A 72089-nucleotide genomic window follows, 5' to 3' on the forward strand; every position below is an offset into this window, starting at 1 on the left:
CTGGGCCTTGGATCGTGTCAGCGGCTACACGGTAGAACAATGCTCCCGTTGTTTTCCTCCTAAATTCCTTCCGTTGTAACTTACACACATATATAGACCGATGTCTGAAACAACGGAGGCATTCCACGTTGTCCACAAGTTGAGCACTGTTTTGAAGCCATGGCAGTTTGTTTTAGTGGGGCACACTTTTTAAGTAGTGAAGACAGACTATTTGGCACTTCATACGCTGACACGACGTGACCTGATGTCACAGGCTCGCGTTGTGAAGCCAAGTGCTACCGCAAACTAGTTTTATTACTATCGACCAGAACGTACACACTCCATGGTGGCCCCTGTCCAGGCGTGTGCTGCAGACCTCTATTGTTGCGGGGACATTCACATATGAGCCGACCTGACCAACAGCATGTTCTTAATATGCATCGCGACCGACTGGGTTTGGTCTAAAAACATCCAACTTGAAGATAGCTTTGACGATAGCTCACGTTGGGCAGCTGTGGCGGCATCAGTGAAGCCTTTTGTTCGAAAGCATGTAAACACAGCAGAGCCTTTGAGGCTACCACGCAAAGCATCTGCCTTATCGCCTCATACCAACCCAAAGTACGCCAGATTTAGAGGACTTCTTGGATGGCTTCTTGCTAAACCAGTCCTGTATTTTTAACACGCTATCGGCCGGCAGGAAAGTACCGCTGACTAGGTCAAGGAATCAATTTCGATAGACAAAAAGCAGTTAAATATGCTTCTGCTCACGGTCGTTGACTGCAGGAAACCAGCGTCCGCACAACGCTACCGGCGACGTTTCACCCCCACACTGTCATATCCTACTCAACCTTTTCAAGCCACTGCTTGGTTTTTATATAGATTATTATTCAACGTGAGACGTCAACGTCGAGTCCGTAGTCTTTTTACAAGGACATCCTTTGCAGCAGTGTTCGCCATCGGCTCTGGAGAGCCAGTGGCGAGCAATAGCTCAGGCTAAGTCAATTGACGCCGATCCCGTACCCAGCCGAGGTCCGTTGACTTGCATAGCATCCAGGACCTGCCGGACTCGATCACTGAAACAAATAATGAAATAGACTGATCGAAAATAATGCATTGCTGTGTGATGGCCATGATGTAAGTCGTAGCGCGGCAGTGTGCTGCTAATGTACTGGTTCGCCTTATTTGATTAAGTTAGTAATTGACTTCATTCAGTTCCTCATTTATTAGACATTTATGAAGTTTTTCAATGAGTTCATAAAGCTTTAGTCATTGATAAATTATTTTGATGCATTTCTCACTGTATTTATGACACGTTGCTTTAATTAATGTTTTTGCCTTACTCGACACGGCTTATTTGCCACGTGAACATGCTTGGGTCGTTTCACAATCTTCAATTAACCGAATCCAGCATGGCACTACGCTAGAGCATGGGCGCACGAAACCACAGACGAAAGAAGCACTGGAATTTTAAACGGTATCGCTGATTTTTATGATTAGTTTGAAGTCGAAGGCTTTCCGCGACTTATGCCGAGTAAGAGTTAAAAGGCAACTTACAGCAAGACATCAACGTTGGAACCAATTACTCAAAAATCATACGTATAACTTTTTACCCTCAAGTTGAACAAGTTGAATTTCAATAACGGACACGCTGTGTTCAGTTTGAAATGTCTTAAGTTTAATTGTAAAGCATTATGCCTGAATTTCAGATAACTGAAGATCAATTTGAGATATTAAAAGTGGAACGTGAAGTATCAAATGACAAATCTGAAATGGTTGAAACAGTATTTGAAGTATTTGAGCTTCATTTACAAAATAGCTTCAATTATAAAGTGAATACAGGGTAATTCTGACACATTTCACCTGCTGTTCCCCTATCGTGTACATATATTGTAAAAACAAACACACAAACGAGCAACACCTCACACGGCACGTTCACATACAAAACATTCACGTGAAATATTCCTTAGAGTACAGTGAACCCAGCACTATTGATTGCGATTAACACGGTAGCTGCAACGTTGTCACGGCATTATAAAAAACATATCACAAGAAATTGAAAATACGGTGGCTCCCTGAAAAGGGATATCCGACCGGAACCCATGCGTGTAAGATACTTGAGTCTCAAAAAAAATATGCAATGCTAGAGCTTTAAAGCACAGGGTTTTATTTAAATGGCGCACAGGCTTTTTATCAATATACGTGATATGGTAGGTACCTACAAAGGATGAATATAACATGGCTGCATTTCGATTTAAAGATTTAACACCTTTAAACTGACACTTGAATATTGTTGTTTTTTTTTGCAAATTCAATACCTAAATTAAAATAAATTTACCAGAAACGCATCGAAAAGCACAAATGAAAGGTAAGAATTTAAATGAGGGTTAGGTGCCTTAAATTTAACTTACATACTCTTGAACTGTGGTTCGGTTATTTAAATTGAGAATCAAGTTCTGTCATTAAACTTCAAACATATTTTAGAAGTTGAACTTGATTTTTCGAACACCATTTGGCTTTCAACTAATCTAATGCGTTGAATGTAAGCTTCAAACAATATTGGTTGGTGATTCATTTGAATTAAAGCCTATGCGGCCAGTAATAGCCCTTGCAGGGATACAGGACAGAGGAGAATGGATAGCGGTGGGGCAGAGCTACATGTAACTGGGGCCGAAGCGCCGAGACTAAGCCCGCGCAGTGACCCCTCTGTGGGGCGTGCACTTGGTGCTCGCACTGGGGCCCCCATCAGGGTTTTTTCGGCACACTCATGGCTGGCGCATGCAGCCTGCCCCGGACAAGCGGAGTGTCGCGGGGATGCAGACCAAAACAAGAGAGTTCGAACACGAAGATGGCACATGCTGGAATGAAATGGAAAGGGCTGCGCATGGCTTGTGTCAAACTGCACTAGAGGAGCGCCACAGGACACCGGTAAAAGTGACATTCGATGGGTCGAATTAGCCAATAGATGGGCGCCACTGGGCATCGGAAAATAATGGAACCCTGGCCCAAGTCCTTCCGGAAAAACTGTTGAAAAATTTTGGGCATGGTGCTGAGGTTTTGGGAGCCCGTGTTTGTGATTACATTACTTGCACGTATGGTGTCAACTTAGAAGCTTTGGACCACGACGTTTGATGATCTGTAGCCTTTTCCTTGAGGTAATTACGATGTAATTTTACTGAAAATATCTGGCTTTCTTTAGTGTTTACTAGTGGCCATCTGATTAAGCTTTCTTAAAAGTTGTTAACACGTCTTTCACATTGCCGTCACGTGTTTAGTTCTTGAAATGCAGGGGTTCCATACAGTGTTTATTAAACTGTGTGGACCTGGTTTGACCTCACAAAAATAATACTCATCATTGTTCAGACAGATTTAGCCGAGGCAGTTTGATGACAGCTTTCCAACGCCGTTTTTTGCGTGACTCTAGATTACTCACTTTTCGAGATCTTTGACGACTCGTAGGATACTCTCCTCATAGGGCAAGAGTTAAACACTCTCGTAGGGAGAGAGTTATTAACGTAGACACTGCACGTTTTAGTGTCACGCACCAAAAACCTTGTCATAACAGCATAAGTCGTTTCCGTTGACGAAGTGAACGGTGAAGGCTTTGTCAGTTACTGATAATGTAGTGATAGTGATAAGTTACTGATAATGTAGTCATGCCGTGCATCTGGGAAACAAGAGGTACGGGGTTCGATCCCCGCGGTGCCTGCCTTTCCCGCTAAGTTGAGAGGCAGACGACGCCATATAGCCTTTAAAGCTGAGTGCGTCGTAAGACTCCAATAACGACGCCTTATTTTGTCGAGCGCTGAAATTACGAGCAACAAAAAAATATCCAGATTTAAGGCGCGCCGACCGAAGTGGTCAGCTTTTCCTCAGAAAGACAGTGATCAGGCAGCGACAGAGACAGAGACAGAAGTAAGGGAGACGGCACCAGTGCCCCATTAGCGTAACCATCATCCAAACAGCGTTTGTAATTGTGGCGGCTTGCTACGAAAATTTATGATTTATCTCTGGTCTTGGCCTATTGTCTCTGTCGTTGCTGTAAAAATTCAATTTCGCATTTTACGTGCGCAGTTTGCCGGAAAATAAGTGTATCACCAGCGACGGGTCGAGCGTCGCGGCATCCAGAATCATGCTGATTACCTGTGTTTCTTAATGTAGTGATGCTGGATTCGAGTCCAGGGACACGCTCGTGTTGAAGGTAAAGGTTGACTGATGTCCGGTCAGAGGGGTAAACCTGGCTTGACATTGGCGTGCTGCGGAATCTTATACACGACATTGCCGCAGCCATGGATGGGCTTCGGTAGATACCCCCGCGGGTTCGGTGAAACCATGATGACCCACACAGCATGGCCAGCTCTGAACTGAGGTCGGCTGGGTTGGGGAGCTCCTCCAACTGAAAAGGAAAGTACGCCCCTGAGTAGACACCAACACAAAATGACCATGTTGAGATAAACAACGACATGATTTTCAGTTCTCGAATTGTCTTGAAAAATTGTCAAGTAGCACAGGAACTTGAGGGTGCCTTATTTTCGGGGCACTGATAGAACGCAACAAACTTCGCGTTGTTGTGGCATATCCAGGTTGATTGTGGTTAGCAGTGCTTCGATTAGGTTTCTAGCCGACCATGCGCCGGGGGCAAGCCAGCTAACCGATTTGGTGACCAGTTGATGGCCTATGGATGACGATTGGTGTCTGGTCTCAGAATTGGTGCTTTCTTTGGGCATGGAATAAAATGTGTCACTCCATTTTTATAACGTTTGTAGACATTTCTTTATTTCCAAATCACGAGAAAGACTATTTCCTTAAAACCGGTCAAGTTTCCAGGGCCCGTCACGCCTAAGAAAATTTCTCAGGGTCTCGCCAGACAGTGCAGTGAACAGGGCGCTGCTTGGGTAACATCTCATTACCCTGTAAATTTAGCATTTATGGGAGACTGGTCATCAGGACTAATAGCTTTCGTGACGCTCATGCAAGTTAGGCATACATGCTATTTATAGGCTCCGTTTTATTTTTTACATTGTTTCCAACATCCTCAGATGATTTCTATCGCCTTCACGTAGTGTAATCATTTCCTGATAGGATTCCAGTTTATATGAAAAATGTCTTGATTGCACGTAATAGTTATATTATTAGAATAAGGTAAAAAACTAAAACATTGCGATCAACTTAGTGCCTGGCCGAATATATAATCATGACCGAGCGGTTCACAGAGAGGATCTGTGCTATTCAAATCCACGTTTTGAATCCGTGCGCATGCATTTTTCCACGTTTCAGAAATCTGCCCGATCGCTAGCCGCGGAGCAGTCAGGCGGTCAGCCGATCGACCGCCTGATCACTAGATTAATCGCCGATTTTCTGCTAGCCGGCTGGCGGAAACCAACCTTACATGCATCAAGGATGCCCCGCACCCAACCCAAACCCGCGAGCGCCCGTCACAAAAACCGATTCCTAGCAACAAACTGCTTGCTACCACAAATGTTTGGCAGAGAGCGCATAATATGCGTCACATTGTAAAAAATCAGTTCAGCTGTGGGACGTTTCACTGGGACTCCTGTCCGCTGAATCAAACTAAAAATGTGCAGGAGGCGTATCATACGTTCCGCAAACTGTCTACATTGTGACTTGCACTGTGAGGATCAGCTCCACTTCGCACCCACGGTATCTATCGCCCATGGTGAAATGTACCCTGCGTGGGTAAAAAAATACCCACGCAGTCAAACACAGCTTACAGCGGCATTGCTCCATTTGTTTTATGTGGCTTCTCTGTTTAATTAACGCTCTCGAGTGGGGTGGGGGTCAAATTGACCACCCATAGGTTTTGGCGGAATAGTTTCCGAATGGCGCGGTGTAGACGCGCTAAATTTTGCATAGCTGTAGACAATTGAATGGCGGATTGTTCAGCATCAAAAATTTAGATATATCTTGTAAGGTTGCTGACCTATGGCAGGTCAAACTCAGGCCATGGTTTCAGGGAAGGCAATTTCTAGGGAATCCTTCAATCTGTTCCAACAACGGAGTGTTAGACGAAGCCATACATCTCTGAGATGCTTACTTAGGCAAAACAACAGTTAAATGAGAAAATTACATTGCTCTAAGGTCAGGTATGAAGGTCACACCAAGGTCAAAACCAGCCTGTTTTGTTACTCTAGAACTTGATGTATTGGATAGTTTCTGGTGCTCATTTCTAATTTATTGACAGCAGGAACCGCATTATGCATATTCCATTGACTTCTTAGAGGTCAGAGCAGGTCATTGACCTAAGATGATCCGGGTCAACATTTTTTTTTAGGAGCATACTGCCTAGCCTAATCTTTGTCGCTTATTCAAATGCAAAACTCAGAGCAGTCTCGTATTATTTTGGTCACCATGACCTTCAAAATGTCAAACAAGGCCACTGATCCCGAATGGCCTTTTGACCTTTCGCTTAGAAACAATTGCCTAGGTTCTGGTTGCCCAGGCTGGTTTCCAAAGACCAACCTGGAGCTTGACCTTGTTTGACCTTTTTGACCCGAAGGCCATAACCTAGGAATCTGAAACTTCGACCTAAGTGAGTTCACGTACAGGTCAATACACCCTGTAAATTTAAATTTAATGTCTCTAGATTTCTTAGTTCCCGAGATCTCAGTGGGGTCAAATTGACCCCCACCCGAGCGAAGGGTATCCAGCCGGCCACCCGGGCGCGTGTTAAAGGGAAATTCCCTTCTAATAAGAAAGTTGAGAGCAGCTGCCCCCTTCCCTGCCTCTCACCTTGTTCCTACGCCTATGCATGAAATGTATGGGTTTGGACACGCGTGGGGTAGCTTGTGAAATGCACAGGTCCTGTTTTTTATAATCAACGCAAAGCACTGTTCGCGATTATTTTGTTTGTCTACACCCACCTAACGTTTTGGGTATGCAAGTAGACTAGTGAGCCCGGTGCTATTACGTCCTTCAATTCTTTCATGGCTCAGAATAACAATTTTTTGGAAGTGGCAGGCGGGTGGGAGGCAAGTGGATGGATGGAACAGAGCGCGTTATATCCGTGTAGACATGTTCTTTGGTGGCATCTGGTCTATGATGTAAACACGTATCTTGACTATGGCAATACGGGCGTTCTGTGCAGACGATCGGCGTGTTAACACTAGCTTAAGAAATCCGTCACAACGATCAGCTGACCGTAACCCTCCGCAGGCAGATCGCCACTCGACCAGCCGGCCTGATAGCCGCGGTCCCGAACGCGGTCCACCGGTGGTCCACTGCGGTCCGCCGGCGGACCGAACCGGTCGGTCTGTCCACCATCGGACCAAGGACCAGTTCGCGGACCAGCCCAGGCGGCTACATGCGCGTGCCGTCCCTCCTGCAACCAAGACATTTGAAGTTCTGTGGTCGCGTCTGGCACCACTAGTTCGGCCTTCTTGTGTGAACATGGCTTGATGTGCATGTAGTCACTGCTGCTGCTGGTCGCTGGTCACTGCGCGCTTGTGTATGCTGTCTTCTTCAGATTTGTTTGGCTCGAAATGAGGTACGATTAAAAACCAAGAGCGTACATACACTGACTTCAAAGCACTCTCATACAGATCGGTGTCTAATCTGTTCATTCGTAGTAACATCACACACATTGCCGCAGCGAATGAAAGACGGTCGCCAGAGCATGAGGTCACGATGCCTGCGATCGTCTGCGATCGCGACTATCGACGTGACCGGTACAGTCGACGCGCCCCCTGATTTCCAAGCCATCGGGTGCTTGCCTGCCGCAGAAATGGTTCACTTTTTTGCGTTATAGGGATAGTGGAGTTGCGGTATTTGTTGATTGGTTATATGGAAAGAAAATATGAATATGAGGAAGTCTGGGCGGCCTGCATACGTTGGCGGGGCAACAAACGCTATTCAAAAGTTGACTCTAGTGTGGAATTGCCTCCAGTGCCGCAAACAGAAGATTTCAGTTGAAGAAATCCACAAATTCTAATGATTTGCGATTTTGATTGTCGCAGACCAACTTTCGCGAACCTGTGCTAGTATTTTCGATGTACATTTGTCATAACAAATTAGACTTTCTGTCCATGTAGTAGTTTTCGCACAACCTAACTTAGGTCTAGTTCCATAAGTCTTCGCAATATGCAAATCGGTGAAGTGACTCAAAATTTCGAGCCGTTGCGCTACAGCTAGTTTTAATGAAATGAATGAAACTAAATGAAATACAACAAGTCAAAGAACGTAGCAATACAAACATTTTCTCAGAAACCAGGTACGCCAAAGCAACGAAGAACATGTTGATTGCTCAATGAAAGCTGGCTTGCAACAAATCATTACCGTGGCAACGAAAAAATACACGACGGGTACGATCACGACCATAAAGCACATCGAAACGAATTTCGAGTGGCGTAAAGCGATGAGCAACATGACGCCGTATGTAGAGAAAAACAAGAAGAACCTTTCGTTCATGAGGTAATGAACTAGTCCAATGAAATGTGTTACGTATTTCAGACATAGGCTTTCCTTAGTACACTCACATAAAGTGAACAATCACTGTGAATCGCTCGCAAAATATGAGGCACTCAAAACTTGCAAAGGTGGTAAAACAATGAAAATCAATGCAGCAAAAAGAGGGCGGACCATCCGTAGCAATTTACACTCGTAATTGCACTTCTCCAACTAAACATCAGCAGCAAATTGACGGGAAATGCATCATATGCTGGCTGAATGGATGCGTGGCTATACTTGCTATGCGACAAGAAATATCAAGGCACATATAGATCTCCCAACAGTGAAACAGAAACAGTACATCGGTACCATTGCTTACTGCGAACAGGAACACTGAAAGAGCATTCCATATTTTCGACAATGTTTTGATGTCTAATGCCGACCGAGGCATGGCATGGCATGCTTATGGCATGCCATGCCATAGGCATGCTTATTTGTTATCCATAAACCTTTGCATAAAAAGGCGCTCATTAATGGTTACACAGCCATTCCAAAGGTGAGATAACCTTGAAATGAAACCCAAATCGCGCAAGAGCTTCGCGTAGGAGCGAGGACAGAATCTTTCTTGGGATCCACTCAGGAGCTCTCCTGGTAGGACGCGAAAAGCTTTTGTATTTGTTGGGTGAAAATCATTTTTTGGAACAACAGAACAATTCTCAAGCAGTTATCGCCGAACACCGGCCACATGCAGCCAGTAATGGCATAAAAAGCACTCTTACCGTGGCAACGAAAAAATACACGACGGGTACGCTCACTTTTCAGCTCCACTTTTTATTTTTCATTTTGTTATCGATAGCATTATTTGTGTACTTGCGCTGGGTTTTCACGTTCGCTTCACTTCTTGCAACTACCGATAATTGGCTTGATCACCCAGATACAAGTTCTCAATATGTAAATGGTAATTAGAGTGTGCAAGTTTGGTTGACATGCGACACAACTTGAACAGCTTGTGTCGTGGTGTGCAGTGAAAATGAAGCTAATGTGTTGGCTAATGGCACACTCCCTAATGCACATGCACCTCTTTACAGAGACAGTCGTTAGGAGTTGTGGGACACAAAGAGCTGTATGAATAATGACCAGGTGGAGCGACATTAAACTTGGCTGATTATGACTGCCATGAGTCACATACCCTTTGTTCTTTAGTCGCTTGCTAAATGTGAGCTCTCGTTTCTGAATGCCCGTATAAATGGCAAGCGGCTTCAGGTACTGCACACAAGTATTCATAGAGCGATGACCAGAAGTTTTCACATATCTTGCGAGCACATTTTTCTATTGCGCCGAAGGGACAAGTCAAATAATAAACTTTCATGTTCACTATGCAATTTACTGCTTTGCCAGGATATGCCAGGATAACAGCCTTTTCACGGCACTACTGAGATGAAGCAGCGTTTATTAAAATATGCAAAACAGGCTGAGATGAGCTCTGGGCTGAAGATGTTGGCAATGGCATACGTGAGAGGAGCTTTAATTCAGTCATCTCAGCATGGCACATGCCAGGCTAAGCAAGACGTGAGCGCTTCCCGCCGCCAGCATCAAAACGTTGGGTGTAGAGTGACACAGGCGAATGTACATAACTAAGCTTTGCCGTGTCGTAACTGTCAGACCACGTTGCTTCTTGCAGCAAACAGTCCACGCTCAAGCGAATGACGCTAATATCGCATAATTCGTGTTCATTGCTCGCTAACTAGCCGGCTCAGGGGAAAAGTCTGCGTGGTAGACGATCCGAAACATGCGTGGATTCGCCATCGTTTCCAGGAATGCACGTTTTGAACTTCGTACGTCCATGTTGTTTTTCTTGACTCAGTTGATACTCTCAGTAGCGCTGGGATTGTCCCGACGAGATTAACCTAACATGATATGCCATCATTATTAGCGTGAGCTTCATCACAAATTACACTGACCCTAGATACTTCAAAACTGATTTTTTCGTAAGAGGAAATCCTCGGTGGCACCTTTTACTGCGCTTACCTTTCGCCATGGGATTTCTGTGATGGAGTCAGCGCTGTCACCGCATGAAATAAACCGTGCCCACGCGTGAGGAGCAGGGTGTTTCCTGCAGCCGGCGCACCCAACTCCTTACGACAACAGCGAGTGTGCCTGGCTCCACTCGGCCAGCAGCGAGCGTGATTGACTTCGTGTGAACAGAAGCCGGTGTACCTGGCTCCACGTCAGCAGGCAGCCGGTGTATCTGGCTCCACGTCAGCAGCAGCCGGTGTACCTGGCTCCACGTCAGCAGCAGCCGGTGTACCTGGCTCCACGTCAGCAGCAGCCGGTGCATCTGGCTCCACGTCAACAGCAGCGGTGTACCTGGCTCCACGTCAGCAGCAGCCGTGTACCTGGCTCCACGTGAGCAGCAGCCGGTGTTACCTGGCTCCCCGTGAGCAGCAGCCGGTGTACCTGCTCCACGTGAGCAGCAGCCGGTGTACCTGGCTCCACGTGAGCGGCAGCCGGTGGTGTACCTGGCTCCACGTGAGCAGCAGTGCAGCCGGTTGTACCCTGGCTCCACGTCAGCAGCAGCCGGTGTACCTGGCTTCACTTGGGCAGTGGTCAAACGGAAGCGCCACGAGAAAATATTCATGGTTAACAACTGACTTTAATTAATTTAGATTTCCTCTAAGCGCACATGCCTAGCCGTTTGCTAAGACGAGCCCGCCGATGCGCTAGCTATCCTTTGTTATTAAGGTGTTTGCATCGACCGGCAGTGACTGCCCCCCCCCCTCCCCCTCCCCTGCCGAGCACCCTGCATGGTCACCTGTGTAGCGAACGACGCAAAGCGGGCTGCCATCGAGAACGCCGTGCTGTTGCCACCCATAATGCGTTGGCCTGCTTTGCAGCATGCCCTGATGTGCATTCTCGGCATGCATATCATTGATGTAAGCCATTCCCACAAATACCGCTGTATCCCTTTTACACCGCAACAGCATAAGCTCATTTATCACCTGTTTTTATTGCTGCAAGCCGTTTCATATGTTCGAAGCATTCATGCGAGACAGATCAACGCGCCGCAGATCACGGCTGCTCTAATCTGTCTCGCATTTTTTCTGCGGTTCACAGAAGCCAACAGAAGCGGAATACAACATACATGCACACGCCCTATGCTGGCACATTCTCAACACTTATCTACACAGGGCAAGAAAGAAGACGTACGGAGAGGACTCTAAAACACATGTGTTTGTGTTGCAAACAGCGAATGGAATAACTTTCCATTTTCAGCTACCTGTATAACGCAACAATATGCCACCCCGGAATCCCATAAGGTTGTAGGCCTGGGCTCAAAGATAATAGGCCCATAGGCTAGTCGGTTTCTAGCTTATAATCGATAAGCCAAACTGTATACTAAATCGCACATCATGTCGAGTTTGCATCCTCACATGAATGACCCCATTCCGGATAACGCCGTCGTCGTACTCACATATACCTGACTGTCATCTTTTGCTTCGCTCATTGTTTACGGACCACTTATGGGGTGCAATTTTCCACTCCAATAATCTTGTTGGATAGGGAAGCACTACGGCAATCGCCCTTCATCAATTTTGAGGTACTGGAGAAGGAACATGGGAAACTGCCGCGCATTTAACTTTCACACCAAGCTGCAACATGTCCAGGTTGTTCAACTCTTAGTATCAAAATATAAAACCATGACCCCCTTCCCACACAGGAGCAACAACATAGTACATTTGTTAGCTGACTATTGGAAAAGCATCTCTCGGTTACGCCTGGCCCCCCCCCCCACTGCCCGCATGTATTCTTTTGAGAAAAACGCAACGCTCACCCGCGCCGGACCAACGCCATCCCGTCAGGAAATATGTCGAAATGTCTTTCCTAGGTCGGCGGAGAATCTTGCCATGTCCGGCTCGGAGAGTCTTGCCATGTCCGGCGGAGAGGGCCTTTACCAGGTCGGCGGAGGAGTCCTTGCCATGTCGGCGGAGAGAGGCCCTTACCATGTCGGCGGAGTGTCTTGCCCATGTCGGGCGGAGAGCCCTACCATGTCGGCGGAGAGTCTGCCATGTCGGCCCCATGTCGGGCGGAGAGCCTTACCATGTCGGCGGAGAGCCTTACCATGTTGGCGGAGAGTCTTACCATGTCGGCGGAGAGCCTTACCATGTTGGCGGAGAGTCTTACTATGTCGGCGGAACGTCCTCCTTCATGTAACCATACAATAAACCGTCCAAGTGGATACATTCATTTGTCGAAAAATCCGCGGTGGCACCCAAGAGCGATGTGCACGAAGCAGGTGCTCTAGCATCTTAAATTATTTAAATGGCAAGAAGGGAGGAAACAGGAGGCACGAGAGCATCACACCCGAGTCGGCGGCGACTCCTTCCAGAAAGACCACCTTAGACATTTTATATTGCTTTCAGGTGTGACTTTCATAAGCTGACCCCATAACCTGACAGGCTTATCGCATGAACCGTGATACCAGAGCACAAAACGCTGACCAACGAGGCAGAAGTCTTTTGAGCAATAGAGTACGGACAGCGCAAGAGAATAACTCGAGCGTGCGATTCATACCAACCGGCATACATTGTTTTCTTCAACGTCGAAAGAAAGGTCTCAAGGTCACGGTTCAGTTTACAGTTCATGTTTGCATAAAAATGGCGAAGCCATGTGGTCTGCGGACGCACCACAAACACAACGCACCATGCGTGGTCACCCAGCGACGGACAAGCTTCCATCCTGACTGAGCCGTGCATCGAAATCCCCATTCGCCAGCAAAGAACAGAGTATCTCCACACAGTTCACAGTATCGGTACCCTGTGCCCTTTTTTACAGAAAACTGACATACTGCTGCAAGAACTCACATTCCAGCGTGTAGCAGCGATGCCACTTACCCAACGTTCCGTTCACTTGACGCGTAACATCCCTCCAAAGCCTTGCAGTCTCGTTGCATTTGTATGAATAATATTGTATACTGTCCACCTGATCGCAAAAACGGTCGCAAACGGTCGCAAAAACATGACGGTCGCAAAAAATCGAATATTTGGTACATGCATCTATTCGTCACTCGATGTCGCAGAGCCTGCAATGTAGTATAACTGATAACCACACACCGCAGACGATATATTCCCAATCTCTCTTCCGACAATGCTAAATGTTTTGGCGGCCATTTTTCTTACAGGTCAAATTTACATCCCCCGGTATCTGCTTTAAACACAGGCGTTTATACGCCATGTGCATTATTTCGATTTCCGACGATTTCATCATTATTGTTACCTTTGGCTCAGTAGTCGACAAGGAAAAAGTAGTCGCCTCTGTCCCAAACATCGGGTTTTTCATTCGAAGGACACAACATGTACGTATATAGCGTTTTTTTTTGTCATGGATATTTTGAACAAAAAAGCCGAGATGGTTTGTGGTTTTCCTGGACCTTTTCGTGGCTCGAGCCAAGTGAGCCATGAAAACTAAATCCCTCAGCCCTTTTACCCAAGCCAAGGGTACAGCAGTCTGACTGTCCTATATACGGCTACTGGATAACATGCCAGAATAGGTCGATGTGCGGTACCCACGAATTCTTGCGCCATGAGTTTGATAAAATGTAACACCCGAATCTAGCACTTTATCAGAGAACAACTGTTGGCCAGGCGGGAAGGAAATTTTGGCAAATCAGTATAACCCTTGCATAGTTTTTCTTTTGGTATGAACTTGATGCCTTCATGGAAAAAACCATCGCTTAGTTCATGCAAGGGCAAAACCCCTTTTGTCGACAAACTGATGCATCTCATTTATTACATGAATCAAATATGTATAACTGGCTTAAAGCTTGCGCAAGCTGTATCGCCATCAGTAGTACCCCCGGAGTGCAATAGGCCAATAAAATGACAACTTTCGTGCAATGCCCATTCAACTCCACGAGTGATGTCCCTCTAGATGACCGCGATAACCGCATCTGACAATTTATGTGAGGTCACTGCTCACCGATATCGCATCTGCCACCGTCCAAAGTGCCCGCTTGGACGAGCAATCCACCCCAGCTTGCCATCGAGGCCCACCGCCGACAGCCGTCTCACCATACCGGCCAAGGAGTGCGCCGCCATTTGCGCCCAGTCTGCACGTGCAGTTGCGGCTCGCGAGTCTCATTAGCGTAATATATTACGATTGCGATGGTTTAAGGCGTCTCGAGGGACGCGGCCGCCATCGGCGCCAGCTGATGAAATGGAATTCACCGGGCTCCGTAAAACGGAACGTGTTGTGCCCCGGCGTACGGAGGGAGCCAGCGCACCGGGCGCGAGCGTAATAGGACACTGGTGTGTCAGTGAACCGGGCGATAAGTACTGACAATGTCAGTTGCCGACTAGCGACGGATGGCTGGACGTAGTTTGAAAACGCTGGCCTACACCGTTACATCTGGCTCCATCCTACCTCGCCTCTGCCCCCTCCCCGCCATTGATGACGGTCTCGTAAGTCATCTTATGCTTAATGATAAATAAACGGTGAGACAGCGTTAATAGCCTTATTCCTCGTAGAATAGACAGGAAATAGGGAGAGAGATGTGATATTTGGCCGTATGTCTTTTTCGAAACGAATATCAGTAGTGATATTCGATACTATTCGACATATATGATTCGGCACTACTGATATTCGTTTCGATAAAGGCATGTATCCAAAATATCACGTCTATCTCTCCATTCTCCTCTGAATTATGCGAGGAATAAGGCTTTTAATACTGTCTCATCTACATCCATCAAGTTTATCGCACATGCACTCAACAACTTACATAAATACACGGTGTAGAACAGAGCAAAGTATGCATCCTTTATTACGTGAAAAAGAGAACGATTTCGTAGAGTGCTTATGAAATTTTATGGACGATCCATGAGGGGCCACAGAAGGACCAAACAGCGCCCTGCAGGGGTTTAGATGATTTGTGTAGGATTTTGAAGGATTCGTGTACGGTTTGGAATGATTCGTGAAGGGTTTTGAAGGACTCGTGTTGGGTTTTACACTAGTGAAACCCACGACTCAATTGATAATCATTCTTGTTCCCTTGTTGGCACGGACTTTGTCGTGAAAACAACCTGTATCAAGCAACAGCTCAACAAAATCGTTTGAGGACTATGCAGGGATTAGGCTTTCCTGGCACTGACAGGATTTGTCCACATTCATGATCTTCGAATTATAATTAGAGACTCCATTCGATCATTGAGATTTCATTCAGCCAACGAGCGTCTGTTTTGTAGAGGAATGCTAAGACGCAGGAGTGTCTGACGCCTGCGGTGTGTAAAATAGAAGCTGCGACTGAATCCCAAAAGGAAAATGTAATCTGTTTGGTGTGTTTACGACGTGGTAGATATAAAGTCATAAGCTCAGTTTAAGGCCTGAGGAACATTGAAGGAACACTGCATTTAAAACACTGCAATACGTGAATGAAACCACTCACTCCGCTTGATCCATGATATGCATGCTTGAACTTTATATATATATATATATATATATATGTATATATATAAACTATATATATATAATATATATATATATATATATATATATATATATAGAAACATATAGACAACTTGGCGGGGTTTGTCTGCAAGATTGGTGAATGGAAACAAGAGCTCTGATAACTTCGAGGCGCTATTACAAAATGTTTTATTTTTATAGATTGACCGTGCGCCATGCGCTTTGTTGTGTAGGTGCTGCTTTCTTCCACGCCTGCCCTGCAATGCAGATAAAAGTACAGGCCAGTATCTGTCGCTGAGAGAGGAATTTGGTGAACGTGCTGCACTTCTAATAACCCGGTCTTGTGCGCTGATGGGCAGGGATATGTGAAATATGAGATTGTGAGCTTTGTATGTGAGGTTGCCGGATATGTATACAAGATTGTGAGACGTGTATGTGAGATTGTGACATATGCATGTGGGGTTGTGAGATGTGTATGTGAGATTGTGAAATGTGCCTGTGAGGTTATGTAGGTGAAACTTGTCTAAAGCGCTTAAACCATTACACCATTATGGGATACAGCCTCGGTTTGTTACATCCCCAGTCCTCAAATGCGAGCCTCAGCGAAAATGCACAGTCCAATGGAGCGGAAAGCCAGCTAATGCGTCCGAATGTTCTCAAATGATGCGCAGCCATCACTGTCGACGAAAAATCCATACCCCGCTGCTCGCGTGGCTGCCAGCCATCGAGAAAAGCCGAACTACAAAGTTTTGCACTTAGTGGCATCACGTCGTTGCATGTAAGCTACGGAAGAGTGAGATAATGAGTCAAGTGCGCAACGACATTTACTGACATCTTGATCGCATACCGAACCATTTCGATCATCTTGCTGTGCCACCAAAGTGTTTTTTCTTTGGCTTGAACTGTGAGGTGTTGTCCGACTCAGGTCATAGGGGAAGATACTGGCAGATGTGGAGAGCTAGGCTGTTGTCGTTTGCAGACAAAGTTTGCTTGTGGTTTTATGGCGCATGTCCACCAGCCGAACAAACAAAATGAGAACAGCTAACTGGTTGCGGCAAATCACGCTCTCCGGCGATGTGGCGTGGACGCCGCGCTGTCTGAGCACTCTAAGTGACATCCTCGGCATTGCACACTGTACCATCGCGGTAGTCTATGCAAGGCTACTTAAAGAATATACACCCCTCCTGAAGCCGTGAGAGGGCGGCAAGGAAAGCGGAATGCTGAACAGCGGCCCGAGCTCTCGACTGAGCCCCTGCACCGCGACACTGGCGTGAAAACGCGCACATACCCACAACGCACCCCAACGTGTACAAACTACGAGCACAGCGAACCTCGCGTGCGCGCCTGCGCGGACCCAGCGGCAGCGTGTACACAGCGAGCTCTGTGTGCGGATCCGACCCTAATTGAGAGTTATACCTGGCGCGTCGGGAGCGAGGATCCCCGGCCGATTATGGCCACCCGCGGGAGGCGTCTTTATCCGGGCCGTAATGGTCCGGCCGTGCTGAGGCGGGCTGCTGCCGGCCACCGGAAACAAGCTCAGCGTCCGGGCGGCCCGTCCCACCGGTGGCGGCCCTCCCACCGGCTGATCAGGACACCGGCGCACCGGCGGACGAACGTGGCCATCACATTAGCCGCCGCACGAGCGACTGACCGGAACATCGGTGGCTTATTCCAGCTATGGCCCGTCCCACCGGCGGCCCATCCCACCGGGGCCTATCCCACCGGCGACCTATTCCATCGGCAGCCCATCCCATTGGCGGCCAATCCCACTAGCGACCCATTCCACCGACGGCCAATCCCACCGACGGCCCATCCCATCAGCGGCCCATCCCACCGACGGCCCGTCCCACTGGTAGCTCATACCGTCAGCCTACCACCCCACCAGTGGTGGTCCCACCTGTGCCTTCGCTGCCCGTTCCACAGCCATGCAATGGGCAATCGCGCGCCACCGCACCACCGTGGGCTGGCTGTCCCCCTCCTCGCTGCTCCACCTCACGCGGCGGATACCCCTCCCCGCGCCCCTGCTCGGCGAATATCTGAGGCACTGACGCTGACAGCACGTCGAGGCGAATAATTTAGAAGACGACGCAACAAGAGCCATTGTTATGCATTCTTAAGAGGAAAAATCCGAGGGGAAAAACAGAATGATGGCGAAATTGGTGGTCTTAAATGGAGCTCTGACGTGGGACGGCTGCTTCAGATTGGAGACGACCTAGCTGCAATCAGTGCGTCAGACCCGAGGGATTTCGGGCTCAGAGATTCGGCATCCTCAGACGTACGCTGTCTTGAGAAGCAAAAAAGTCTCCTGTGTCTCGTATGGCTGGAAATGTCGTCAACTATTGCTGCGTCTGCCGCAGCCCCCATCGCGCCGTCAATATTAAATCAGCGGTCTTAATGTGATGTAACACAATAACCGTTGCATGAATAATGGAGGGCGGCTTATTAGAACGCCTTAGCGCCATTATGCGTCTGCAAGAAGTGCGAGACAAGACTGCAGCTTCGCACTATTGGCGGCACACGATTTCCATGCCCAGGCCAGACCGGCGCTCGTCCAAAGCGTCCGACACTTCAGGAGGCTCGTCCAAAGAGTCCGACACTTCCCGAAGCACACCGCTGCGCCTCGTCAAGAGCCCGTTGTATCGACGTCAAGTGATGGATCTTGCTTACGTGATGTGTTTTTCGGGGCCATTTATCTCTATGATCATCAAACATGAGGCCCGGGAGACGAGCCGGCCGTAGCAGTCTGGAAAACATGCATCGCGATATCGAGCGCCGGTGTGGGCAAAGCTATCCGCCCGGGCTGGGGCAATGACTGCAGCTCTGGAGGCGTAAGGTGTGTGTGTCTGTTGTTGTGGTGTGTTGTGGGTGTGGTGTGTGTGTGATGTGTGTGCTGTGTGTGTGTGTGGTGTGTGTGTATGTGTGTTGTGTGTGTGTGTGGGGTGTTGTGTTCTGTGGTGTGTGTGATGTGTGTGTGTGTGTGTGTGTGTGTGTGTGTGTGTGTGTGTGTGTGTGTGTGTGTGGGTGTGTGTGTGTGTGTGGTGTGATTGTGTGTGTGTGGGTGTGCTGTGATGTCTGTGGTTGTGTGTGTGTGTGTGTGTGTGGTGTGTGTGTTGTGTGTGTGTGTGTGTGTGTTTGTGTGTGTGGTGTGGTGTGTGTGTGTGTGTGTGCCTGTGTGTGTGTGTGTGTCTTGTGTGGTGTGTGTGTGTGTGTTGTGTGTGTGTGCTGTGTTGTGTGTGTGTGTGTGTGTGTGGGTGTGTGTGTGTGTGTGTGTGTGTGTGTGTGTGGTGTGTGTGTGGTGTGTGTGTGTGTGTGTGTGTGTGTGTGTGTGTGTGTGTGTGTGTGTGTGTGTGTGTGTGTGTGTGTGTGTGTGTGTGTGTGTGTGTAAAGTGTTGTGGATCAAAAGGTTGAAAATTAGTGGCAATTCCTATAACTTATTATTTCATGCATTTTGTGTTGTGTATTTCTGCTTTCTAAACATATTATTCCTGGGTGGATTGCTTCATGATACCACTCTGTATTTAAAACACATTCGTCAGTTTTCTAACCTGAGCAGGTGGTATTAGCAGATTACTCATCAAGAACTATATCGCGCGGTCCAACCTTACTCGCCAATTGCTTTCACAAGAGAGCATCCATCTTTATTTCATAGCGCAAAAGCAGGCGCCGGTTCAGTTTGTTGATTGCGAAATTTGTCATCTCACCACGTCGTTTCACATGCTTATCGCGGTGAATATGATAATATTCGCACCCTTGCACCAGCATGCAGATGGATACGCTTATCGGGTAAACTTGCGCTTTCGTTGTCTTACTTTCATATGCCTTTCTCTTGACATATAATTGGTATTTTCGGAGAATACAAACTTCATCTCTGGTTGGAAATGCCAGAGACGACAGCTTCTAGGAATGTCGACGTCCCCGTTGTCTTTCAAACCCTTCAGTTGATGTCAGGGTCTGGTGCTAGTCGGGTGGACCTTGGTTTCGCGGCTTTCGGCTTTTACGAAGAGATATCTCACCAAATGTGCATACCATCGGCACGGATCGGCACGACTGCACCACTCAAGACGCCTAAAATCTCAGAGCCGTCTGACTGACTAAACGGTGTCCCTGACCGCCGTGGTGCGCGGCCTCTAGCGCCCGCCAGCACCCAGCGACGCGCGACCGTCTCCGCGGGCCGCTACCGACAGCTTCTCTGACACACTCTCCGGGGTGGAGGATGATTCTATGCGCGTCACACGCGTCACAAGCAGGTGCAGCCAATCAAATCACAACACACGTCGTAACCAAATCACGCCACACGTCACAATTGGGGCCCTAATTTGAATCTGGTGTGGTGTAATACGCGTGCCGAGAATGAACGAAAATATGAGGGTGATAGATAAAGTATTTCACGGACTGGGTAAGCTTTCGGGCAGTTACATATAATGGGTAATGAGTTGAATTGGGCCCATATTTTGGGAAATTAGTGATATATGTACTCGTATCGGTAAGACTCCCGCGAAATATCGAGTATATACCTCAACAAATGCTACGATATGTTACTGCTTGCACTCTTTTAGTCATAAGCAGCTTCGTTCATACTATTGTTCTAATTATCAGTGCCGAAAAGGAAGCTTGAGTCAAGACTTTCCCCAAACGTATCAAAAGTGTAGAATATGCTTGCTAGAAAAAATGCCAACGAGTGGTGACAACTGATTTGGAATGGATAGTGGCTGGGTATGGACACAGTCCCATAGATGGCGGATGGACTGGATGCAGGGAATCGTACCCGTGAAGGTCACTGACTCATCAGTGGGAGACAACTTCAGAGGGACAGCATAAGCATCCGCTCCATGGAAGAAACCCCTCATCTTGCTCTCGCACCAGACGACGATGCACAACCGGGGTTGACCAGGCAGGGATCCTACCGACCAGACGGGGCTCCGGCCGACCAGGCAGGACTGCGACCGACCAGGCAGCGGTCCGACCGACCAGACAGGGCTCCGACCGACCAGACAGGGCTCCGACCGACCAAGCGTGGTTAGGACCGACTAGGCTCACAAAGGACTCAGACAGGGCTCCGACCAACCAGGCAGGGCTGGGACCGACCAGGCAGGGCTGGGATTGACCAGGCGGGGCTGGGATCGACTAGGCGGGGCTCCGACTTACCAGGCAGGACTGCGGCCGACCAGGCAGCGGTCCGACCGACCAGACAGGGCTCCGACCGACCAGACAGGGCTGGGACCGACCAGGCAGCGGTCCGACCGACCAGACAGGGCTCCGAACGACCAGGCGGGGCTGGGATTGACCAGGCGGTGCTTGGACTGAGCAGGTAGGGCTGCGACTGAGCGCCGGCCGACCTCACCGAACAGCTGACCGAGTAGCCATACAGCCCAGAGCTGTCAGCCGAGGCCGGTGTCATCGTCATCCCTCGGCTGGCAGTCTTCGAGCTAAAGCAGGTAACAACTAAAATATATATACCTTTCTAGGGTTAAAAGTATAAAATTAGAGGTAACGTCGTTCTGAATTGGAAAACTAGTCTACAATATACCCAATACGCTAGGTTCGTATATTGTAGTCAGTTATGGCCCATGTCGCTAGTCGCCATAGCTTGTAGACCCAGAGTGCTTTCTTTCAAATATATTACCGTCATCTAAGCAACGTCTGTCGGCTAACCACCGCCGCCCCGCCATAGGCCACGTATTGCCCCCATCTACGAAACGACCCCCACTTTGCGTATTCATTCTCCTAATGGAACGGAGAAACCTTGAAAATCCACGGTTGACATCGGCCAAGCGGTGCCGCTGACGTCTTGCCATGCAAAATGCTCTGGGGAAACTTACGACCACTTGGTGCCCTATTTTAAAGACACAGAAATAACTCTGCCGGCTCCTGTGCCATCACGTTTGGTTGTATTCGTGCCCGGGTTTTGTCATTCCCTCCCTGAATTGCCAGTTGAACGATGCATAATTATGCGATTTCCTCAATATCGAGCTAATTCCACCGCGCAACAGCTTTCACCCATCCATACTTCGTTCCCACGAAATATTCACCCAATAGATTCCCGACACGAGCCAGGTAATCACGCCATAAATAAAACCCGGTGTGTGACCGCGGTTCGACCGTACCCTCTCGCACCGCACCTCTCCACGCCACCTGCGGCCGCAGCAACACCCAAACAACAGGGACACGGTCAGACTGCGACCCTCCGCGGCCGAGCCTGACACACGCAATTGCAAGCCGCAGCACGCGCGCGCCGCAGACCCCATCGGGCCATCTGTCAGTGTATCGGACTGCGCTGGCGACGCCCCCCGCCGACGCCGACGCGCGTCGGCGCCGCCCGGCCGGCCGTCGAAAACGACGCCAGCTCAGGTGCGGCTGCGGCCTGGGGTGGTCGGACGCCGCCGACGCTCCGCCAGGCGCCCGCGCCCCATCAGTGGCTTCGAGGGTGTGGTGTCCAGCTGTTTGCCCCGAGGTGGTGGTGTCTCTCCGTCTGTGCTGGGGCCGTCGTATGCCACGGTTGGCGCGGCGTTCTGACGTTCCGCTGTTTGTTCTACAGGCCAGCGCCGATCCTTATTCTTGTCTGAGGCGCCCGCGTCCCGTATTCGTCCAGGCATCTCCAGTCCTGCGGCGTTCGCATCTCCCCGTCCGTTCCTGGCGCAGGCATCCCTCAGCGCTGGCATCTCTCCGCCCAGTCATCCCCATCCCCTGAGTCCACCGTGTCCTCCGCCCCAGAGCCGGAATCGTCCCCCACTCTCGCCCGTCGCCGCGCCTCCCCCGGCGGGCCAGCGCGCGAGGCTTGCCAGGCCGACCCGCCGGCCGACGCTGAGGCCGGCGCGGACGTGTCGAGACTGCCAGGAGCCGGCGACACCCCCCAGGGACCATGTGCCACGGCGGCAGCCTTAGAGACCGCCTCTGGACGTCACTGCTGATGCTGCTGCTGACGTTGACGCTCCTGGCCGCCGCAGGTGAGTCGAGACGCCGCCATGCTGATCGGACTTTGATAATTCCGGTATTCTTGTTATGTGTATCCTTACTGACATATACGCTAGAGAAAGGCTTGCTTTTTGCCAGGTCCTAGTTTGAACACGTATCATGCACAGCTCATATCGCAACAGTAGCGTCACGTGAGCGAAATATTTTCACAATTAATCACGCGATTATATTATGATGCCTTGTATGTCTTTACTCTCGAGGAAACTTTCAACGCTGTCCCAGATAGACGTTTCCGACAACGGTGTTTTTTCTTCCTAGAAATGTGAGTTATGTTCACATATGTCTTAACTATCTGAAAAATGGCTCGACTCAGGTCGCAAAAACACCGCCGACACCACTGAGGTGATGCCTACGGCGGTGATGCCGACGACCTTGGCAGGAAAAATGGAGAGAGCGAGAGAGAGGGAGGACGCTTCTCAGTGCAGGTAATTTGATGTTTTGACCTTAAACGCGAAGTTCGGCGCAAACGAAATTTCGTACTTCGTATGGTGACTGATGGAAGTGGTTAGTTGAAGCATCCACTGCTTCATTATTTGGTTTTAAATATCCTCAACGCTGAGCGCAGCAATGGTTTGACGTCACCGGTGAGAAGACACAGTGCTTAAACGCACATGACTATAAGGGCTGTCAGAACAGCATGACATAGATGCAGTGCTGGAACTAAAATTGGGTGAAGAACTGGATTATACACGCAAGAATACATCGCAACTAAAAGGCAGTCAACAGATGGCCGTAGCGCGTACATACAAAGCGATAAGTCAATTCCAGTAGTCTACGGCATGAACAGGCAAACCATTTGATAAAGATGAATTTTTATTTCAGCAAATCAGCTTTCCAGAGAAAGCCTTTACCAACCCCGTCCTTGGTCTGATCTTGAAATATACCCTGAACGAAACTCAGATACTAAGGCTCAACACTTCTGCTTGGAGGAAGAGTGGAACAATGATAAATAATGTTAAAACATCGTCATTGAATAACCCCGAATGTTAGTGCCAAGCGGTCGTTAGGCTTAACCCGCTTCAAAACAGCTACGTTTTACCTTTGCGTGTGCTGTGAAAGCAATAGATGTTCTATTTTCTTCGGAAATAGTTTGCACTTGTTTGTGTGTGGAGTAAAACTCGCAACCATTTTTTGGATGATTCAGTTTCGTAGCAATAAATTACGGCGAACTTTGATCAAATTGGGTCCGGGCTTCATCATTGCAAAGCAGCTGATGCATGGGTACGATTTATTATCGAGCTCACATCCAGAGCCATCCTAAAATGCAGCGGGAAGATGGTCGTTGTTACTTATTCATGCGTAACCCATCGATACCCGTTAGCACACTGAAGCGGGAGGTAGGCATGTCCAAGGACTAGAAGAGACGGACGAAAGGATTAATGAACTGGCGGTGGTCGGGCCGGGAATATTCACCGGGGCTTCGTCGTTCAGATCTACTCGGGCTTTGGCGTGTCGCAGGAACTCGAGGATCTACTCACACATGATTATGCTTGAAGACTCTGATCACAAGCTGTGCATTGGTTCTGAATGCATGTAGGTATATGATGCTCAAAGGTCAAAGAAAACCTGACCTCTTTAGAAACTCCCTCCCTAAAACAGAAACGACCTTTAAAGCCGACCTGGACATCAGTGAGACCTTCCGCTAAGTACGGTTGGTAACCCTAGCTACACTCCCTAGGTGAGCCGAACATTCTTAATATAAGACAGGGCGGCCTTCAGCTTATGGTTTGTCGGCATTGTGAGTTGAAAGCTCTTATGTTGAGTTCGCGATCTCCAATATACCAGGCGGCACTGGTTTAACGACGATGTAATCCCAATCAAAGATTGCATGCACAGCTTTCAATATTTCAAGCCCTGCTCATGATTAAGACTCTTGAAGATGCAAGGATTTCTAGCTGTCCTGATGTATTGGCGGTCGCTAACTCAACACGAAGAATTTGAACTCATAATGTCGAACATTCACTAATCAAAAGATAACTGAACACGTAAATAAATAAATAAAACAAATATGTAGAAGCGCCTGTCACCGTGCTGTCCGAACAGCCAGTGCTTCATGGGCCACGTAAATCCACGAGTACAACGCCAACAGGAGGGACAAGCCACGCAAGCTGTAAAATAAGTGAGGGTATATTATAGGCACACTTACAAATTTTACCAAATATGCTCAGGAGCACGGGTGCCATCACGGAACAATAAGAACACTGTTAATAATGAAGGCAAGTTAATGTGAAACGCGCGATGTTCTCGTGCACTAACGATGACCTCACCACACGTGACATATAGTGGTGAATGAAAACGTGATTCATAAATGAGGCCAAACTGAGTGCGGGCACAGCAACCAGGTAATATTTTTACTGCTGTTGATCGATCGGCCCGGCAAACTGTCATGCGAGTGAACAGCAAATTATGAGAAAAGCTAGGTCGTTGTAATCGCGTTCGTGAGTGTAACGGGGTAATATGTCTGGTTGTTAGTTTGCGCGAGGTGGATGACCTCACGCAAACATATGTGCTTGCGTAATGACAGCATACCCTTGGTAAAATAAAGTGGCAAAGCATGACACTTTTCAGTGTCCCATAGCCATGTTTTAAGGTTGTCCGCTCAACGCACTCTTTTTGTCACTTCGTGCTTTGAAGTTGAGTTTTTCAATATTTCTACTGAATTCAATACAGTGGGGACTAGCGGTTCAGCTATTCAATGGAGTTTTTGTGGAAACACATCATCTAAAAATATAAACTTGCGTACTTCTGTAGGCTCATAACGTCACCAACAGCTGACCATCGTCTAGTCCAAGGCCTTTAGCACCGGTGAGGCTGAAAGATCGAAGATCTCAATCTGGCTCATGATTAACTTCAAACGTTCCGATCTTTCCTAGATAAGGACCGCTGCACATATTTCCTGGTTGCAGGATCTGGGTTTGAATTGCTCATGGTGGCTAAGCTCGACTTGCCTTTGTTATGCTATCACGCAATCTGAAGGCTAGATGCATTGATGTGATATGTTAGTGCTTAACGGCAAGCAGCATTAACAAGCCCGCACGGGTATGCAATTGCCTGGCACCGGAGTGCAAGCATCCCACCACATCTTACATGGGAATGTTTGAATGTATTTCACCTGTGTTTCCTCGATTGGGTGGGTGAGTATGATAAGAAAAGGTGTGAGCATACGCTTAAATGTCCTTCATAATAACTTTCGTAGACATTGCGGCATGAGAAATCTGGCATTCGCTACAGGAAATGGTATCATTTCACTGGGTGCTCTAGCTTTGTGCCAAGGAAAGAAAAAATGGTGCCGCATTTTCTCCAGAGTAGTGCCCAATCTTAAAAGCTTGAGCGTTGCCCTGCATGAAACGTGGAAGAACGTGATGCTGCAATGAATAATTTCATCTTGAAAGGAGCCAATTTCATGCGTCGCAAGGGAGCATGTATATTACGATGCATTGGCATGCGCCGAAATCTGAATTAATCTAGCCCGGTCGCACAGTCGCTCATCAGCCACAAGTGGTGTCACATCCCCGAGGTACGGGTTGCATCAGACTTTAATCAAAACCATTCGGTGGGAAGCTGATCGTACCTCATTGGACTCGGCGCATCGGTCCCTCGATGATACCGGGCTGACGATTTCGCGACAGCAGCGTGATGTTTGCCGCGACCCGAACCCCGGGCGTCGTCTCCACACAAGGCCGACCCTCTGCTGTCACGTGCTCGGCGACAACGCACAACACTACGGGAAGCGTGGTTGTCGGATGGAAGTGCGTCGGTCAGCTGCTAGTAAATCGGAGCGACGCTCCAGGCGCGTCTCAACACCGCAGCTGGTCGGTGCTACTTGCTCCTTGTCTCCGACAACCGCGGCAAACTTCGGCCCCCGGGTCAACCTCCTCTCAGCGGACGGCTGCGCGGACAGCCTCGGGCAGTGGTGTGTCCGATGTTCGTCACAGACACACACACACACACACACACACACACACACACACACACACACACACACACACACACACACACACACGCACACACGCACGCACGCGCACGCGCACAGCGCACACGCACACGCACACGCTCACGCATGTGCACACGCCCTCGCCCTCGCCCTCGCCCATGCCCACCCACACGCACACTCACACGCACGCAGGGGACCGTTCGCTCAGGCGCGGTCTGGGAGCGTCACTGGCGTGAGCCGTCCGCCCGGCCGCCGCGCCGCTGTCAGTGCCGGTGTCCGGTGTCGGTGCCGGTGCCGGTGGCCGGCGGCCGAGGACCGGCGGCCGGTGGCCGAGTGCTGGTGCTAGCGCCGGCGCCGGGTCGCAGGTCGCGTGACCGGTCAGCTAACACGGCTGGCGTGTTAGCTCACCTGTAATCGCAGACCGATGGCCATACTGGCGGGCCGCCGCGCTCGTGCCGGCCGCAGCCTGGTCACGTGGTTAGCTAGCTCGTTAGACTCGGAGCGGTACGCCATGATTACGTCAGGTGATCATGATGGATTGGGGCTGCTGATGTTCTTTTTTTACGTGGCGTGGTAGTGTGATGTGAGAGCTTATTTATTTTCCGCCACTAACTGAACTACCAAACGACACTTCGTGTGTCTCATGTGATGGGCCTAGGTAAGGTTTTGATATGCCAAAGGATGCATTTTCTTGCTTGGTCGTTCAACACATGTATGTTTATGGCCACCATTTCATTTGCTGCAGATTTGGTATTTTCTTGTTTCTGTGACCAAGTCATTCAAATTCGGGGTTCCGTGCCTTCTGTGTCTATATCCTCCTGTCTGATGCAATACAGCTGATTACCTGCTCAAGGATGGGATAGCTGTTCAGACTGCCCCTCCCGTCTGCTGTGTCAGTTACAGAACGCTTCAACCAGCGACGTTCCCAGTCGTCGCCAGGTGCATCGGGGTCTTAAAAAGGACTGAATAATGCTTGGCCATCAGCCATGTACGCATCACAAACTGAATTCTCTCCTTGCAATTACTGGGATTCCAAGCAAGGTTTCTTGATTGTGAGTCCAGTGTTCTACTAACTGAGCTAAGCGAGAAGGGCTTGGTGTGACGAGGCTGTGTATCTAATATACCAGGTGAGAACGATGGTCAGAACAAGTATTGCATCCGTGATACCCCAATGCCTCGTCTCAAGCCTTCCGTAAAATTAATACCTTTTTTTAAAATATGCTTAAAAGGAGAATGGGAGGCGAATAACTCATTACAAGCCGTACATAGCAGGTCTGCTTAGTATTGTAACCATTTTTAAGGTGGCATCTGCAGTATAGGTAAAACCTATTGGTAACATGTCGTTCCTAAGAAACGGAAAAGAAACAAAATCTACATGCGCAAACCAATGAAACGACAATGCAATTGGACCAGAACTCTCTTGCGAACATGGGTACACTCATCTGGCAGGCGAACAGGTCGGGGAAAGCTCCTTAAACGAATGACAACATCCCGTGCTGGATGCGTATTGCGTCAACGCTCTTGCAACAACATTGCAAGGCAAGCTTTCTTGACCTCAAAGCGCATGGAACTGATAGATAATGAAACTGACCAGCATTTCAACAGCGTTGCTTTCCGTTGCTGAACACTGGACACGCCTGTGGTAAATACCTTCGCCTGCATAACCTGGCCATGGTCGTTGAATCAGGCCCGTTTGGTTCGGGCCGGGCCAGACCGCTAACCCTCGTTTCCAGCGGGGGTTAGCTAAGCTAAGTTAGTTAGTTCTGGACCACTCACGGCCATGGGACTCTGATATCCTTCTAGGGGTTTCGCGAGTAGGACACGATATAAACTGTATCCAAAGCGTTTTCAGAGTGCAGTTGTGTGCGTGTGAGGTGATAAGATTTATTAGGAACATACGACTTTTTCTTTTCTGCATTTTCAAAAGATTGCCTTTGAAAAATAGACATTGACGGTTCTGGTTTGTATATAGAATTAAAGCATCACCTTCGTCTTGAACATGACCTAAGAAGGCCTAAGATAATCTAACACGGCGGTGTTGAAAATTACAAGGCACTGGCATCGCTGAGAGGCCCATTACAGAAGTTTCGTTTCGCCGCCCGTTTCCATACATAGAACAATTCACTTTACAGTTTGATTTTGACAAGCTTCATATTGGCATGGCTAAAAAGGGTCTGTAAGCTCATTCATTTTTGAGGAGTGATTAGTTGGCCGATGTCTTGAGTAACTGGTTATCGGTACGATTCTTACTTTTTATCAATTGTAGTATGCTCTGAAAGCCGTGTGATGAATTTTTCCCTGCGGAGCGCAGAATGCCGTATTTTTCAGAGTAAGTGTCCAGTGATGCGAAGCTGGGCTACCATATGCAAGATCGATCAGCCCAGGCAGACGGCACAATAAATGCCTGCTCCCATCTCGCCTTGGCATTTTTTGATATGCATATGCATGATGTTTAGATATTGTGTATGCCTGCATCTGCTGAAAGGGGGTGTGGATGAGTTCGAAATTAAATGCGAGGTTTGCTTCCAGACCCCTTTCAGGCCTAGTTGGCCAATGACCCGTCAAATGATAGCTTAGACAAGGTTACGTTCAGCTCCGCCACTTTCCTCGTTACATCATTGTTCTATCTAAAACGGCCGGACAAATTTTGTGTGGGCGAGGTGGCACGCACACGTGCCATCTCGCCCACACAAAATTCTGCCCCATGTAAATATGTGCGTCGCGTGTGCTGAGCCGACACTTCATCTCATCTCGCATCTCCTGACAGCGAACATCCTGTCGCGTCGCCTAGATACATGCCGCATATGCATTTTACGGCACACTCGAAGCGGACCATCTTCTGCCATGGCAGTGACGTCAGCCAGCACCTCCTGGGTGCCCCTCCCACTCTTTCCCGAGGCGTCTCCCGCCGTCGTGAAGCTCCCTTCCGCCTGCCATCGGCGGCCGCGCCGGCGCGCTCGTGGCGCGAGATCGCACCATCATCGTCCCGCTGAACTATGACAATCGCCTCTCATTTCCCTCGTCCGCGCCCGAACGGTCCCACGCTGGGGCCACATTTGTCGCGGCCAGGCTGAAAATTAGATCGTAATTTGTCTCTACCGGGCGTGGCTGCCTCCCGAACGCAGCCGAAAGCCCGCGGCTGCGCATGGGCCCGACGAAAGCCCGACTCGGCTCACCTGCCGAGCGCGGGCGTTCGTCGTGGGGACACGGCGCGAGAATCGCAACCGCATGCGGTACAGGGTCATTAGCGCACGCTTCGCGCTATGCTAACAACAGATCAGCTGTTGTCGGCACACGCTGTGCTCCACTCAGCACTCGGATCAACAGCCGAACCGAGCTGCGAAAGCCCTGAAGGGGTTGGTCGTCAGTCTAGGCTCGCCTGCAAGGCGGTGAGGCTACTCCCTTCATGGTGTCAGTCTAGCCTCGCTCGCAAGGCGCTGAGGTCACTCCCTTCACGGCGTCAGTCTAGCCTCGCCTGCAAGGCGGTGAGGTTACTCCCTTCACGGCGTCAGTCTAGCCTCGCCTGCAAGGCGGTGAGGTTACTCCCTTCACGGTGTCAGTCTAGCTTCGCCTGCAAGGCGGTGAGGTTACCCCCTTCACGGCGTCAGTCTAGCCTCGCCTGCAAGGCGCTGAGGTCACTCCCTTCACGGCGTCAGTCTAGCCTCGCCTGCGAGGCGCTGAGGCTACTCCCTTCACGGTGTCAGGTCCGATCAGGCGCGGGCACAGCTACCGAAGCCGCTGAAGCCGCCAGAATTGCATGGATTCGTTTGGCCCGATCACTGGGGAATATTTTACGAGATGGGTTATGAAATGGCTTTTAGTGGCGGCCACATAAGAGGGTCATAATTTCGAATGGCGCGCGTCAGCGTAAATAATGCGCCCGTCGATATGAACGTGCATAACGACGTTGAGGTGTGTGTGGGTTAAAGCAGTAATTTGCGACGGGGCCGCAACCGCAATCCAGCGTGCCCTAAACTAATTAGTTGTCATACCGCAAAGCACGTATTGTCCGTGCCCAACGTACACGTATGCATTACTGTGGTTCGTGTTCGTGGATGGAATACAAGTTATTGGGCTGTGTGCCACTTGTAATCTGCAAATGCATCTGGCCGAAACTCGGTAGTGGATGACTATTGGCGCGATGTGTATGCATATTATATAAGGACGAGTGTATCGCCCTTTGGCATGGCTGCAACATAAATCCGTCGGCACATTTGTGTGATGTTACATTTGAGTGCGTGCCAGTGCCGCCTGGTTAGGCCACATTCATATTCCTCGCTGCCTAAGAGGGCAACCCGGTGACCACGCAACGAGGATGCAGTCTTTGTCCGGCCACGATCGTACTTAAGATTTGCAATGCGGACACACCGGCCCGCTCGCAAAGCTCCGACAACGAACAGGTCGGCCGTACAGGCCATCGGAGTTCGAGCCGCACTTGGGGGCCGTATTGTTGGCTGCATGAGCGCACTCGTGCGGCACCAATAAGCGTGCAGTCCGCCCCGAAGCCGGCGACGTCGGCCAGCCGGCGCGCGGGACATCCGTCATCACCCGCGCGTCGAAGCTGAGCCATGGCGGGCACGTCTTGAGGCCACCGCCGGCGTCCTAACCCGGCCCGAAATACGAGCGTCGTAAAGCCGGAGCACTTTACGGGCGCGGCGGCGGCGGCGGGCGCGCCCGGAGAGTTACTCGACGTCCGGCCGGTGCTTATCGGAGCGCTGACCCGCCGGGCGGCGCCGCAGGCGTCGGGCCTCATGGCCCGGCCGGCCGGTCAGCCGGATAGCGGCGCCCCGCCGACTTATGGCGACCGCCGCCGCCGGACACCTCGCGAGCCCCGATGGCGTCGGCGGCAGCGTTACGGGCGACGTGGCGGCCGACGGACATCCCACGGCAACAGTAACGCCGACACGGCGGTGGCATTTGGCCGGGCGCTTCGCCGGCCAAGCGCGTGGGAGAGCTGTTTAAAGGGCGCCGTCGGTGGCTGAGTGGTGTTGAAGGCGGTGACAGCGACTGACTTGGTTACGGCTGTCGGAAGCCTCACGAGTTTCTGCCGCCTGTCCGCTCGGTGACCTTTGTGACCTTGCTGGGGCGGGGTGGACGCGTTCGCTAGCCAGCTGGGGTGAGCTTGGTTGTGGAGGTGACCTAAGGCGATTGGGCACCCGGGTCGTGGCGAGCCTCTCCATACGGACAATGCTTTCGAAGCTCGCCAGACTCGTACCTTAGCGGGCGACCGGCGTGGAAGACATGGCCGTGGGGAAAGTTCCTGCATCTTGTAAGGTGGCCGGTTGTGGTTTTTGGGTAGTGAATGAGTCACGGTTAATTTCAAAAGGATTGGGACTCAAAAGTCACCCGCCCTTATATTATGGAGCGGTATATGACAAGTGGACTGGACTAACAAGCGGCAAGTTTGAAAATAGTGCACATTATGACATGCTATGATGGAAAGAATTACAATCCACGCTGCATGCAGCCGTATTTCGCTGCCATTTATATTTCCGGCTTCATTTTACGAAGTATTACATGTTGCCCTCGAAACAAAATAATGTAACTAGTTACAAGCGGACCCCATCTGGGAAATGTGGGACAGGAACTTTTAAGATTTGCGATACCAGTACATACATTACACCAGGCTGTGTACAAATAAGCTCCCTTGACTTCTCAGCTGCTTATCGAGAGAAAGTTTAACACTTAATGCGTGTAAAGTTAGCAGCTCATCTTGAATAATTGAGTTTTCAGCTGGTGCAACCCAGTGCCACACATCTTGCATTATGTGGTAGCATGCTCCACATCGCCCTGCTGTATCGAGTACACGAATAAAGCCACCCTTCTTGCATTGAACATAATCTGAGCATGTAGGATGCAATGGCAAGCACACGTCATGGGCTTAAGATCCAGCGTCCATTGCCTGGATTTCCCGCTCTCCAATGTTCAGGAATTGTCTATCCTGTTTCAGAAACGTAGTGGGTTGAAGCAATGCGCGATATAAGAACAAAATCATGCGGAAGTCCGTGGTTTCAAATAAGCTAAACAATGATGTCTAGTATGCACATCATGTGCGTAGGTACAGATTCATAGGTGTATGTATATAAAAGGCATTGAATGACGGAGCCCCAAATGAAATAAACACACGTCATACCTCTCTGCTTTCTGGAAGAATATGCAGGAAAAATGAAATTATTAAGCAAGGTCTTATAAATCGCGACCAAAACAACGAGAACCTGAAGCAATTCAGTGTTTGGGTGACGAAAGCACGAGAAGGATGATGTCCCACATGCACATGCCCCGTTCCAAACCTTTCTTTACCTACATGCATAGAGATAACCAGCCTCACTCTGGCCGCTCAAATCCTTTAGAGAAGGCAACATGCTCGCAAGGCTTCAAAGCTGGGATGTCTATAAACATTATATACATATATATATATATATATATATTATATAATTGCAAGGAGCCTGACATGTGTACACATGCTGACCTGTAAGCCGATCGGTACAATTTACTCGTAAAGTTTTGAAGTTCATGTATCGCGGTGCAGTTTTCAACCTGATTGATTTGTGACCTGTCCTTTACTCACAACGTGATAGTCAAATCGGAGATATTTTTAAGGAAAAGAAAGCCACAAAGACCGCCCCCACCTTGCCTATTTCCAGCACCGGAAGTTTTCGGACATTATGGGACCATGGCCTGTGACGTCAAACTGTGGTTGGTTTTATGCCAGCTGCGAGCCGCCTCATTTTCAGCAATTCTTGCAGTTTAGTCAACTACGCCTTTTCGTTCTCCAGGAATTCAGTGGAGCAGGAACCAAGGTCTCTTTAAACTAATCGGAACTTGCAATAACTCCAGACGGTCCCCTTCCTAGCGTGACGTCATCACGGCGTGAAGTTTTGCTTTCGCAGAAGCACCAGACCTGAAATCAGTAGTATTTCGTCCGCGGCGGAAAGTGGGAATCGCTGGTGGTGCCGACAGTGTGTGGCTAAAGAATGTTGTCATCATGTGCAAACTAGTTGATCATGCCGCAGTCTTCACCGGGGCTGATCGACCTGCCTTGGTCGTGTCGGGGGATTGCGTGCCGTGGGGTCGAGCCCCGCTGGGGCACTGCCGCCTCATTTGCCGTTTGGTGCCGGGCGGTGCCTCCTTTGCGACGGTTATCACACGTTTTGTGGAGAGCCGAAGTTTTGCTTGTAAACCAAGAATTGCCAATGTGTGTGTTATGCGTATTATATTTTAGTATGTTTTGCTACTTTCTTGATGCCAATGAAAATACTCAAAACGCTACTGGACGATAAATGTTGTGTTGTCTATTTTTCAAGGTGAATAATGCCACGAAATTCACTTTATGCAAGTCCAGCTTTTTACTCAAAACCCGATTCTTGCTTCCTGTCGGAATATATATATATATATATATATATATATATATATATATATAAAACAACACCTTCCCTTAACACATCTATACACCTAAAATCCTGTGCTCGGTTGCAGGCACCGCAAATCTCTATGAGGTGCTTTCTTAGGGTGCACTTGGCCTTGTTACATGCCATTATATATTGACCCTTCAGGATCTTTTTATAATCGTGCATTTGGGATAAGCTCCTTTGCAATCCCTTTGTCTGGGTGCCATTTGGCCCAAAAAATTAACCCCTATGGTCGCGAAGGGAGGCCAAAAATGTTTTGAACCTTCCGGGACACCAAAAACGGAGATATAGCTGCCATGCACGACATCAGGTGCCTAGCCCGAACAGCGTAGTCGGCATTGTGGAAAAGTCAGCCGTTGGAGGCATGTCAAAGACGACCTTCCCAGGCGGATTCTCCAACTGGGCACTTCCCTGATGCAAACAAGGGTTAAAATATTCGGAGACGTGACGCGTGAACCCGATCCGGCGGGCTCGCAGGCATAGTACGCCTCTGTGGGTCTCTGTCCCCCGACAGCTCAACTCAATTTACAACACTTGGACAGCATCACTAAAGCTCTGGAAGATGGCATCGAACAAATGAACGGAAAGACCACCAGGCGTCGAACGGCTGCCTTGGCAACCAGGCGGATTGCCTTGACTGCGGGCTGCTACCTGGCTCTGGCATGTTTGGCTCGCGGCTGTCAGCGATCGGACATGTAGCGAGTCTCCGATTGTATTCCTTTTGAAAAAATGCATGCTGCTGAGATACCTTGATACAATAGCACTGCTGGAGGCAATCCCCATCCTCACTCCCATCCCCACCGCACTTACGTCGAAGCCGCCTTCATGTAGCCAAGTGCGCTCTGACGCATGGTCAGCCTCCATTCGCTGCAACGACCAAATTATTTTTTCCGGAAAGCCTTGTTTGCGGTCCTTGAAATGTTGACGTGATCAATATGCGCAGCATCGTCAAGCGACAAACACCACAGTGCTGCTTTTGCAAATGACAACGACGCCCGCCCGGTCGTATGCAGGTGCGGACTGTTTGCAGTTTCATTACAACCGTATCGGCTGCAGCACCACCGTCTGCATGGGGACACATGCATCCATAACCCTGCGGCGTAAATGCCCGTCATTACACAAAGGGCACGGCCGCTGCGGGCCGCATCGGCCAGCCTGCGCCGGCGGTACCACTCAGCCCACTATCAGAGCACAATTGCAACATATTTACGGCGCAGGTCGCCGTTTCACTCATCATGCGACGCCGATAATGGCCAATTGTCCTGTCATTCCGTGGGGAGCCGGCGGGCAGGGCCGCGGCAGCCGGCGGGTATTGCGCTGCGGCGGGAGGCGCTGCCCCAGCCGCTGTCACTCGGCCCCGCCGGCGGGCCGCTCCGCCATCGATGAATAATAGACGGTCGGCATTACGGCGGGTCGCGCGCGCCGCCCGGCGGCGCCGTTTAGCGGCGAATGCCCCGGGGGCAGCGGCGGCTGGTGACGCCGCTGCCCGGTGGCAGCGCGTGGTTGGTGTTTTCCGCAGCGGCGTCTCTCTCGCGTCTGGCAGACCAGCCAGACGGGAATTAATGGTGTGAATAAACATTGAGCGGCGCAGGGAGCGTGGCTTACGCGGCATATTAGCGCAACAGAGGGAAGGAGGTGGCGAGGGGCCGCCGCCCCGTGTAATGGACGTACGGCTCACCGTGCCTCCCTGGCGGGCCAGGCGCCGATTTGCCACAAGGCGAGCTTATTTCCTGCGGCGGTCGTCAGCCGCGGCATTAGCTTTTAGAACTCCGGTAAATAAGAAGCATAGCCAGCTTTGCCGGCGGAGAAAACTAGGATGAATTCGTACGAGCGCCAGCAGGGCGGGTGGTGGAACTGTAATGTCAACTCACCGGGAATGTGTGGCTTTAGCGTTCCAGCCCGGCTCGGGCCGACCCCAGCCAGTCGCGCTTTGAGTAGCCGACCGACATTGTTGCAACCACTGATCGACCACCGTGCAGCATTCAGTAAAAGTAGTACGATTCTTTAACAGCCGTGCTATGATGTCGTTGTGGTCTTGGCGTGCAAACTGCGGGATCGAGTGTGTTTTCTTGTATTGGAGTTTTACGAAATTTGACCTGTTTTGATGGATATGGAAACCTAATATTTTGACATTGCGGAAAATATTAATAAAACGTGTCAAAGCTGACTGCTGATCTCGATAACCCGGGTGGAGTATACTGAGCCTGATACAATGTGGCGGGATAAACAAAGAACAGAGATGTCGGCGGCCACAGACGAGCGAGACAATGTGTCCAATGTGGTTCATCGAGGGCACAAATTTTCGTGGAGAATATAGCCCGGGTTACAGATTTGTGCCTGTGGTCTTGAAACAAGTATTTTTGGGGAAGAACGGCTTACAAAAATGTTGCCTTCCTAATATACCGCGGAAGTTCGTTAAATATGAACATGAAACGATTTCCACACCGTCTGGCGACAGTTCGTCAGCGTTCGGTATCTCCAAAACTATTCATCGGGGGCCAACGAACTGAGCAAAGATTCATGCTCATTGGCAAGTCAGTCTGCTCCCAAACCCAATTATCGCCACTCAGAGGACTCAACGTCCTCGTGGACCACGGTGCGGCACGTTACAGTATGGAAGGCAACAGTCTGCACTACCGTGCCGCGCTAGTGCTGCTACGCCTGATCTCTCGGATTAACAGTCTTTTTCGAAATGGCTAAGTTTCCCCGGATCCTGGCCCCGGCCGTAACTGTGCAATGTCATATATCAGTTTTCTTGAATGCATTTGCTGCGGCTTCCGACGGGGACGAAAAATTACCCTCATGTGTAACGTCTGCTCGATAAGAGTGCAACGCTACGTTTCTACATGCGTGTTGCCAAACATGCCAAATTTAGATGAGCTGTCTCGAAAATTTCGGCCTTCCTGCCACCAGTAAAGACTGTGATGACAGCATCATTTTCAATTTAATTCGTCCATCAACGTTCGTTCCCTGCCTGGAGTGATGTCGGGCGTGTCGAGGCATTTGCGGTTCACATACATTGGCTTTCGGCTTGGGCGTCCGACGTGCAATTAAACCCGTTGATTATAGTGGCGGCTGTTGTAAGTCACACCTGATATCCATCAGCAGCTAAGGCTCCATTCCGAATACACACGCTGAACTAAAATCTTCTGGATCGATGGTATCTCGGCTCACATCGCGGCCCGGTTCAGCTGCCTCGGGAACCCCATTGACGCCTGGCAGAGACGGAGAGATTGTGCCGACCAAAGCCGTAATGGTAGGCGGTTTTGCTACGCCCTGCTGGAATGAACGCTTTCCATATAATATAGATGTTGTGTCTCTAGTTGCGCCCGTCTTTAAAGTGTCTGCTCGACTAGCCAGGTCAATGACCAGATTATGCATTATGTACCGACCATTCAAGAAATCGGTTTCAACAGGTAAACGAGTTGTTAAATTGATTGGGTTAATTTGTGATCTTACTTTGCATTTTTTAAAAAAAAATTAATAGGTGATTTGTCTTGACGTCTCTCGTCTTCTTTGTCTTTAGCTCACGTGTTCATATGTCGGATTTATTGCCTACCCCGTCCCGATGTGCGTTGTTCAGATCAATGGATGGCCTAAGCTCTGCTCGAGGGTTAATTAGCGGTCACGTCCATACGACCAGCATATTTCATTTCCCCCTGTCTTTAAATGTGCTTTTCAACACCTTCCTTTGCGATCTTTTGTTAAAAGTGTCGTACGCTGTGAACTTTTGCAATAAGTTCGCCCCTGTCGGAGGGGCATTCCAAGACACATGTTGCCAGGCTGGCTAAGCATGCATTCCTTGGCCACAATATGTCAGCGCCCGCAGCCGTCGCTGAGTTGGAAAGCTGACGCACTCACTTCGAGGGTGTGAGTTTTCGAACAACAACATGGGCTGAAGAATAGATCAGGAACGCAGCTACCACCTCGGTTTTGGGGCACCAGTAGGACATCGGCGATCGCTCTCCCCGTGCTGCGTCTTTTAGAAAAGCGGCTAAAACCTGCTTGGATCAAGCTTGACATGCACCCATGATAAGGTCAGAGTATTTTGGCTACGATTCGATGCAAAATTGTTCTATGCACACAAATACATTGTTGCTTATTAATATTCGCAATATCATACGTTGTTTAAAGCTTGGAGGCGCACCAATCGCCGTGCGGACGTGGTTTTTGATGTGGTAGAAACGCACTTGTTTGGACTGGGCTGACCAAATAAGAGGTGTGATTGATTGAGGACGTGTTTAAGGATTCCTGCCATATGGTTTCAGTCAGAGACCACAAAGTCATAACGGCATGTCAATGATGTCAGTGCATCGTCTACAAATTACGAAGCGAACTAAACACCGACCGGCCCAAGCTCCAAGGTGCGAGACGGCCAATGGCACATTTCTGAGACCAGGTATGACACACATTGCACGATGGGACATAAAATAAGCGAGATGGGGCCACGAAAACTACGTCGATGTGCAGGGTAGCTCCTTGTGACCAAAATCTACCTGAGAATTTTCGTGCTATTCATGACTCCGGTACCTTTGCTGCCCTCAACGAAAGAGCAACTGCTAGAAATATACACCGCACGTAGGTTTTCGTTGCTTCATGGATGCTTGATTAAGCAACCAACCCGTACTGCAGACCCCGGGCAACCCGTGAGTTTTGGTCACGTGACTGCACCGTTGTTTTGTAGCAATCACATAATTTGTGTCACAGTGTTTACAATTAATGTATGTTAGGCCAAACGTCGACCACGTGCTGACCACGTGCGGCTGCGGACGTGGTCTGTTTGTCGGGTTAAGGTCACTGACATGACCTTATCTCCCTCATAGTCCGACGTCAGCATTTCCTCTACATCAGTATGCTATTTCAATTGCATCTATTTTAATTTGCCTGAAGGGGGGGGGACGACTGAAATGATTAATGGGGCTGGGCAACGTCATTAACAGCTGTGCATGTGGAAAATATGCTATGCGGGTGGAAAATGCAGTCGAATTCTTGTGACCGTGTGGCACTGATTAAGGAGCTTATGAACATTCCTATTCGTGTCAACTTCCCTGTCTATTTTTGTAATGTTTCTTCCCACCCTGAAGGCGATCGTTCAGAATTGTGACGTCATATGCTGGCACGATTTGTTGACGCACTTATGTCGCGGTGCCGAGAGATAGGGCCGTAGATGATCTGATATGTGATATGTAGTTTATGACTGGATGCTCAAACTAAGGACCAAAGAGGCTTGCTCGCTGCAATGTCACACCCGACGTCTGAATGTCTATTTAAGTAGTCTTAAATATTCAGGCATATAAGACAGCTGTAATCGATGGACAACCGCTAATCGTCTACAAATATCACTAAAACTAAGTGGCCGGCCAGCTTTCGGACACGCGACCAAAACTCCCTGGGCTTCTCGCCTCTAAAAGAATGACTGGCGTGACCCGACAGGGCGGTGGTGGAAGAAAACTGAGCCTGTGTGCAGCGGTGGTTCACCTGCTCCATCCGGCCTTTTTTCTCATTCTCACCTTATCTTGGATCCTCGGAACGTCCCGTTTGCCCAGGCAAGCTATGTGCGCCAGTCATGAGTGGGCTGTGTCCCCTGGTGTGTGGCCCGTCTGAGTGAATGCCCTGTAAAAGGGTCCATATGTGCGCTCGGTCTCGGCGGATGGGCACCCCAGTGCATGAAGCTTTGCCCCACTTTTTTCCATTCTCCTGAAATGGTCCTTACTGACCGAAAAGGCTCCAATCCAAATCAAACCCAATAGCCGAGGTGCTAGCCGTCGAAATGTGTTACGACACTTAACAGAAGCTTAGCGCAGGCAGATGTCCGATCTAAAGCTTGGTGAGACGTATGCGCGCCGGTGCACGTAAAAAAGACGTTTGTGTGAACGAATCCTTTAGTTTGCATGGATGACAGCACCGTTCACGGTTGTCTGATTCCTACTGTCGCACTCATGAACATCCAAAAGTCCAACGTAAAAGTTTTCGCGACAGATACCGTTGAAATCCGAACCGCCTTATGATTCTTTGACACCGGGGGCTTTCAGGAGAACATGACACTCCAGCACACAAGTGCCTGTACAAAGGCGGGCCGCGCGAGAGACTGTGTAAATCGAACTCGAATTCCGAACGGAACCGGGTCGAACGGACAACCGACATATTTCCGGGGTGCCTCATGTCCCTCACGTCAGACGCATCGTCCCCTGGACGCTGGCCAGCTACCAACTTTAAACCAGCTCAGCGTCAGACAGCATGCACCACCAAGCCTGCACCCTAGCCACTCAGCCTGGGTGGGAGGCTTCGGTTCACCACCACGGCGGGGTTCGCTAGACGCGGCGAGCGCGCAGGGGCGCGCCGGACGGCCGGGGTGATCTCCCGCACGTGCCGGTCATCGGGCGCAGCTCGGTCGTCCGATCTATCTGTCGCACATATTGTCCAGACCGGGTGGCGTCAAGTGCTGGCGCGAACGGGCGCTGCCGCTTGGAGATGGACGCCGCGTATTGATGTCTCATCACCCGGGCGTGGCGAACTTACCTCGTTATAAATTCCAGACCCGGCCGAGCCGCGTCATTCGGCCAATGACGTTTTGAATTAATCATCTCGGCCGCGCGTGTGTCGGCATAAATTGACGTGGTCTCCAATATTGAGTGGTCCCTGGCAGTCACGACCTTCACAATGGATGGTTCAGTAAGAGCATGCCGCCCGCCGCGTTCTGCATGTGATTGTGGCATTGCTGTTCTGCGTCGGAATGCATCAAAGTCCACTATTATTTACCCCGTTCGACTTCAGCTCAACTTTTGTTGCCTGAGACACAGTCCCGCGGGCTTGAGAGGGCGGTGCTTCCCTCAGGTCAGTTGCGAACTATCCATTTTGCAGTGTTGGACAAAAGGCCGCAGGAGGTCATTCAAGCTAACGAGTTCTTTGCAAAGCTTTTAAGGCTATTGTAGCCGTTGAAAAGCTCTCTCAAACTCAGTAGGACATTCAAGGCCTGGGGGAACGGACAGAAGTACAGCCTTCGCTGCCGTACTGATGGGGGTTACCAGTCCGATTATTGGTACCATTATCGGTAAGTAAGTGACATTTTGAGCAGCATTTCGTTATGTTATGACAATGAGCAGATCCGTCGAGCCAGGTCTCAAACCATCCCGTCTTTTAAAATACGGAAAACTCTCTCTCTCTCTCCCTCTCTCTCTCTCTCTCTCTCTCTCTCTCTCTCTCTCTCTCTCTCTCTCTCTCTCTCTCTCTCTCTCTCTCTCTCTCTCTCTCTCTCTCTCTCTCTCTCTCTCTCTCTCTCTCACACACACACACACACACACACACGCACACACACCCACACACACACACACACACACACACACACACAACACACACACACACACACACACACCACACACACACACACACACACACACACACACACACACACACACACACACACACACACCACACACACACACACACACACACACACACACACACACATCGATGACTTTTAGCTCTAGCTCTATGGTATAGTGAGCACGATTTATTATATGCTTGAATTCATCGACATTTCCAAATAGTAACAGGCATGCATCGAAATTATTTCATGATTTATTGCCACAGATAAAGGTCGCTGGTGCCATTATGAACATCGTATATTTACAGACCTGCCATGCAGGAGCACTTAAACAGACATGCATTTGGAACTGTCTCAAATAAAAACCCAATTGATTATATGCTGTGAGTCGTTAACAAGACAGCTGTTGATAACGGCACTCTGTCGGCGATAAATACGCATGCTTTTTTAGTGGAAATAATCGGTGGTCAATGGCCATTTCATGCACAATATATGTTCATATTTATGTTTGTTGGCACCAACATCAGCAGGTATATTGCTCAATGACAGGTGCACTCAAGGTGTGAAACCAAGCTGCTAGCACGGTAATCACCGAAACGTTTAAAGAGCGATTGTCTCTCGCCACACCTGGGTTTGAAATGCAAAGCTTCGCCAATGGATTTTAACACATGCCACGTTGTATGGGAAATATCCGAGAGCCAAAACTGAGGTCTAGCGATAAAAAGTTATTAACACTAACGTTTGTTTTCAAAGCGAGTTCGGTAATCCTGTAACACAAATCTCGTTGTCTTGTTCAGATTTGTACTTTTGCGATAGGCTTTCAGTCAGCGGATGTTTCGTTCAAAACAATTAAATGGGCTGCAACTACAGCACATCGTGCATTACATAACCAGCATCCCAGGCCTGACAGAAGAGCAGTGAAGCACTAACACTGGCCAAGATTGTCCCTGCGCTAGCTCACAGCTGACGGGACCCGGTATGCGCTCCCCCCCCCCCACTCCGTCCTTCCCAGTGCAACCACAGGACGTAATGCAGCAAAAGAACAAATGAAATGCGGACAAATAACCCTCGCGGTTATTTGCAGCGTGTGTACAGATTATATAAATAAATAAATAAATAAATATATATATATATATATATATAACCTTATATATATATATATATATATATGACAATAACCTTATATATATATATATATATATATATATAAGGTTATTGTCAAGGTCACATAGCTCATTGATCACTGTTTTCAGGCTTGATCTCAAACCGACCTCGATGCCTCAATACCCAAACATTTAGCAGATTTGTTTCGCAGGAGTCCTACATTAAACCAATGGAGTTCTGATCGCTCTATTAGGTCTCTGCCCTATGATAACGACTTGACCTGTAAGAGTAACTGTAGGTGAGAGTGGCGCTGCTAAGCCATGAAAACAAGGCCGGCAAATGTTGTGCCCAGAAGATGCATTACGAGAAGTAAGGGCGACAAAGTAACTCAATAACCTCTGATGACATTCTACGGCAAAAGGAACGCATTCAACATAGAGATAAATGCTGTCCAGTTTAAAAAAGCAGATAAAACCAAGCAAGCTATTCTGTAGGAGAAAGCAAAATGTCGGAATGGGTCGTTACCTCATGATGCCATTAAAATGTCATTTGCATGCCAGGAACTAATACTGTTGAGCCGAGAAAAGCCGGCTAGAAGAAGGAATTACCACATTGGAAGCCATCACTTCAAGGATATTCTGCGTTGGACCACGCCTTGGATCTTGATGCCCTAAATATAGCTGTCTGGGCCAGCGACCTTCGCATGACGCGTAGTAAATGTTGAGAATCCGTGGAAAATTAAGTTGGCGTAAGGTATTGACAACCTCGTGACGGTAGGGTAACGCTTCAACTTCTATCTCGAGGAATTTCAAAGGGTGCCATTGAGACTACTTCCTTTCGTAAGTTCAGTAGGAAAAGATACCATATGTATTGGCCGGCGTTAGGCCAGCGTTCTACTTTAAGTTCAGAAATTGCTTACGCATTGTTTTTGGGGAGAGAGTCACTCTCCAGCCTTCAGTGACCGTCAAGCGGATGCAGGAGAGAAGGCAGTTTCCTGAGGCCCACGAGCCGGCTTCAGTACTTTCCGGCCGTTCGGGCTCAGCGCAGTTTCATTGCCTAGCGGAGCGCGTTGTAGCCCTGTTGACGACCGCCTCAGCCTGCCGGTCGCCTCCTCACAACGGCTGGCGTTACAGGCGGCACCGACTACCTGCCACCGGCCGACCCGCCAATCGTGGTGCGCAACGGCACCAACGCATCCGTGGTGCTCGATTGCGCCTACACGCTGCCGCCGGGCGACGTGCTGCTACACGTCAAGTGGTTCCACATCCGCGGCGAGTACAAGCTGGTCTTCCAGTGGATCAACGGGCAGCCTCCGCAGGCGCTCGGCCCGCTGCGGCACCGTCTCAACCTCAGCTTCACCGCCTCTGAGACGGCCAACGAGCGCTTCCGGGCGCTGCAGATTCTCCGGCCGACCGTCGAGCTGAGCGGCAGGTACCTCTGCAAGGTGACCTCCACACGTCGTGACGTCACGCGGCAGAAGCGGCTCGTCGTCTACAGTGAGTGGCGGGCTTGTCGGCGTAGCGCTGGTGTCGGTCTTGCTTGGGATGCGCTTGCGCGACGGGAATGTGTGCTTGATGCGCAGAACTCCAGCCGTGTTGTTATAGCCACGCCGGAGTTTAGGTCTTCATTCGTGCTGGTATCGGCGGCGGAGCGCTCGCTGATATTCTGCAAAGAGATGCGCGGTTCGTCCGGCCGTGCTCCAACCCAGCAAGTTCTGCTGCAATCTTACTTGGTCTCATGCGTACTTAAATCCAAACCGTTTTAGCCACTCCTATGCCAACGTCAAGTGAAGATATTGCATCACTCCATTCGCAAAAGCTTGGACACGTACTGTTTATACCAGATGCACCATTTCGCTTTCAGTTGGTTGATGAAGTTACAATGCGAGCAATCGACTTAAGAGAGCACGTTGCTTCTTCCAAATAAACTGTTCTTCTAAAGCTCAAAATGTTCTAAAGAAGCTGTGGATTGATGGATCCAACTCGCCATGACCTGGTTTCCGAGCATGCATTGCGATGGGTGCTGATGTTAACTTTTACTGTCTATTCTGCACCAACGTAACCAATGCTTATATGGGCACTGTAAGCATAATAATATTGAATACTGTTGGGCGTGAATGAAATGCTCATCCATGCTGTTTCATACGACCCTGATCATTTCGTGTCTTTCCACCAGTGGTCTCTCTCTCTCTCTCTCTCTCTCTCTCTCTCTCTCTCTCTCTCTCTCTCTCTCTCTCTCTCTCTCTCTCTCTCTCTCTCTCTCTCTCTCTCTCTCTCTCTCTCTCTCTCTCTCTCTCTTTCTCTCTCTCTCTCAGAAACCCAGCTGCTTCTCTCTCACAGGGTGGTTCATATGAAGTTATTGGTATCGCATATTCAGAAAGCCCGTGTAAACAGTCATTTGCGTTTTGGCTTGCAATTAATCAGCCACTGCCGCGAGATATTCCGCTATCCGCTACCATCAGTTGTGTCAAATACGTGCACCTTGTGTATCAGCACCTCATCGTCGGATCAAAAACAAGCCAATCAAACTGCAATCGATAGCTCTTTCATTGTTGCTCAGGAGTTGTCAAGTTGGTGCCTGTCACCAGACTGATGACGTCACACGACGCGAACATGACAACATTACATAAACACGTGCCCCGCGTGTCTCAATATCTTATCATCGGATCAAAAACAGGCCAATCAAACTGCAATCGATAGCTCCATTCACTCTTGCTCAGGACCTGTCAAGTTGATGTATGTCACCAAACTGATGACGTCACAAGTCATGCAATATGCTTTAAAATCACAAAGATTTTGAAGTGAGTTCACGACCCTCTGGCTCGCACAATAATGGCCGTATAGGCTTGAAATCGGCACCATGCAAACGAACACGATCTGGTGCTACAGACCCACATCATGATGATAACAAAGATAAGGGGTTAGGTAAGACCAGGTCAGGTTCAGCTCAGGTAATGACAAAATGGCCTCATCAAACACGATTTTTCGGCCCGCCCATTTCACTTGCAGACATCTTTAGTTTAGCGTAAGGTCAGCGATACCGACTTATGTATTACAAATGCGTGGCAACGTTGTCTGGTTCGGCAATTCACACTTGACCTAAAATGGCCCTTGATGGTGACCTGGTGTGACCCATATAATATGACTGACCGCGACTGGCACACACACACACACACACACACACACACACACACACACACACACACACACACACACACACACACACACACACACACACACACACACACACACACACACACACACACACACACACACACACACACACACACACACACACACACACACACACACACACACACACACACACACACACACACACACACACACACACACACACACACACACACACACACACACACACACACACACACACACACACACATACACACAGGGCACATAGATGACAACAGCTTGCCACCATCTGTTATTGTGCACTTGGCATAGCTGGATTCGTGCAACGCTTGTGCAAGGCCTCCTGCCTGCCGTTATTGAGTAAAATCGTTAGATTTCATGGCCGAGTTATACCGGACTTCCCAGGGCTGATCACAGAAGAATTGCCTCGTTCTTGCAGCGTCACCGAAGGAGATGTCCATATCAGAAGTGCAGACCGGGTTTCACATGGTGAACATCACGTGCCACGTGACGGGCATGTACCCGGAGCCGCGGCTGGAGCTGTACGGCGGCGCCAACACGCGTACCATGTGAGTGACGCGTCTCGGGCCGCCCCAGCTGACGGGTATTGACGAGCCGCCGCCGCCGACAGACCAGCCGACGCCGGCGGCCCGATTGCCTGCCGCCCTCCCCCCCCCCCCCCCCACCGCCCCCGAGACAGCAGCGGGCGGCGGGGCGGGCGGAACGGCCATGCTTTCGCAGCATGGTGCCCAATGTTGAGTGGTTCATTGGGATAATGTCGGAGCGAACTGGTCTCAGTCGAAAGATCGACTAGAAAAACGCGTCGAAGAGTTAAGCAATGGAAGTGCAAAATTCTGACGGTGTTAAGTACAAAGGGGATGAGATTAAATCATATGGAGCGACAATACAAATCATGAAAATAAATACCAAAGGCTTTGGAAGATGGAGCCAACTGGTTTCATATTGGCAATAGGAAAATTGGGTCATATAAGAATAGATTGATCAGATTGTGTAAGATTACGCCATGAAGAAACACATTGCATTGGCTTTTGCTTTGGCTTTATTAACCTTGAACCCAAGCTGTGTGTCGCCAGCAAACGTGATGGTACTTTTACATTTGGCTCTTTAGCCTGACACAATTCTGACAACGCTTTTTTTTCGCCGCTTTTTTAACTTTTGGTTATACCCCCCCATGATTGTTTCATGATAGACTGCTGTCGGCTATTTACACTATGACAGTTGAAGTTTCTTAAGTCGGCGATTTGTATTACTGATTTACAAATGTGCCACTATAAAGCTTTATTTATGCACTACACCCATTTTTATTTCACTTTATCATTTCTATTTTGTTCTTAATCCCCTTGTGCTTGTCTGTGGTATTGGCCTGGACATTTAGTCTTTTTTGACCGGTATCTTGGATATTCTCTTTATTTATTCCAATGCTTGTCAATACCCTGTGCTCATGTGCCATGGCGTTTTGGTGTTACATCAATTTCTAAGTCGAATATTGCCACCATATATATATATATATATATATATATATATATATATATATATATATATATATATATTTATATATACAGTCAATATTTTAGGGTTAGATGCCACCTCAGTTTGATGTTGAGCCGTTTCTGTTGAAGTTGCAATAAGCAACTGCTATGTTGAGCTGGTCCATGTGTTGGTTTGCTGTGACTGTCTTCGATATTTTCCATTCAACTTCATACTTGATTCTTTAATCGGCGGCCACGATGGGCACAGATTATACACCCGCCCTGCTTTGGTTTACGCTAAGATGTAGTTCAGAACTATAACCTAACAGCAGCGGTGCAGTTCTTATGCATGGAATGTTGCCCATCAATACATCCTCCCACAATGTGGGAAGCGATTTTGCAGCTCGAAATAATTTTATCATTCGTTGAGTGCGTCTCTGCGACAGAAGCATCAAGACCGAGTAGCTGTGGACAAGCTCCCTCCGGATGATGCGATTTGTACCTTCCTCTTTTTCATAAAACGTTACATAATGTTAATGATGGATTTTGCTGGAGTAGAGCGGTCGTCTGTTCTTTGCCCTCCCCCCCCCCCCCCCCCTCCCCCTCTGCCGCTGTCGCCAAATGTTTGACCAACGCATAGCTCGGTGATTGGTCGTTTTTCATGGTGCCTCCGAGCGGAGGATGTCATTAGCTGAGTGGGTAACTCGCTCACTGCTCTGTCCCCCAGAGCGTATGTCATTTTCTTAAAAACCATACGGAAATCGGCTTTTTAGCGTGCGGCATGCGAGGATGATGAGGTACTGCGCGGGACGCGCCTGAGATGAGAGGGGTACATGCGAGATCCTCCGCCGAGTAAGCGTGTGGGATGCTGAGCAAGCTGCTCAAACGTCCGGTGTCCGTCGTGTCATCCGTATGCTGCTCAGCTATGTTGTCTGTTCCGCAGGGTGCCGATCGAGGGATTGCACAAATACGTCAGCTGGCGCGACGGGCTATATGACGTCACCGCCTTCTGGGTGACCCGTGACGAATTCCTGCGTGACCACACCGTTTTCGAGTGTGTCATGCGGGTCGCTGACACGAATTATGTGGAGAAAAGGGAGATCTCCTACTCGCCAGGTATGACAAATTCTGCCATAAGTCCGGGGCTGCGGCTGGACTTAAGGCCCTAATGTGGCCACCATAGCTGCTCATGCTCCGTAAAATGACGTGCGGTGGCTGGTGTCAAGTTCTCAGAAGGTAGCAAAGACTTAATCGCTACCATCTTGCAATGCCCAGACGCTTAAGCGGCTGCAAAGCGCAGCATAGATATATGTATTGTTAGTTGAAAGTTTCTATCCATAGTCAAAACACCACAAATATACCAGGAGGTATGGCGCTGTTATGCTAAATATAATTCGTGTTGATGGAACTCAGTAATTCAAACTGTCCGCATCCTCAAGAGTTAACACAGCTCGGAACATGGCTCTCGACGATCACCGCAGGTAAAAACATTGAGTGTTATCAATATAAGCGTTGTTTAACACTACAACATCGTTTAACCAGTATCTCCTGGGGCATGCTGAGGGTCACGAGCTCTCCATAAGAGCTTCTAACTCATAACGCCGGGCAGCCAGATGCTGAACACCCTCCTTTCTTACATCAAGTACAGAACTAAATTGAATTCATATATACATCTCAACAGTTGTCGCGAAGGAGACGCCCTTCACTTTCCTGTAGTAAATAAATGAGCTTAATTCATATAAACGTCCCAGCAGTTGTGGCGACAGGGGACTCTCTCCGCTTTCCTGAAATGCCAAAATAAACTGTTGTCGACTTCTAGAGCTACCGCAATGGCTCCGCGCGGCCCAAATCTTGACGTTCCATTTAAGTTTCCGGCTGAGTAAAATCCTCTTAGCGGCAGCTCTCACCAAGCCAATTAAATTTCAGGGCGCGCGATGTCGGCCGGCCCGCCGACCATTGTCATATCCGGCCCCTCCAACGTGCGAGGTAAGTCCGAGGGCAGCTGGATAATCGCCGCCGCGGATTTATTCTGATAACTCCGTTCCGTTTCTCGCTTCGGCTCCCAAATTTGCGCGTTTCTATTCCGCTGTGCGGTTGACGCGGCCAATGTTGGGATGCTGTCACGCGGCCCGCCCCTCCCCACGGCCGCAAACGCTGTCCGAACCCGGCCCTTTGGTCGGGAGATTTCCGCTTCGGTGTCGCCCCGTGCGTTTGCACTGAGTGCGCGATTTAGCTGCCGCCTTCATTTGAATATTGGATTGCGCTTAAGGGCGAGAAGAAACGTAAGGGACCGTTGAAAGTTGGACAAAGAAGCCGTTTTTGAAGGAAACTTGACCGAGGGAAGAAAGCCAGGAGAACGAAATGCAACGAGCTAGCTAAGCTGACTTTCCCATCAAGTCAAAATGGTGTTTTGTGTGGTGCAACAGTCGCATCTCCGAACCGTATACGCCGACCTCGAGCTTGACGAACCCAATCTGGTTAAAACCAATCTCTTGAAATGCACGCGCCAGTGCCATTTCGCGCCGCTAACAACGCCCCGCAAAACCTCGCCCGCCAGTGGTCTCGGCGGCAAAGCACCGCCGGCGGCCATAAACCCGTGTTATAAACCGCCGTCGGACGATTAGCATTTAGTGGGGGACACTCCTCTTTTGTGTCCGCTAACGACCGGCGGGGACGGCGCGGCTTGGAGCTCCATTGTGCCCCTCCGGCGTGCCGGTGTCACACGGGAGGGGTCATCAGTCATCGGCAGCGCGGGCGCTTCAGACCTGTCCGAGCCCACTCCTCCGAGGAGCTGGCAGGTCCGCGGGGAGCCGGCATGTCCTCTGGGCGAGCTGGCAGGTCCCCCGGGCGAGCTGGAAGCTCCTCCGGGGGAGCCGGCAGGTCCGCGGGGGAGCCGGCAGGTCCGCCGGGCGAGCTGGTAGGTCCCCTGGGCAAGCTGGAAGGTTCGCCGGGCGAGCTGGAAGGTCCGTCGGGCGAGTTGGTGGGTCGGCCGGGCGAGCTGGCAGGTCCACTGAGCGAGCTGGGAGGCTCTATGGGCGAGCTGGAAGGTCCACCGGACGAGCTGGGAGGGGTCTACTAGGCGAGCTGGAAGGTCCTCCGAGGAGCCGGCAGGTCCTACGGGCGAGCTGGGAGGTCCTACGGGCGAGCTGGGAGGTCCTACGAGCGAGCTGGCACTTCGACCGGGCGAGCTGTCAGGTCCACCGGACGAGCTGGCAGGTCCTACGGGCGAGCTGGGAGGCCCAACGGGCGAGTTGGGAGGTCCACTGGGCGGGCTGGGAGGTCCGCCGGACGAGCTGGAAGGTCTACCGGACGAGCTGGCAGGTCCTACGGGCGAGCTGGCACTTGGACCGGGCGAGCTGGCATTTCGACCGGGCGAGCTGGCATTTCGACCGGGCGAGCTGGCATTTCGACCGGGCGAGCTCGACTGGAGAGCGTCAGCCCAGGACCGTTCAGCTCGAGCTGCCGTCGTGACCAGCGCAGCTGAGTCTGAAAGAGAGCCGACCTGCTCAACTGTCCTCCGAGTGCCCGCGTTCATCCGAACTTTTAGGAGTCCGGTGGTGTTTCTAGTAGGTCACAGAGGGAGAGCTAAAGGTTTCACTGTTCCTGGGGTCAGACGGTCGGCATGCAGTCAGGCCCTGTGCTGGGTCTCCACGCCTTACAACTTGTGCCATATCTAGCCTGTTGTTTTGTTCTAAAAGAAAGCCCTTATGTTTGAAATAAGCAAAAACACTATCACGCAATGATTTCCTAAGCATCATTGTTGGACCGCGCAGGGTGTGTGCATGCTCGCTGGTTTGCAACATGTCTGCAATTGCCTCCCGTCGCGATTGGTCTCTTGCATCGCACTTTATCACTCGCATTTGTCTGTTTTCATCGCGTCCATCAGAGACCGATGAGCCGGTGCGGCCGGATCCTCCCGGCGTTTACAGCGCCTGTTCCACTAAAAGCGGGTAAACTTGATGGCGCCAAACTGCATTCCAAAGTGTCGAGCGCGCGGCGAAATAGGCGCACATCCGTCGCTTCGAGAGCCAGAATGGTCGTCCCAATCTGAATCCGTGTATACGACCCAAAGCTCCAGCCGATCCAGACCAAGTGATACGACAGCCATCTGCCGGTGGATGCCATCGCGACTCCGACCTGCGTGCTCTCCTTGCTGCCCGATCCATGAGGCACGCAGGCGTGCTTGGCGTGGCCTGCACTCACAGAGATCATTGCGTGCCCGCTCAGGAGAGTGCGGCTGTGGATTCCTGCGTTCACAAATTTTGAGCCTCGTCGAATGGTGGAGATATGTGCTGCACGTGCAGTGTTGTTTTTTTCGACAGCTCTGGGAAAGCTCCCGTGAACAGTCAGCTCTAGGAGACAGTGGGTATCACCTGTGGGTATCGACCACATATTGTTAGGTTCCGTGCATAGGGAGCCACTGAAGAGATATCAAACGTTTGAACATGACATTTGACTTAGGCTCTGTCGTTCACATCCATGGCCCATGTTGTGGCGGCTGAGATCACATTGCTTACATGGAGGCGGGTTGTTAAGATAAGTTGCTCCCGTCCTTGGCATGGTATATTGAGTCCGTAAAATACGATAGCTGTTGGGTCACAAAATCGCTCGCCAGCGATGTCACTTCGTGAAAATGGGACGTCCAAGAGTGTAATTTTTAGAGCAGCCGTTTGAACTTTAGTACAGCACTTCCATCGTGAATCTGGTCGTACCCTAAATGGAATGGTCCGGTTTTAGGAAATTAATTGTCTCTACGACCGAAATAGAACGTGAGCTAACAAATGCCGTTTGTTGGCCGTGTCCTCCTCTTCATTTTATGACCGGCGGAACTTTAGCTGGCGGCGAGCGCAGCATTTGTCTACAGGAAATCTGTAATATGTGGTCTGAATATAAGTGCGGGTATCGCGGACTGGTGCGGATCGGTTATGGATCCCAAACCTGCACTGGGACAAAAGGTGCTGTGTCGCCGTCTTTCCAAGAGTTCCTTTTCTCTGTGACAGCGGCTGGCTGGTATCACAATGCTCAAGTCACTTCTTTTGTGGCGTAGTCTCCGAAAGAAAAGAAGTTGAAATCCTTTTGGTTGGAAGAAGATCTCTACAAAAATGTCAGACATATGCTATTTTCATGCTGTTTAAGTTTTGAACTTGTCTGCACCATCCGTGATGAAACGGGTTTGGCCTTATTTAGCGCTGTCATCTGCGTTATTGGGGCCAAGAGTAAAACTAAAATTGTCGTTGACTCATTTTGTCATTACACCATACTATTCCAACAGCTGGAAAACATGACACGCTTGTCACTGGGTTTATAGTACTACAGTCGGTCGTTTTGTTACAGACTGATAAACTGACAATTTCGATGATAAATAACATTATAACTATGCCATTTCAATTCGAACGTGACAGCACATGCATTAACGTTTCTCCTGAATGGCATCTGTCCACATATGCTTCTGGCAACTTCTAAATCTGAACTGTTTTCCCACAGGAGGGCTTCGAGCAGCCAGTGCAGGTGAGTAATGTTATGTCCACCACGTCTGTACCAACTCCATTGTTTTGTTGATCATGAAATGAGCAAACAGTGTGCCATATTTTTTCACCGTGCCAAAGAAACTCAAGGGCCTGAAAATAACTTTTGGCCGTTGGTTTGTAAGTTCTTTCGAAGAACTGACACTGCCAGAAAGACTCAATCATTTATAAGGTTCCATTCCGCTTCGTTCGCTACTCCCTGCATTATGAACCTCGCAAAGAAATATCTGGAAGGAACGTGACTGAAATGTGAACGGTGGTTGATTAGGGCGTGCCTTACAAAGGGGGCGTCTTGTGTATGAAAGGAGCCCCGGCTGTTATCGCCGGTCCTCAATCCTCATTTGGCATGTAGCACCCTCCTAGGACCGGACCCTCTTTCGCGTCTTCGTGAACTGTCTGCCGATTTTGATTTTAGCGTTGTAAACCGATACCCGAGTCCTATAGCAAGTGCTTTAAATTTTGGATGTTTTCCTATGGTGTGATCGATGTGACTGCATCCCGCAAACACCTTGGGAACACTGACAGCCATCTGCGGCTTCCGTTCCAAACAAAATCAATGAATGTCTTGGTGATGATGCACTCTTCTCCTCCAACCGAGATGCCTCTTTTCCATTTTTATCCCTTTCTGACCTCTTCTTGAAGTTCGAGTAGCGAGGTTCCATGATGGCCATCTTGCTTCGCGTCTGTCCTCAAATACTTACTCAGTCCCTCCACTTACCCCGCAGTGTCCAATTCCGCTCTTCAATTCCACACCACCCAGCAGCGCAGTGTCCCAGTGAAAAATGGCCCCGCCCCGAACAAGTTTCCAAAGTATGCGGCGCCCGAGTGTCCGGCGTTTCGCTCCGGTCATTTGTTCAGCTGTTCGCGTTTCGGGCTGTTTAATTAAGTCCGCGTGCGCGCGGCCGTCTCGTTAATTGCCGCCGGCCGGCCGGCCGTGTCAGCGCGCCCAGCCCGAGTGCTTCCTCTCCGCAGGGTGCGCGTGCCGCGCCCTCGCCCGGCTGCTGGCCGCCGGCCTCTGCGTGACGCTGCTGTCACGCACGCTGCTGGGCGGTACGCGTGAGGCGTAACCGACGACCGCCGTGGACGGCGCCGGCACACCGGACCCGGCGTGGACGGCGCCAGCACGCGGGACCCGCCACCCGCAGACCGACGATGGCCGGCGCACGAAACTGGGGGCCTGTGCTGACTCAGCTGGCGGTGCTGGGGACCTGTGCTGACTCAGCTGGCGGTGCTGGGGACCTGTGCTGACTCAGCTGGCAGTGCTGGGGACCTGTACTGACTCAGCTGGCAGTGCTGGGGACCTGTGCTGACTCAGCTGGCAGGGCTGTGGACCTGTGCTGAACCAGCTGGCAGGGCTGTGGACCTGTGCTGAAAGGAGCCCCTAAAGCAGTGCGTGACTTGAAGATTGTGCTCCACCGTCCCGCCAGCCGGGTGGCTGGCGGGACGGTGGAGCTGTACTGGCCCGGCTGGCAGGGCTGCGGACCTGTGCTTACCCAGCTGGAGGGGCTGTGGACCTGCACTGACCCGGCTGGCAGGGCTGCGGATCTGTACTGACCCGGCTAGGATCCCCATCGCCCTGTGGTATCCCGGCCAAGCGGGCGCGGACCCCTGTGGTCCGGATGAACAGCGTGGTCTCCCGTGCCCCGGTCGAACAGCCGGAACCTGCTGACCGGCACCGGTCCACGCCACGGCCGGCGGCCGGCATTAGTGGTCGGGTGATATGGATAACGACCACTGGATAACCAGAGCCAGCGACCAACGCATCTCCGGGCGCGATGAGTGATTGGTGAACCTAATTGGGTTCCTGTGCTCTGCAAGTCCGTTCACGGTTTGGAAGAACAACGCCATGCCACCCATTCCCATTGCGGGTTTTATCTGAACATGCTTGTTATTCGACTTAATCAGTGTGCGTATAGCTTGATGCCGACTCAACAGTACACTATGGTTTTCAGCACATATCTTATTAGCCTGCTGCTTGCAGCGTTATGTATGCGTGAGCAGCTTATTCGACATATCCTGAGGTCTATTCTGTCACCATTATACCATGTGTTGTCTGCACCCGTCAATTTTTTTCATGGCCGTTCGGTGCTAGAGCTCTTCATGGATTGGATCAATTCGTGGGTTTTGGGTTGAATCCGTGAATTAAACTAAATTTGATTCGGAAAACTAGCATTCACTGAATGCGGCTGGGTTGGCTCGAAAACATGACCATCACAAACGGGATGGAAATGACTGAAAAGTGCATTCAATTTAAAAATAAGGAATATTCCGAATGCATGCAAGGCCAAACCGACTGCTGTTTTTGAATCTGCAAAGATGATGCTGGGAACCATTTTCCTTTGATAAATTGATCTGAATTTCACTTCGCAATGGCAAAAAAAATTGTTGATTGGACGTGAGCAAAGAATGCCACGCTGATTTTGCTGGATCGCATTTATTCAATCCCTGGAGAGCTCCACCCATGGAACTGGCAACTGGTATTTTTCAGGCAGTGCGTGATTGCAGCAAGCCATGTGTAAACCATTGAATGTCGTGAAGTATTACAACTGACCTTGTACAGGGTACCAAATATACCATTTCACATGTTGCCGCATTGGTTCATATACTTTGTAGCCATTGCTCGAACTTCCATCTAATGGCAAGGGTGAATCCAGTCCAGTTACCTCACAGCGTTATCTTCGTCACGACAATCATGAATGATACTCCTCCATGCAGTTTGGTTATCTGCCATTCGTTCTCCCTGTATCCATCCCGTGTTGAAGACCGGGCCTGCCTGGTCTGTTTCGCCTCGATTTCCTCCGGCCGACCGACGCCCGAGGATCCTGGCTTCAATCCCCGGAAACACTCCCAGTGATGGGAGCGCCTCGGCCTATTCGATGTTGGTGCTCCCCTTGGGAACTCCCCGCTGCCCAACGCGCACACCGGGGGCACTTCAGCTAAAGGATCAGAATCGCAAGGCGACGGCCGGCACCGGGACTCGAGCCGTTGTTACCTGGTATTGGCTGACGTGGTCAATACTCAGCCACTCATCAGCTGGCTGGCGAAGCAGGAGCGAGCAGGACATTCAGTTCATGGAAGGTTGTCTGGGTTTGATGCCCGACGTGTACTTGTACATGACGATAGGGTCTGTTTAGAGGGAGACAGTTACATGTGCTCGGCTTTTCAGCATTTCCGATCGGTAATATACCGGACATATGCCACGCTTTTTCATATCCAAGGAATGCACCACTTGTACCTCCGAAAGGCGTCCACACTGCGCCCCTGAGCTAGTTGCTTAAATGTATTTGCCGCTTTTACGGTCCATCGATTGTGCTCGCTGCGCTGAGCCCGTATCCCGTCAGGCTGTGAGCTGAGGAGCTTTGGCTAAGGTATTCCCCGGCGTTCAGGCGTTACGTCTCCTGAAAGGCGTGGAAAACAGCGACCGGTAAACCCTACAGCGGCTGCTTTATCCGGAATGCTTTTTGAAACCAAGGGATCGCTGCTCGTAGCTTGTACACAAATGCAGAAACCGGGCTTTTGATGTTTCGGGGCTGAAAAGAAAATTCCAGAATAATTGACCGGTCTTTCAGATGCTAACGCTCTCCATGATTCGCCGTCTTTCATAACGCGGAATGAGGGAGAAGGGAAAGATCGATGCGACCCCCTGCCGTTCCTAAGCTAGGAAAGGAAGACTTTAGCGGAAAATACCAATGAATCTTTCTTAATGCGATGTAGCGATTCATAAAAGGTTTTATGTTCCTATGTCAATGATTGATTACATTATGCCAAATCTAAATTATATTTTCCAGAAAATCGCAGTTTTCAGCTTTACATGTCCACACGCCCGAGTTCATGCCTGTTAGCGACACCACAATGAAACAGACATGTTCGTTGTTTGATTATGAGTACAGTGGTGTGTAGATGTATGTGCTCCGCGCACATCTTATGATATATGTCATCTTATGATACATCTTACGATATCTTATGATATATTTGACTCCGCTAGTGTAACGATGTCGGCCCCCACGTTTTCCTCGGTATCGTCAGTTGCCACCTGCGCCGGGTTTTAAAGACAGTACGGTAAGATGGGGAATGGATTACACATCTCTGAGCTAGATTAATGTCAAAAGCATATAAAACGTACTGGACTACTTCTATTGGCGTAATAACGTTTCAAAATTGGGGGCAGGTTTAGAGCATACTTAAGAAATTTTGCCTGGAAGGCAAACCCGGCGACCGGGGAAGGGGTGGTGGTGGTGGTGGTGGAAGGGATAAAGGCTTTGTACACTCTTGATTCATGTAGCATATTTTGAGGCTATGTAAATGTCTTGGTTGGTATACCCGATTCTATGCCCCGTAAATGTCTTGGTTGGTATGCCCGACACCTACACCGGTTTTCTACTGGTACACAATTTTCCCATGCTCGACTCATCTATACCACTCGGTAATTCTACACAGCTTCTTAAAATACGTCGTCTGCTGCAGCATTGTTCCCGTGGGGAGGCGAGAATCCACGAGCGGGCAGACATTTTGGGTCATTGGGCAGGCACACACCCCCACAACTTACATGCCAAAATACGGTCTGGGCACAGGCCGGTCAGAATTTCGAATTTGAATCCATGGCCCATACCGCACCAGTTTTCACTGGCCTGGATTTCGCCGATTTCTTTACAAACGGTAAAGTTTCGTCGTAGTATTTTAGATAGACAAATTCTGAACTATGAATAGCACCTGTCCAAAATAATGTGACCAACGCCATGAACCCACTTTTCTCCTGTATAAACCAAGTCACAGAATGGAGACCTTTCTTTCAGATATTGCTTGTCTGAGTCATGCTACTTCCGCCATCGGCCATCGGCCATCGGCCATCGGCCATTCGCCATCGACGGCCACTGCCCAGCACCGGCTATAACCCACATGACAGACTGCGAACTGATCGTAGGACTGCTTTGTTGCACGTTTATATCTCAGAATCACTGCCTATTTGCGCATGATGCGGATGGGACGCCTGCTAGGGTATGTATTCCCGGATTATCTTCCCCTACGCCACAACACTGCACAAATTGCACTTTCGGGAAACTGCCTGCGTTTGGCATGAGTTGGTTCACCGGGTTTCATTTGCCCCTCATTCAGCACAGCCAACTTGATCCGCTGTTGTATGCAGCACGAAGGTACGAACTTCGCTTGAACAAGTTGCATGCCTACATCTGTCGGTCATCTGTCATCTGTCCTCTACATCTGTCGTACATGGTAGGATAAGAAGCTGCCATTTACTACATAAGCACTTCTGTCCAGTGCGATTTAGGGAAGATGGCTGGCAAATTAAGTAAATGGGCATGCATGTTTAAGGTGGTACAAAAGTAAGCTGAACGTAAATTAAATCGGAAAACTGGAGGGGGAAAGCAGTTAGCATTGCTCCCCCGCCTTGAAGAAGGGGGGGGAGGGGGGCATGAACCCCATGCCCCTCCTTCACCAATGAATTCTACAGATGACATATGACGACTCAAAATACGTGACTGCATGATCCAGCACAGATAAAAACTGCCTTTTCCACCTAGGGCTACCCAAATAACAAGAAAATACATTTTTAGATTTGACGTTTATAACTACATGTAAGGCAACGGTGCTTCTAGGCATCCAATGATGACTGCACGGTACGTGTAGTGTCCATATGCGACCTCGTGCCCAGCATTTGCGGCAACAGAAAACGTTTATCCCGCTCGGCAACGATCTTTCGAAGTGCATGGCCACTACATGTGACTGAACGCATAACTCATAGTTTGCTTCTGCCCAACAAAATAGAAGTGATGCTTGATTTGAAATTGAAAGTGATCCATCACTTGTCATTTTAGTTTTGCTGTCTAGCCTATCATCATTTCACCATTCACCATCATTTTTGGTCACCCAATCGTTTCTGTATATGGCAAACAATGGAAAATGTAAAAGCCACATAACGCGTGCGATTGAGTTACGGACTGCGATACACATTTTCGACACCATGGTGGTGCATGACAAGCGTACCTGGCACTTTCCCGCACCGCCTCGAAATATACCAGCAAGGTGTATCGTAATTTGTGACTGCGCCACTCGCGTCATCTTCCCCATAACATAAGTCTCAAAGCATAATATGTACTCAAGTATATCTGAAAACCAAAATGAAAAAGCTTCACGCCTACCCGTTCGTCATATTTTCAAACGTTCACATACCAAACATCTTCCGTGCGTAAGTCATTTTGGTGGAAAAAAACACGTGACGTACCCAAGACATTTTACACGATTCGTGCGACATTAAGCGCAATATTATCGGTCATCGCTCACCGAATGGCTACTTGTGAACCGTTTCGCGAAATGAGATGTGTTTTGACGCCTTTCTCATGCACCCTTCGTCACTGGGTCCTATATTTAAAGACACCGTTGAGCTTTTGTGGGTATTGAAGCAAGCATTAGATGCCGTGAAATAAGCCCACTTATAACTATTGATGGACTTTTGAGTGGAAGCTTGATAACGCTATCGCATCTTGTACAACATAGATCGGCAGCCAGTTGACGACCGTTATATCTGGAAATCGTGCGCGCGAACGCCATATAAAGACGACTGGGCAGTTATTTGCCTTGATCGCTGCATTACTTATGCAAAAACGAGGTTTTAATGAGGCCACTATAGCATCGTGAATGTCTGGGTGACCTTGAAATGGCCTCCTCGAGAGATAGTCTGCACATCTTCGCGAGCGTGCAGTTCAGAAACTAGACGGGTTAAGGTTTTAAGAAGGGCGGGGTTATGAACTGCACCGAATGATCTTCAAAATGTTTATTTCAGTTCGGAACTCCACACAAATACGGAACACTCTCTTTAACTCGGAGAGGCCCTCACGCGCCCTGCAAACATTTTCTAACACTGCCACTGTACAAGGCACGTAGTACTTCACAAAACTGGCCTAAAAGAAACTGGGATATCGGGCCAACCGTGGCAATACCCTGACGAACAGCATGTACAAAACATGTTCTGTATAGCAAGAAAACAAATCGTTCTTACATCTCAGCATTAATTCAGACAAAGATGCGGCACACTACTCATGTAATGTAAGCTGGCATACGATTAGAGGTGACCAGCTTTTAAGGGCCCCTGTAACGTAGCTTAAGCCGCATGTATGATGTGGCCATGGCACGTTAGGCAATAACAAGACAAAAACCCTCCGAAATTGCTACAGAGGACGCCATTGAGGACTGTGTGTACGTCGTCTGGAGAACCGAAGCCCGGTTTGACGGTTTATTTTTCCCGGATCAGTTGAAATACGAACGCTATTTCGCACAGTCTTCGAAGAAACACGAACAGCTTCAATGTCAAGGCGACCGCAGGGAACGTTGCGGAAGTGACACACCTGGGACACAAGCGATCTACGCCACACGCGCGCCCACCGTTCTTCAGTGGAGCCGGCAGCATCGTCTCACCGGCATGCCTGGCGAAATCCACGGCCCTCGACCGGTCTAAAATATTCATCTTCAGCTGTTGAGGCTCCCACTTGCTCCGAGACGAGCCGGTCGGCCGGCTTTGTCTCGCGTAATTGGTTGCTCCAGGCCCCGGTGCTCGAGCGCTACCCACTGCAGGTCTCCGTCAGATCCGTCGGCAGAGAGGCCACGACCTGTCTGCGGGCGTGCTGTCGCCGACTCGGACCTAACGAACCATTACTTCTTTTTCCCTCGCCGTCTGGAGTGGCCGCGGAGGGGAGAGCTGCGCCTCACGCGAGACGAGGGATGGCCTCGGCATCCCGTCCGCGTGCGTTTTCTTCCCGACCGCCGCCTGCTGGACGCGTCCCCGGCAGGAAGGCCGTGAACGCCTTCCGGAACGCGTCCGCGTGTTTTTGACTTCTGCTGCTCCGTTCCTCAAGTTCAATTACGGGGGGTTAACTGGCGGCCGGCGGGCGGTGGCCCGGGAATACAGATCAGCAGACGCCGCCCTGGGGCACGGGCAGAGACGCACGCGCCGCCCATTGAGACCGCCATTCTCGCCGTTGGAAAAATAGACTCGCCACCCGGCCAAGCGCTGTACATGTTTTCGCTTTCTGTGCTCCCAACTCTGAATCGGCATGAGTGTAACGGCTTTGTTGTTCGCCTGTGGAAAGGAAAGCCCTGGCATCCGGACGGTGGTATCGACGCCGGCCTCTTGCAGGTGGTCTATATCCATGTGGAGAACCCGTGTGTTTTTGTGGAAATCATCGGGTGTCTCCAGGGGGCCTGAAAACACGCGTCGGACGCTAACTTCGGTGTTGTGCAGTTGCTGGTTTACAGGCGAATCATGCCACTATGACTTGTGGAATATAAAGCGAACTTTTTATCATATTGTCTCCATATGCATTGATAGCGTTTCCGCAAACTACCTTGCCATGAAAGAGCTGAATAAATACATACACTGACAAGCACGCACGCACCCATGCACGCACGCACGCATACGTACATGCATGCATACATACATACATACATACATACGCACAAATATATATATATATATATATATATATATATATATATATATATGTATATATATAATATATATATATATATAATTATAATACTGACATGACTTACCACCCACACAAGACAGTTGCACTACGTTGTATTACCACGTTCTGATGCACCGATAGATTCGGACTGGTAGGGGAGGGGCACGTGAGTCCCGTGTCATTTTTCAAACTAAGAAACACAGTCTTGCGAATGGACTCCAGCGTGGTCTTACGAATGGCCACCCTCTTTATCTTGCTAGATTAATAATCATCCAATTATTCCAAGCCAGAGGTCAAGCTTCCCTGGAAATCTAACTTTTTCAGCTTTACATTTTCATGTTACGATACCTCGCCTTGCAGAGGCACAAAATCTAAACAGACGCGTTTCTGGCTCAGTTCCGAGACAATGGTGTGTAGCTTTATGTGTTTCAAGCGACCGTTTTCTATGCACAGCTCCGTCGAAGCAACAGCGGCCCGACGTGGTCACGCGGGCCACGGCCGGGAGCAGGGGAGGGGGGGGGGGGGGGAGGGAGGGCCGTGGAACCGCTCGCTGCGGCCCGCCCTCGCCGGTCGGAGATCGCTGTGCAGTGTTTCGAAAAAAACGCTGCTTCTCCGCATCCACAGAAGCTGGAAACACGTTTTTGGGCGCCAAAACACGCGTAATGGGAACCCATAGGGCACCGCAAATTTTGACGCGATGCATGACCTGCCGGAGAGGTATCTCCAGAAAAAACCTTAGTGGGGAGCATCTAGCCCCTCCCCCACTATCGGGGCGAGGGTTGAAGGAAATGTGCCAGGTTTGGAGATATTGAAGCAGATAGCAGATCTGATTAAATGAGCTCACTTGAATCTATCGGTGTACCTTCAAGTGGAAAAGACTGTTCTAGACAACCCAATTTGTCAGTTGTGTTGTCTAGATACCGATCAATCGGACATCCGATATCGAACAATCTTGTATAGCTTGCACCGTACGACGTCTATATGTTATCATGCATGCACGGGTGATAGGCCTCTGCGAAATAATCTGCGCAAGTTCGCGGGTGTCAGACTCAAAATAAAGAGCATTTTAGGCATTAAAAAGGGCATGACTGCGAATTGCACTGAATGGTGTTTAAGATGGCTATTTCAGTTCAAAACATCAGATAAATATGGAGCACTCCCTTTAATACAGATTCGTTAAGTCTGATCGAGACAGTGCGTGAGTTTCCGTTCCTTAGCCTACTCTATCAGCACTATAGAAAGGAATGCTTCCGTACGTTGCGTGGCACACGCATGCACTGGGGATTTGGTTTTAAGTAATTTATCTGAAAATACAGGATATTTCACTATTATGCGAGACATGAAGGTATTTAATAAAAGAACGGCAAGAGACGAGGGAACTGAAGCGGCAACTTTTTCGACATTGAACATTTGGTGCCGCTATTTGTCATGTTTTCCGGACGATAATGACGTTTTATTTGCTTTCTTCATCCCATCACCAAGCTGACGAAAAATTATTCCCTCGTCAAAATGCACCTTTAATTTGTTTCTCGAGACCACCGAAAACCCAGCCGACATAAAGTTTCGCTCAACATCGAGATCATCAGAGAAGTAAACTTTGTTATTACCTCCTGTAAAAAATTATTTGTGTCTAACAATTTGCGCAGAATAACCCGCTACCTTGCGCACACAGATGTTTTTTGGCAGAAGTCTAGGGTCTGTGGATAGCATATGTGAATATCCCCTCTTATTCGCTCAGCTTTATGTGTTGTCGCAGAATAACTTTGAGTGGAGCGTTCCCCCACTCCCAACTGCTTTCGGTGCCCTTCTTTGGGGACGGAGGCACCAGATGTCCGCCACTATCCCGGGCCGGACGCCTTTAAGGCTCGAACACAAACACCCAGTTTTACTGCTATATCTGTGTCACTTGACACATTCCGTGGAGCCCGAGCACACGCGCCCAAGGGGATCTAATGTCTGGCCTTGGTTACAGATCACGAGGAATTTTTGAGCGCAAAACAGCTACAATTATTCGCTTCTTCTATCATAAGTCATCCAGAGACACCCCTGATGTTTTGCAATGAAGGGCAGCCCAAGGGTACTCAATAAACCTCAGTTTAGCATGCCACACATGCAAAACACTTCCAACGTCATTTGCAAGGACGCCTCGTGTTTTTGATATGCCTATTTTCAGGCGTTTCAAAAAGTTGCTGAGGCGCCTTAACGTGGACGCGAACCTTAAAAAGGGCACGAGGCTCCTGTTCCTCCTAGAAAACACCCGGTGGCTAACCAGACCCGGCCTCCCTGTAAGTGAAAAGTTCTGTGAAACTGTTTTGTATCTCGCATGAATGTACACATATCTTACAGTGCTATGCAAGTTGAAAGCGATCCCTGAGTCAAATGGGCTGCAAGGAAATATTTTGATGGGCTCCGTGCTTGCTCTTAGTGTGCTTATAGATGGTTTAGCCTGTTCCCTTCCATTCACAAATATCACGCATGCACATTTTGGTATTATCCTGTTATCAGCCTCATTTTAATCGGCTTCGTTTTGGGTCACCTTCTTCCCCTTCCTTTCGAACCCGCCGAAACAAAGGTTTGGAGGCACGTACCCGAATCGCCACTGGACTTTACCGACTTCGGTGCAGGCTACGTGTCAAGCATCACGCAACAAACCTTCCTCATATCTAATGTTATATTCGCAAATCCTGCTATTAATATGCTCCTCATACTTATGTTTACTTACATGCATTTCTCAGGCATCTTTATGCCCTCTGAACGGTTTCTGGTCGAGCTGCTTTCATTTGGTCATGAGTGCCTTCAAAACTGAACCTGCCTTGGAACAACGCTACGTGATAAATTGCACTAGGTTAGTACGTCGGTCCTGTTTAAAAACGCAGCAATGAGGCGATATTTTTTATCTGCTCGTTTTATACCACAACCACGCATTTGCCATTGCGTTTCTCGCTCCACATTTTGTTTATAAAACTCGATTGAGGAAAATCACTCGCGACAGCAGGAGATTTTCATAGAGTATAATTTTTTTGCTCCGGGCGTTATAAAACTCGGAGGAGGAAAATCTGAAAAATCCATCCGTTGACGGTAATGTTTTATAAAACTGGCCTACGAACATTAATATTCTTTACCTCTGAAATCTTGACGTGACCCAGTATTGATAGCAAAAATGCCAAGCACGCTCGTAATTTATTGTCGCAGTGTTTCCTGATATGCCGAAAGTTTCTTCGCATCCGAGATTTAATATGCGACTTTGGAAAACGAAGTCAGCTTCGCAGAGGTGTTGCCACATAATGGAGTACGCAATGAAGCGTGTTAAAATATGACATCCACGAGATGAAAGCAGCCCAATCTAACGCGATTATTTCTCTCGGGGCCGCCCGGACTTGTTTGCGAAATCCAAGGCGGGCATAATAAATCAGCCGGCTCCATCGTTTCCAAATTGACTGCCAGATGTCTCTGCTGTCCCTACGCCTGAGTGATGCTGTGCCGCTGTGCACCTAAAGATGGTTTGGTCGAGGAGAGCGTCGGGCGAGGAGGGCGTATGAAACTCGTCTCTGAAACTCAGAATTCCGATCACTTTGATGGAACGTCCTGAGTTGTCACGGCTCTTATAGATTATGTTAGGCAACAACACCATCCTCATTCTGTAGCGGCATCGGCCGAGGCGCTGCTACGTGCTTTTTGTATGCATTTCAGGAAAGGCTCCTTCGAAAGTTAAAGGCGACCAGAGCAGAGGGATAATTTTTAAGAAATTAAAGGCATGTTCCAGATAGTAGAGATGTTGTCTGGTGATGGCAACGACACAAACGTCCAGAGACAAGCTGATTGGATGTAAGCGAAGAACTGAAATCAATCGGCATCATTACAGCCAAATCCAGTGAAAACATGTTTTCAGCACGCTCTCGGAAGCGACGTCAAGCCTCTGTGCCAGCTGCCCAGTGTACCTGGTTACAACAACCATTCGGAAAGCAGCAGCTGGTAGACGCGATCTTGCGTCCAGAATGGACTTGCGGAAGACGAATCTACATCTGACCCGCGGACAGAAGCAATTGTCATTTGATCAGTGATGGCAGATTGTCTGATATGTCTGATGTGGTCCTATCTGGAAGCTTTGGGTGATGGGTGTGGGGATTGCATAAGACAAGTGGAGGGTGTGGGGTTTGCATATGACAGGTGGAGGGCGTGGGGAATGCATATGACAGGTGGAGGCTGGTTCTGTCTGTTAACTTCTTCATGACGGACGGTTGTTTCCTCCCCTTGCGGAGATTGCCTCGAGATTTTCTAAGCAGCAGGCTTCCTTCATACGTGACCAGCAGGCTCACGAACTAAAATAACTGGCAGACTTTTTTACTTGTACAAACTTAGTCTCACAAAGTTCGGTCGAATGAGCAGCTGTGCATCTCGCTGACAGGTAGGGGGGGGGAGGGGGGGGGTTCTGTCTGATAAACATCTGTCTCACGGGTTGTGACTTCTGCATTTCGGACAGTTTGACTGAAGTTCGACAGTTGGTGGCGATCTGGTGACGGGGGGGGGGGGGGAGGGGTGACAATGTCTTTTGTCTAACGGTCCAAAAATGCAGTGCTGAGCAGGCGCATTTTGGACGTTTTTTTACACACAACGTATGCATGGCTGTGCACCCCGTTGTACGTACACCGTCAGCCTGATTACATAGCTGGAGATTCCAGAGAAACTCAGTTCCATGGAGCCTCAGACTGTGCTCATCCCGGTAATAAACAACGAAACATGGCAGGCTATGTATCACTTAGGTGACCAATTGCAGTTTATCACCATTACTAGGCTGGGCCACCATCCATCACTGTGACGGGTTCCGCTGTGAGACCCACCACTGGGGTTGGCTATGAATCGATTGAAAGCGGAAACACACAGGGATTCCGACTAAAACCAAGGATGTTCTCCGAGTGACGCAATGCGCTCATGTCACTTTGAGTTACTGCAGACGCATTTGTTTCTATTCGAAGAATAGCGTGGGTGGCCTTCTCGACCGGCGTTTGGAAGACAAGTTGCCCGAAACACAAATGCTAAGCCGAAGGGCATCGACAACTCGCACAGATAAAAGTAGAGCTAGGTTATCAATAATATCAGTCCTAGATTGTTTGACGTACTGGGCAAGTCCGCGAGTTGTGAGTTCAGCCGCAGTTCGGGTTGGAGCGGATCAAAAATTTTCAACAAAGCACAGACTAGGACTGAAATGGGTTTTAACATTTGTCAGCTCACACGGATCGAACATAAAATGGTCAAATAGAGATGTTCACAAACCGATGCCTCAAATGCTTAGTTAACAAGCGCTCCGACGGCCGTTCGAATGCTCTTCGTCTGGGTGAGGGGTCAGTTCGCCCCCCCCCCCCCCCCACCCGGGATATCAGAAACCATGAGAACTAGCAATACCAAATTTACAGGGTGCGTTGGCCTGTATGTTAACTTATGTCGAAATCTGGGGCTCCTGGGCCATGACATCCGGGTCAAATGAGGTCAAATAAGGTCAAACCCCAGATCGGTGTCAAAAGTGCCCTAGAACTAAGATACCTGTTTTGAGCAAACGGTCACTGGTGCTCAATTAAGATCAGTAACCTTGTTTGACCTTTCGGAGGTCATGGTGACTGAAATCAGAGAAGACTGCGTCGAGTTTCCGTTCGAAAAAGCGTAAACAATTACGCTAGGCAGTATTTTTTCTTTAAAAATGCTGATCTGGGTCATTTTCGGTCAGTGAATTATGCTGACCTTTAAGAGGTGCATGGAAGACGTATCATGCGGTTCCTGTTATCAGCCAATTCGAAATGAGTGCCAGAAACTATCCCGTACAGCAAGCTATAGAGTAATAAAACAGGTAGGTTTCCATCTTGGTCTTGCCTTTTTCTCGACCCTGGGTGAATGGAATTTGTTCATTCAGTTTTTGAGCTGCCTAAAACAATCTCAAAGATGTATGGTTTCGTCTAAATCTCCCTTGTCATCAGATTGGGTGATTCCCTAGAAACTGCCTTCGCTTGAATCCATGGCCTGATTTTAACCTGCTGTAGGTCAGCGAACTTACAAGATACATTTAAATTTATGATACCACACGATTTGCTAGTTAACTGCCTACAGCCATGCAAGATTTGGCGCCGTTACGTCGCGCCTTTGGGATACCATTCTGAAAAAAGTTTGAGGGGGAAGTTGACGCCCGTCCACCCGATAGCGTGTGAAAGTCCAGCAGTGAGCCAAATGTGGTGTCAAACGATGTTTTTCAATAATGTGGAAGCGAATTAGCACGAATTAATGTCACCAATATGCTTCCAGCAAGCCGGCCTGGATCGAATTGGTTTGAGAAATCTGGAAAAAGAGGATTGGTGGGCGGAATGGATCTGGACTAGCCGGACAGAACCGGACCAGCCTCTAAAGATTCAATCTGTGAAAAGCTCTAATCATTGCATTGGTTAAGTCCTTACCTTCTAGCACGGATACATGACACCAAGCTGAGGGTTCCCTGAAACACGGCTTACGCACCCATGCACTTATATGTGTGCTCTCTCCCACCACCCATTCATCGACTCACTCACTCACTCACGACATCGCTTTTTGTAATTCAGAAAAAGAAAACGGAACGTGAACATTGGACCTTCTGTGCCATCGGAGCAAATCACGCCGGTAAACGGAAAGCAGTCGTGTTGAAGATCTTTTTGTGGCTTCGTGATAAGAACACTGCCGATTTGTTAGTTTAAGACTCGGAAGACTTTAAATTACACTTTTCCCAAAAAGCAAACCGTGGGACCTGAAATTTTACCTGATGGAGTTTGGTGAGCAAATTTGCCGATGAGACGTCCAGAAAGCTTGATTTCCTTAACATTTTTTTGCTCTCGTTTGTGCTCTCTCTCTCTTTGCTTCATTCTATTCCATGCGAGACATGTTTGGTGTGCATATCATTTTATAGAGCCGTTCTGAACAACATCAGTTGGAATTGAAGAAATGCACTGTTCTGGTCACTCAGATTGTTCTTGATCGATGTCACTCAATTCCTTAGATTCTGCAAAATTTGCCTCCGTAAAACTCAGCGCGGTGCAAAACTTAAACTGAATAGTGATTTGTTGTGACTGATGAAAACCTCGGCTAATGCTTTTTCCTCTTATCTGTTCTTTCTGTTGGAGCCATTCGTTATGCAAGGTGTAATGGGTCGTACTAGAATTATAGCAGCAATGTTGGGCCATTCTTCATGCCAATTGCCAGTGCTGTGCGGTATGGATGATTTAATGGGTTGAACTTCGGCCGATTCTTCGGCCTCTGTGATTGTTCACCAATCACCATCTATCATTTGCAACGAAGGATAAGGAACCTCTGCAAAAAGCTTCAAAACCATCAGCAATGAGTGTATTCAAGGGATTTGGTGACAGGCGGCATGCGCAACTACCACGTGGAAGGCGGTTTTACAAAAGTGTATAGATGTGAACAGAAGAACGACAACGCACCTGAAAAGAGCGCGAACCGTCAAGAATCCCATCAGATAATGTGCCAGCTTATTGCCAAAACCCATCTTGTGTAATTTGACAATGGCATAGGTTCGTGTGCCAAGTCATACGCTTTGCCGACGTCGAAAAATAGCGCTGTAATTAAGCACTTCAGGGACTGAGTATTTAGGATCCTGTCCAATCCGGTGCGGCTGTCCAGAGCCCAATCCACCCGCTAATGCGGGTTTTTGAAAATTCTGGGTCCAATCCGGTCTGGCCCGGGATGGCAAAAAATATGTGTTCATGCGCTCGTGCTCGCAAAGTGTTCACAAAGACGCTTATAAATGACGTACATGTCATGTCAGTAAAGACGCACAATTTGATTAAATTGTGGTTAGCCAGCCTCAAGCAGGAACATTTTATCACTGTAACGTCCCTATTCATAGCCATGCAGCACCCACAGAGCTTGCTTACGATTCGTACAGAGCATGCTTACACTACATACAGGGCTTAAAGGGTTGATATGCTCCCACATGATCCAAGATAAGTGATCCTTGAATCCCGCCTTACTCCACACAGAATCAATGTAACAAACAATGGCGCAGCCAGTATCTAACGCCACAGACCGATTCACATTGCTGATTGTCATGCTTAGTATTTTCCCATTCGTTTGGTGAACTGAAGGCATGGTCTAAAGAAAAGGCTATATGGAGGGTCTCTTCAAATGATAGCATCTCATCTTTTTGTACTCCCCTTTTATTGTTACACCAGACCCGCACGATTTGATCAGTAATGCCAGTTTGTTTCGAAACCATTCTAAATAGTTCAGGATTTCGATTTGAAGTGGCCGGCCCTGCGGGAAAAATCCTTTTGGACTCAATGTCCACCACTTTTAAAGTAATGCATTTCATTTGCTATGCTTTTTCAAACGTGTGTGTTGTATAACGTTTGTAACACACTGTGTCGAAATGTTTGTGCAATAGATGCTGGTGCGGAGTGCGGTTTTTTCGGGGGGGGGGGGGGGGAGGTGCTGGCCGGCCTGGGCCCGCCCGTGCGCAGTGCCAGTGCAACCCAACTTTGGCACCTCTGGACACGCCCGTGCGGCCGGCCGCCTGGGCCGTTGACCTGTGCGGCGGCCGGCCGGCTCGTGGGAAGGCAGACTCCGGCCTGAGAGCCGGACGTGTGCGGAAGGACGCCGGCGGACGTAGGTGGCGGAGCGCGGCACAGACCTCCAGACCAGACCTGACATCGGCGTGGTCAGTAGAACTTACCTATACAGAGAGCACCACGTCTTACATGGGGAGATCGACACCAACTTGGAGCTGATCGGCGGCGACCGAGCGGCCTGGGTGGAGAGGACGCGTCAGCTGTTCGTCCGTATCGTCCAGCTCGAGACGCTCCTGGAAGCAGCGGCCGACGTTCCTTCAGTCCCGGAGGACCAGTCGCTGAAGGAGAGGCTGACCAGTCTGGAGAGACGGATGTGTCACCTGGACCGCCAGCTGGACAGAGGCGGCTCGTCGGGTCCCGGCCCGGCTGCGGCGCTGGTGCACGGCCCGCCGCCGGCTCGGGGCCTGGTATCGCTCGAACGGCCTCGGCCGCTGGTGGACAGCCTTACCCCGGACCATGCAACAAAGGCCATACCCGTGAACGGGCTCCACCTGATCATCGGCGATTCTCACGCCAGGGGGTTGTTTGGGACCGCCAGGGCCATGAACGTGGCCGCAGGCGGCAACACCTGGACACGCCAGGCCGGCCTCCTGCAGGGGACCGTGGACCTGTGGGAGGAGGCCTCATCGAAGCGGGGGTTCCGACCGGACCGGTCGTTTTCTAGCCTGGCCAGAATGACATCTACGCCCGGAACAAGATCAGCGCGGCCCCGATGAACCTGGTCAGGGCAGCGGTGTCGGAGACCGCTCAAAGGCATCACATCGTCGTTCTGGGGCCCGTGCCACCCCCCCGGGTCGACGCGACGGTGGCGTGGGAGGAGATGGCGGCGCTCAGACTCGACCGCCAGCTGGCGTCGCCATCTGGACCTCGATTGAGCTTCTTCTCCGTCGGGCGGTCGCTGACCGTGATGGGGTGGCGGGATGACCGGGGTAGATGGCGCCATTGGCTCACCCCGGAGCGGAGCTACTTGGGGGGGGGGGGGGGGAGACGGTGCCTACCTCACCTGTGAGGGGTGCCTCCAGGTGATCGGGCGCCCTCCCCCGTGGCTGGTGCAGCTCCGGCGCCTGTCCCCTGAGCTGAGCTTAAGAGATAAAACGGAAGTGCGTGGAGAAAGCGCAGTTCAGATTGTGGTACATTGAACAAAGTGATCTTTTTTTGTTTTGTTTGTTTTGCTTTGGCTTCGTTGCGAGTCTCTTGTAGGGGGGGGGGGGGAATGTGGGGTGCGGGCTTCGTCGTGCCAGTGCACCCCAACTCTGCCGCCCTTGGACCCGCCCGAGCGGCCGGCCGCCTGGGGCGTTGACCTGTGCGGTGGCCGGCTGGCTCGCGGGGAAAGTAGACTCTGGCCTGAGCGGAAGTGTGCGGAAGGACGCCGGCGGACAGAGGTGGCGGAGCGTGGCACAGACCTAACACCAGCAAGATTTGAAACACTAGACGGAAGGTATGCGAACTCCCGCGAATTCAATGAAACGTTACACTTTGACTTTGATTTCTCCCCCATGGCGTTAGGCACAACATCTGTTTTCGGGGTTTGTCTTTGGCTTTGGACATGAGAGTATCGCATGATCCACCTGACGCACCAGTTCAAACTTCCACCAACCAACAGCTCGGTAATAATCCCTTGCTCGCTGGGCCACTCACCAACGTTCTTTTAGTTGCACCAGTAGAGGTGCGTACGGTGGTTGTCGTGACGACGGTGGTCGCATTTGCAAGGAACAAGGGTAGTGTTGCAAAGCCTTCGCAGCGAAGTTTGGACTCGAAAATATTAACGCTTGATATCGCTATTGCCGTTTCGTGGTGCTGTGGGGAAGAACCCAGTGCTATCGTTAGGCGCAACTAGCCACGAGGTGTCAATCGAGTATGTTTTTAAAATATGCCTCAAAGGTGGAACAATCCGGTTGATACAAGCTGAATCTGAACTGAATAGACCTGGTTCACCCATATGTATATATATATATATATATATATATATATATATATATATATATATATATATACATACATATATATATATATATATATATATGTATGTATAATGTATATGCATTATAAACATACATAACATGCACGCGTATGGAACATGTGCGTGCCTAGTATACAACAGAACTTCAAAGAAACGTTCAAAAAGCTTTTTAAAATTTAAGTGCTGTAATCTATCGTAAAAACGGCTGCAGCAGGATTTTTGGACATCAGGAAGGCGTATGACATGGTATACAAACTAGCACTCCTTTTGAAATAACACAGGATAGGCTTTCGCGATCACCTGGCACA

At 49.6% G+C, this 72089-nt stretch overlaps 1 protein-coding gene across 1 annotated transcript; it reads left to right on the forward strand.

The window, feature by feature from the left end:
• The first annotated feature begins 22696 nt into the window (after window positions 1-22696).
• LOC119099600 (uncharacterized) lies at window positions 22697-53814 on the forward strand. The gene is made up of 7 exons (XM_037222690.1): window positions 22697-22781; window positions 43714-44076; window positions 46172-46301; window positions 48166-48338; window positions 49149-49208; window positions 52707-52730; window positions 53720-53814. Exons 1-7 carry the CDS (start codon window positions 22697-22699, stop codon window positions 53812-53814), a joined length of 930 nt encoding a protein of 309 aa, XP_037078585.1.
• Window positions 53815-72089: the final 18275 nt, after the last annotated feature.

Source organism: Pollicipes pollicipes, unplaced genomic scaffold (genome assembly GCF_011947565.3).
Source record: "Pollicipes pollicipes isolate AB1234 unplaced genomic scaffold, Ppol_2.1 Scaffold_2555;HRSCAF=2994_pilon_pilon_pilon, whole genome shotgun sequence".
NCBI classification, from domain to species: Eukaryota; Metazoa; Arthropoda; class Thecostraca; order Pollicipedomorpha; family Pollicipedidae; genus Pollicipes; species Pollicipes pollicipes.

Excerpts from the sequence above, each read along its gene's own strand:
- LOC119099600 (XM_037222690.1), top strand. The coding sequence starts at position 22,697 with ATGTGCCACGGCGGCAGCCTTAGAGACCGCCTCTGGACGTCACTGCTG. Across the intron at positions 44,077-46,171 it reads GAAGCGGCTCGTCGTCTACA|CGTCACCGAAGGAGATGTCC; the intron begins GTGAGTGGCGGG and ends TCGTTCTTGCAG. Across the intron at positions 49,209-52,706 it reads CGGCCCCTCCAACGTGCGAG|GAGGGCTTCGAGCAGCCAGT; the intron begins GTAAGTCCGAGG and ends GTTTTCCCACAG.